This window comes from Primulina eburnea, chromosome 11 (genome assembly GCF_022965805.1).
Source record: "Primulina eburnea isolate SZY01 chromosome 11, ASM2296580v1, whole genome shotgun sequence".
Taxonomy (NCBI): Eukaryota; Viridiplantae; Streptophyta; class Magnoliopsida; order Lamiales; family Gesneriaceae; genus Primulina; species Primulina eburnea.
The window spans coordinates 5,913,277-5,985,159 of NC_133111.1; the positions used below are offsets into that span (position 1 = coordinate 5,913,277).

The window sequence follows — 71,883 nt, forward strand, 5'->3', positions numbered from 1 at the left end:
TTGTCTTTTAGTACCAATGAAAACATTTTCGCAACGGTTTTAACCGTTGTATTTCAGCGACGATTTTTCAAAAATGGTCGCTAAATTAAATTAACGAAGGTTTATGATATACCTTCACTAAAATTAGTGACGGATTTTGAATAAACCGTTTAAACCGTCGCTATTTAAAAAATTACGACGTTTTTAATAAAACCGCTACTAAATATAGCGACAGTTTAAGCAAAATCGTCATTAATTAGCGACAGTTCTCTACAACCATTATCGCTAATAGACAACGGTTCCTTGGTTAAAAAAAACGCTCAAAGACAACGGTTTTCACTAAAATCGTTATTAAAAAGTAAAAGAAAACGGTTTTTTTGTAAACCATTGTCTTTAAGGTGTTGTGTATTCTATATTTTCTTTTAGTGATATTTTGCTAATAAGCCCATGGATATTGAGGTTCCACGTACAAGCGGTACTTCTTTATACTGTATTTGAAGCAATTGTTCGAATTCCTTATGATAAGTAAGTGAAAAATTTTTTTGCTAATGGTAAGAAATTAAAGTGGGTTTGAATATACCGGCTGTTCTTATTAAAAATTATAATTTATGAAAAACAAAATATATGTATGCTTATAATTTCGAAAGAAAAAAAATTAATACAATGATCAAATCGTATCGTCTATTAATTACCGGTAGTGTCGATGCTACCTGTGGGGGCAGTTCCCCCACAGGATCTAGACCGTTGATTTTAAAGAATTTGATGGACTCCGCATATGAATTGGTGAACCCTGCATATGTGTGGTTAAAACTGGGCTTTTGATCTTTTCATGGGAACAGTGCCCCATGAATCATGATGTAGTGTGAAATATTCCTTAATTACCATTATATTTTATATTTTCTGGTGGAGTGAGAAGCTAGAATGAAATTCCCCATTATGATGGTAGATAAAAAAAAAAAAAAATCAAATTCTCGAAAGAAAAAAAATAAAAAATAAAACAGATAATAGTTTTGTTTTTTTTTTTAGAAAAAAGATGAAAAATAATAAAATCTATTTTTAAATTAAAAAATATACAAAGGAACAAGGCCTTTCTTTATACTTTGTATGTTGCAAAATATCAGGCCTTGGTTTATTTTAAGCCACAAACAAAAACACAAAAGTATAACCAAAGAAAAGAGGAGTGTCTTGATAGCATCCATGGAATCATCCTTCTTCCTTCCCCAAATCTCTCCGCACTCATTTTTCCCACAAAAACCCAGCAAATGGAGGAATACAACTTCACATTCCACACGTATCAAATGCCAAAAGATGTATGTTCCTGGTATGTTCCCGTTAATGCCCACTTAACAAATCTTCGTATGATGATTAAACCTATGTTTTTTACCTTTTTTTATTATTGTTTTTGTTAAGAATATATTAGATATTATGATGTAATGTAATATAATGTAGTATAGTATAGTATATATAGAGTGGGAGATTATGTGATTGCAGGGTTTGGGGAAGCTTCCCCGGAAGCCAAAGCAGCCAAACACCTCCATGACTTCTTCACGTATGTTGCTGTTAGAATTGTAGATGCACAAATTGAGGTGATCTCTTGTATTAATAAACTTTTTTCTATTACATAAGCTCATATTATAATATCACATTTTATGCTCCTAAAATATACAATAAGTTCATATTTGGAAAGTGCAACGTCATTTACTTCTTCTATCAGATTTGCTGAAGTAAAGTCATCAATTTATGTAATAAACGTGTATATATATTAAAGTGAGTTTTTGATCAATAGTTGGTTGACAGAGCAGAGCTACAACTTTGAGGCGCATGCAGAATTGCAAGAATTTCTTGAAAAACACCCCTTGAATGATGGGGATAAGTTCTGTGCTGATTTAATGAGGGAATCATCCAGGCACAAAGCCTTAGGTATGAATGAATCTTGATTTATATCCATCAATCCAGATGGTTTTCATTCTTATCCCAGTAACAAGTCCTTCTGATCACACATGCAACAGTAAATTATAATAAACTAAGTTACAAATTTTTATGCTAGACTAGAAAAGGCAAGACTACTCATTCACTTGTTTATTCATAAACCGACCCGAACACCGTCGATTCAGGTGGTCTTTTTCTGGGCGGGATGAAATTAATCGCCCGTCCCCCCCACTGTTTACACTCCTAAATATCTTTAAAACGCTCAAATGTTGAATGATGTCGAGTGTTGCTTATAATTAGATGTTAAATCTTTCTTTTCTTTTCTGGGACAAACCAAACTTGTGAAATGCACCAATGTGCTCCTACACATACTCTCTGCATGCAGCTCTCCGCATTTTAGAGGTCAGTTTTCTCCGGTGAATCATATAACATTTGACCATTTCACTCCTGAATTATGTAAACACCTATGTTCTACCTTAACAATGAAAGGTTCGATCCGCATATTGCAAGAACGATTTCGAATGGGACAACTTGAAGCGCTTGGCGTCTCAGGTTCACACATTTCTTTTTCCATATCAACTCTTTTGTTCATAGTTTTAACGGAATTGTACTAACAATTAGGTTAATGAAATGCTAGCGTTATGGTATTATCGTAAGATTACATCCAATAATCCTTATCTTTTTTTTTACATGTGAGATCCATGTAAAAAGTCATGGATATATGGATCGTTGGATGGATAATACTCTAATTAAGGATTGTGTGTCAAGAAACTTTTGTTCTTGTAGTTATACCAAGTGTTGATTAATCTTGAAAATGACAGATGGTGGAGGACCGCAATACTAGATTAATGAGGGACTATGTGTCCGAAACTATTCTTCCTACGGAGAACGAGAGCTAGCCACAAACTAGTATTGCGACACCTTCCTACCGTTTCAATGCAGCTTGCCGTTTCAATGCACTTCTGATGTCGTGTTCATCCTTTTGTGCTCAAATGATCTATTTGATTTTAGATTTTGATAGATTAGTGTTCGATTCGAACTCAAGGAGCAGAAAAGAAAGACCAAATAAAAATGCATGGATTTCACGATACCTTCATGCCCAATGCCTCTCTGCTTGTTGGCACGCATCCCTTATATCCCGGGCAGACATTCTGCATTTGTTAACGAGGATTAGTTAAATACTGCATCGTACATACAAAATATACAATGATAATGCATACAAATAATATATTTTGGATACATAAATGAGTTCAAAATTTGGAGGATTTCAAATCTGTGGTGCTGCTAATTGATATCCAAAGATTTTTCACAGTTTGAAATCAGTTAAACATATCAAAACCTTCCAAACAGGTTTGAGGAATTTGTTTTTATCGATCCAACACACTCCACTTCAAAGTTTTCAATCTGGACGCTCTGGAGTAAACATAACCAATTTGACTCACTCCGCTGTAGCTGAAGCAAGTTCAGCCAATGTTTTGCGTACTGAGCTGCTATTTCTTGACGAGTTTGGTGATCAGGTAAGCCGAAAGCAATCATTGAATCAAATCGACTCAGGACTTGAACAGCCAAGTAAAGATTAAAGTGTCTGATATCCAAAGACATAAGAACAGGAAATATCTCATCACCTCAACAAAGCAGGATCAAGGTCTTGCTTTCTATTAGTTGCAGCAGCAACAACAACAACAACAACATCCTTGTCCTGGTCAATCCATCAATCTGCAAAAATTGTGTAATTATGAGCAAAAGGGATAGTTTTGATTACATGAAAATGTATGAGAAATATATTGAGCATTTGTTCCATATTTCTTTTCCATTTCAATAAAACCAGAGAGACAGGAAGATAGTAGATAGTGCACAAGGAATCTAAGTTTCTGTATTACCATTTGTGCGTAGCTCTGCTACTTTGCAGTTTGGGAGCAAGCCTGGAAGTTCATGCCAATAGTTTTTTTATTGCAAATAGATTTTTAATTATCAATCTTGTACATGAGTGTAGATTAGAATCAAGTTTTGTAAATAAAATATTTTATTTAATAGGATATTCAAATCTTTTAAGTTTAGCAGAAGAATATCAGTAATTTTTTAGTCTTTAAGGATTCTGTATTCATTGTTTTGTAGATATAGGTGTACATTACTTCACAGAAGATTTACAAGAAATATATTTTTCTCAATTTCTACATGATATCAGAGCTAGCGGCTAATTAGGGTTTTTCTTAAAGTACACACGCCGCCCAACTTCCGTGTCTGTGCAAGTCAAAACCCAAGGTGGCTGCCGCCCGATTTTTCGCTGCGTCCCGATTCTCTCGCGCTGCTACTGCACAAATCCTATCACCTCCTTGTCGCGTGCTGTTCATGCGCGCTGCGCGAATCCTAGATCTTCCACGTTCGGACGTCTTTGTCCAAGCGCGAACTCTAGCCTCCGCGCTTCTCTGTCCAGCGCAAACCATTATCTCCGGGAGTTATTTTCATTGTGTTTTGCAATGATGATGCCCCGGAATGTCCCGGGTCAGGGATGGGCCCTGGGACTTCCCGGACCATGGAGCATATCCATGGTTAGTGCCCGGACCAGGATGGGATGCTCTCAGGCCAATAGCATGACAAAATGGATTAATGTCTTGAGCCATTGGACCACCCGGGACACGATTTCCCCGAAATGTGGAATACCCGAGTTCTTCTGTAATTAACCTGAGAGGCATTCTGCTCGGTCACCTCGATATGAGTGAAGTATTTAATGCCGCCGATAGATAGTGTGTATAGCCGAGCTATCTCTCACACTAATGCAAGTGGTCAATGAATCAAGTAGTCTGGATGTGACAAGTGTGCGATTTGACATGTCAGAACAATAGGGTATAATCAGCCACCCTATTATAATTAATGCTCACACACAAAAAACAAGATCATCATTGCATCCTCTACTATAAATATCAGGTTATTTACTTGCATTGATTCTCCATTCAGATATTAATTCACACATTTAATACTCTCATTTACTATACAGCAATCACACAGCCATCACTTGACTACATTGGATTTATTGCTTGAGTACACTGCTGACTTAAGCATCGGAGTGGTCACGCCGGACACCCCTCCGGCGTTCATTCACATGGTTGCTTTTTTGTTCGCAGATCTCATAAATCGGACCGAGAAGTTGCGAGATTCAAGCCAGGCGTCCAACTCATATTTCCTTCGATATTTTGATAGTTTACCCGGCAGAGTTCCCGACCCGACTCGTCCATTTCGCCCGGGTTGCATCATTAGCACCGTCTGTGGGAAATCTGAGTTTTAAGACGTTGATATGGCTTCTACTAGGAGAGCAAATCAAGACGCTTCCCGAGTCCAGGGAGAGAACAACACCCATGTTTCTGGTACAGATGGTCCGCCCCCAATGGACCCCCGCCTACTTTCAATCTGACAAGCGAAGAGTTGACCAGGATGATAACCAAGGCAGTAGAAGAAGCCTTGGTAAAAAAGAAAGATCATCCCCACCATTCTGCTCAACTAGAGGAGGAGCAAGAGCGAGGTCAAGGAAATCGAGAAGAAGAAAGAATCGAGGAGAGAAGGGAGGAAGAAAGGGAATCCAGTGCTGGTTCTAAATCCCCTACCGTAGCGGAGGAATTGGAAGAATTGAGAAAAAAAGTGAAGGTATTGGAGGGACAGGTCGGTTCCAAAAGCAGTTCTCGGATTGTTAAAGGCTTTCCTTTTGATGATGCGATCATCCGGGAACCACTTCCCGGGAATTTCAAATCGTCCAAAGTCAAGGAATATGATGGTAGCTCTGATCCTGAAGAACATCTTGCTAGGTTTGAAAGCATGGCTATGCTGCATTACTATGGAGACCTGATTAAATGCAAAGTGTTTTTAACCACCCTGGTCGACTCGGCTCAGAGATGGTTTGAGGGTTAGCTCCTCAGAGTATTCACTCTTTCGAAGATTTTCAGAAAGTATTCTTACATCAGTTTAGCAGTAGCAAGAAATATAAAAAGACTGCCTTCAGTTTATTCGAGGTGAAGCAGCGCTAGGACGAAACTCTCAGAGCTTATATCAAAAGATTCAACCGGATGGCCTTAGATGTGCCCGCTTGTGCGCCCGAGACAAAGACTACCGCTTTTACCCAAGGATTATTAGAAGGGGATTTCTTGCGCTCCCTCACCAAAAAATTTCCCGGGGATTTCGAGGATCTTTTTGTCCCGGGCAGAAAAATACATCAATATGGAGGAGGCCCAGCATCAGAAGAGAGAAGCTTTAAAGAGAGCAAGGAGAGACCGAGTTGTCAGACCTGATGAAAGAGGTAGTAAGAGGAATGGTTCCGGGCATTTTTCTCATGTTCCCTTGAGAAATGCCCATAATAGGGAGGTTCAAGAATGCAGAACGGACATGGACCCATCTCCTAATCTCATAACCCGGCCAATCCAACCAGAGAAGATAGGATATTGCACTCTCCATAAAGAATGCTCCCACAATACAAATGAATGCCGAACCCTGAAGAAAGGATTTAAAAAACATTCTGAGCCGGAATCCCGTCCTTCCCGATATGAGCACAGGTCACCACCCTGGATATCTCGGCGACCTGGACCAAACGTTCCCAGAAGATCTGTCGACACCCCGAGTGGAAGCAGGAGAGCAGAAGGGAGTTCTCGGGAAGAAAGGGGCAAACAAGTAGAAGGGAAGAACCCTCCCCCCAGCCGGGGATTAATCAAAATGATTTCGGGAGGATCTACTGATGGTGATTCTAACCAGGCCAGGAAAGCAAGGGGTAGAAGAGTGTGTTTAGAAGTTGATGGGGGGAGACGGAATGAGCCGATTATTAGTTTTGGCCCAGAAGACCTAAGAGGAGTTAGCCTACCTCACAATGATGCTCTGGTCATTCAGGCCCGGGTCTCTAATTATGATGTGTTGAGAGTTTTTGTGGATAACGGGAGCTCTGTTAATGTTCTTTTCAAAGAAGCCCTGGTTCAAATAGATTTACATGAATATCAGCTGGAAGCAGTTGAGACTGCTCTATTCGGCTTTGCAGGCCACGCTGTATACCCTGAAAGAGAAATCACTCTACCCCTAACGCTTGGAAGTGGAGACTTGAGGAAAACAGTTATGACGGTTTTCACCGTAGTAGATGCCTCATCTTCTAATAACATAATCCTTGGAAGGCCAGCCATGAACGAGATGAGAGCTGTAGCTTCTACTTATCACCAAAAGATCAAGTTCCCAATACGAGGACAAGTCGGAGAGGTTAGGGGAGATCAACCCTCCTCCCGGAAATGCTATGGTGAAACGGTCCGGGTAGACCAGAAGAGGGCGAGAAGGGAGGATAAGGGAAAGAAGATGGCTCAGAAAGCGAGAGAGGTAGAGGAGAAGGAAGTACATTTGGTTGCGGAAAATGAGCAGGAGGTGGTTGAAGTAGAACCAGGGAAAAGTATCCGGGTGTCCCGAGACCTCGAAGCTTCCACCGGAGTAAAACTCCTAACCTGTTTAAAAGCTAATATCTCTGTTTTTGCATGGTCTCAACAGGAACTTATGGGGATACCACCCAAAGTAGCTGAACACAAGTTAAACATCATCCCTGGATCCCGACCTGTGAACAGAAGAAAAGGCATTTTGGGCCTGAAAAGAACAAAGAACAGGTGAAGAAAATGCTGCAGGCCGGCCACATCAGGGAGGTCCAATTTCCTACGTGGCTCTCTAATGTGGTCCTTGTCCCCAAAGCTACAGGGAAGTGGAGGATGTGTGTGGACTTTCGGGATTTGAACAAAGCTTGCCCGAAAGATTGTTACCCACTTCCTCGGATTGATCAGTTGGTGGATTCCACTTCTGGCTTCGAATTGCTAAGCTTCATGGATGCGTATCAGGATATCACCAAATCCCTATGGCCCGAGAAGATCAAGATAAGGCCAGCTTCATCACTTCTGGAGGCACCTTTTGCTATGTGGTCATGCCGTTCGGATTGAAAAATGCTGGAGCCACATATCAACGCTTAATGAATCAAGTCTTCCAGAAGCAGATAGGCAGAAATATTGAGGTGTATGTAGATGATATCTTGATAAAAACTCGAGAAATGTTTTGTTTTTTTGATGACTTGGCAGAAACCTTTGCTACACTGAAGAAATATGAAATAAAGCTTAACTCGGCCAAGTGTGTGTTCGGGGTTAAAAGAGGAAAGTTCTTGGGATTTATGTTCACGGACTGAGGAATCGAGGTTAACCCAGAAAAAATAAAAGCTGTGATCGACATGCCCTCCCCTCAATCTGTCCGAGAGGTGCAGAAATTGACAGGGAGGATCGCCGCCTTATCTCGATTCATTTCCCGGTCGGCTCACAGAAGCTACCCATTCTTTCAAGTTCTTCGGAAGGCTCATAGATTCGGATGAGATGAAAAATGTGAACAAGCTTTCCAAGACTTGAAGAAGCACCTGGCCGAGTTGCCTTAGTCAAGCCCAAACCGGGAGAAAAGTTGAGGATTTATTTGTCTGCTACCGAACATGCCGTCAGCTCTATACTCATCCGGGAGGAAGGGACGGACCAGAAACCTGTGTATTACGTGAGTCATGCCCTTAGAGGAGCAGAATTAAAGTATAGTGAGTTGGAAAAAGTAGCATTGGCCTTGGTAATGACCACTCGGAAGCTGAGGCCTTATTTTCTTTCACATCCCATCGTGGTTCTCACCAACTCTCCACTTGGAAGGATCATGACTCACACCGAAATATCCGAAAGAATGATCAAATGGACTGTGGAGCTCGGGGAATATGACATTGAATACAAACCCCGAGCTGCTATAAAAACCCAAGCATTAACAGATTTCCTAACGGAAATGATCCAACCGGTCGAGGAAGAAGTATGGAGAGTGTTCGTTGATGGCGCGTCAAACTTATCAGGGTGCGGGGTGGGTGATGTGAATCTTTGTACGAATGAATAGCAAACACGATTAAAATCGAATCGCGCCCTCAATTCAATATCAAACAAAGAATCGTTGTTGTCCCGATCTTTTGAATCAAGTGTATGTGTTGTGATATTCACCTCTAAACTATGAAAAGTCTAGCAACAAATAATCACGAGATAAACAATCGAAATTATAACGAACCTTCGAAGAACTAGTCGACGACAATCCGCACAAGCACGATCGACAAACGCCACAAAGTTAAAAACTTTGATAAGTTTGATTTCCGAATAACAAAGCGAAGCTTTGAACGTTTGAGAATAAAACTCTAAACTTTGATAAAAATCAAAATAATGAAAAATCTGAATTGTGTGTAAAATTTCGTCCAATATGGTTTACATATCAAAAAGATTGCTAGAATCTAGTTACCTCACAAAATAAAACTCTAAAGTTGGAAATTAAAATATTCTCGAAAAAGACGCGCACTCGAGCGGTAGGAAATTACCGCTCGAGCGCCGAGGGCTCTGGACTATTCGCGCTCGGGCGGTAGATTATTACCGCTCGGGCGCAAGGCTTTCTGTAAGTTTTCTCCACGGGCAGTACATGTGGCGCTCGGACGGTAATCTTTGGCCGCTCGGGCGCCGATGCTTCTGGCCTCTTCTTCATTTATCACTTGAATAATGTTCTTGTGACTTCCAAACTCACTCCCATGCATTGAAAACCCTCCAGCACTTTGCACATCGCTTGTAAGTCCTTCCTCCTTGCTTATAAACCCCTGCAATGCTTCCTTGAATCTCTTCGATCGTCCCCTCGTGATTGGTCCCTCCGCAACTATAAAGGGTCCCATGCTCTCCTTGGAGCTTGACCATCCGTGTTTGCATCATCCTCCCCTTCTTGAAAAGGATTTGTCCTCAAATCCAGTTCGTCACCTACATCAAACAACGACAAGTCACTAACATTAAAAGTAGAACTCACGTTATACTCACCCGGTAGATCGAGTTTGTAGGCGTTGTCATTGATCCTTTCAAGGACTTGGAATGGTCCATCACCCCTAGGTAATAGCTTTGAACGTCTCTTCTCGGGGAACCTTTCCTTTCTCAAGTGTAGCCACACCCAATCCCCCTTCTCAAATATCACCTTCTTCTTCCCTTTGTTGGCTTGCTTAGCATATTGTTCATTCTTCTTCTCAATGTTGGCTTTGGCTTTTTCATGCAACCCCCTAACAAATTCAGCCTTCTTTTTGCCGTCCAAGTTTAACCTTTCACTCACAGGTAAAGACATTAAATCCAACGGAGTCAAAGGATTAAAACCGTATACAATTTCAAATGGCGAATAGCTAGTAGTAGAATGCACGCAACGATTATATGCAAACTCAACAAATGGCAAGCAATTTTCCCAATTCTTTAAGTTCATCTTAAGAATAGCACGTAATAAAGTTCCTAACGTCCTATTGACTACCTCAGTTTGACCATCCGTTTGAGGATGACAGGTCGTAGAAAATAGTAATTTAGTTCCAAGTTTAGCCCATAGTGTTTTCCAAAAGTAACTTAAGAACTTAACATCACGGTCAGACACAATAGTCCTAGGCATGCCATGCAACCTAACGACTTCTCTAAAGAACAAATCCGCAATGTTAGATGCATCATCAGTCTTGTGACAAGCAATAAAGTGTGCCATTTTAGAAAACCTATCCACAACAACAAATATAGAGTCCCTCCCCTTCTTTGTCCTAGGTAATCCCAAAACAAAGTCCATAGAGATATCAACCCAAGGTTCACTAGGGACGGGAAGTGGTGTATATAATCCATGTGGTAGTGTCCTAGACTTAGCTTGTCTACAAGTTATGCACTTCTCACAAACACGCTCAACATCACGATTCATGTGTGGCCAATAGAAATGTTCATGCAGTGCACTTAAAGTTTTAGCCACACCAAAGTGTCCCATCAAACCACCCCCATGTGCCTCCCTAACAAGTAGTTCACGAATGGATGATTTAGAAATGCACAACCTATCTTCTCTAAACAAAAAACCATGATGCAAATAAAATTTTTCATGTGAACCATGCATACAAGTTTCAAACAAGCTCTTAAAATCCTCATCTAGCACATACAATTCCTTCACATGCTCAAACCCCAAAATTTTTGACTCCAAGGTAGAGATTAGTACGTACCTCCGTGATAGTGCGTCGGCCACTACATTTTCCTTACCTTGTTTGTACTTTATGATGTAGGGGAATGTTTCAGTGAATGCTACCCACTTGGCATGCCGCTTGTTCAACTTCTGCTGCCCCTTAAGGTGCTTAAGAGACTCATGATTCGTGTGAATCACAAACTCCTTAGGCCTCAAGTAGTGCTGCCACGTCTCTAAGGTCCTCACAAGTGCGTAGAACTCCTTATCATACGTGGGATAATTCAGCGCTGCTCCATTGAGCTTCTCACTAAAGTATGCCACCGGCCGTCCGCCTTGCATCAAAACTCCACCGATACCTACCCATGAAGCATCACATTCAATTTCAAAAGTGTTAGAAAAGTCAGGTAAAACAAGGAAAGGAGCATTAATTAATTTTTGCTTAATAAGATTAAAAGACTTCTCTTGCTCCTCGCCCCAACAGAATGGAACGTTCTTCTTAATCACCGCTGTCATTGGTGCTGCCAATGTGCTAAAATCCTTTACAAACCTCCTATAGAAGCTTGCAAGGCCATGGAAGCTTCGAACTTGACCAACAGTAGTAGGCGTTGGCCAATCTCGAATAGCACTTACCTTATCTTCATCAACTTGTATCCCCTGTGAACTTACCACAAAACCAAGAAAGACAAGTTTGTTTGTACAAAAATCACATTTCTTTAAGTTAGCATATAGATTTTCAGCCCTTAGTGTGATTAGCACAAGTTTCAAATGACCAACATGCTCATCCAAGTCTTTGCTATATACTAGGATATCATCAAAATAAACAACAAATTTTCCTATGTACGCACGCAAAACATGGTTCATTAACCTCATAAAGGTGCTAGGAGCGTTAGTTAAGCCGAAAGGCATGACCATCCACTCATATAACCCGTATTTGGTTTTAAAAGCAGTTTTCCACTCATCACCTTCCCTCATCCTAATTTGGTGATAACCACTCTTCAAATCAATTTTGCTAAATATGCAAGCACCATGCAATTCATCTAACATATCATCTAGTCTAGGTATGGGATGCCTATACTTAATGGTAATGTTATTAATTGCCCTACAATCTACACACATACGCCATGAGCCATCTTTCTTAGGAACTAATAAAACAGGTACGGCACAAGGTGACATGGACTCACGCACAAAACCCCTATCTAACAACTCACTTACCTGCCGTTGAAGCTCCTTGGTCTCCTCCGGATTGCTCCTATAAGCCGGACGATTTGGCAATGCACTTCTGGGTACCAAATCAATTTGGTGCTCAATCCCCCTCAATGGTGGTAGTCCTTGAGGTAGCTCCTCCGGAAATATATCATCAAATTCCTGCAAGAGTGAAACAACAATGCTCGGAAGGGATCCGGCTATATCACTTGTGTTAAAGAGGACCTCTTTATAAAGAATCAACACAAGTGGTTCATGTGTGTGCATCAAGTGTTTCAACTCACCTTTTTGGGCCATATATGTTTTCTTTTTGGCCTCTTTCCTCTCATTTTCTTTCCTCTCATTCTTTTTTTGTATGGCTATCTCACTCTTTTGATCACTTTTTTTTCTGCCATTTCTTTTTTATTCTCCAAGGCCACCTCACTTTTTATTTCACTCTTTCTTTCGGCCTCATCTCTCTTCTTTTTTTTCAAATGGTCCTCCAACACTTGCTTTTGAGACAAAGGAAGTAATACAATGGTTTCCTTCTTCAAGACAAATAAGTACTTATTCTTAAACCCATCATGTGACACACGCCTATCATATTGCCAAGGTCTACCCAACAAAATATGACATGCATGCATGGGTACAACGTCACACAAGACCTCATCAACATACTTCCCAATAGAAAAGGACACCAAAACTTGTTTGTTCACCTTCACCTCCGCACAATCATTCAACCATTGAAGCCTATATGGTTGACTATGCTTTAATGTAGGTAAACCCAATTTTTCTACCATCTCACTACTAGCCACATTAGTACAACTTCCGCCATCTATGATAAGATTGCAAACCTTGCCATTCACAAAACACCTAGTATGGAACAAGTTTTCCCTTTGATTAGTCTCCTCCTCCTTGACTTGGGCACTCATGATACGCCTAGTCACTAATGCTTCACCTACAACCGCCTCATATTCCTCATCAGGATCCTCTAACGCAGGCATCTCATCATCATCATCACCCTCACTATGCGACTCATACTCACCATAGTCATTTAAAATCATCACCCTCTTATTAGGACACTCACTAGCAATATGACCCAACCCTTGACACCTAAAACATCTAGTATCTCTAGCTCGATTAAGAGGAGTTTCAGATTTACCTTGCACTCCTTGTTTAGGCACCTCTTGCTCAGTCTCAACCTTGGGCTTTGTCCACAACTTGCTTTCATCACGTTTTGCCACGTTTGGTCGCCAAGACGTTGACAAACTCCCACCTTGATTGGCGCGGCCAACTCCACGCCTTTTGAGTTGTTGTTCCACCTTTATGGCCATTTGCACCATCTCGTCTAGATCCAAGCAGTGCCTAAGCTCCACTTGATCTTGAATCTCCCTGTTCAAACCACAAAGAAAACGTGCCATGGTCGCCTCACTATCCTCCTCGGTATTTGCCCTAATCATGACTACCTTCATCTCCTTATAGTAGTCCTCCACACTCTTAGCTCCTTGCCTCAAAGTTTGTAACCTCTTAAACATCTCCCTATAGTAGTGGTTAGGCACAAACCTCTTCCTCATGACCCTCTTCATCTCATCCCAAGACTCAATGGGTCTCTCATTATACTTCCTTTTAGTGGTCACTAATTGATCCCACCAAATGAGAGCATAGTCTAAGAATTCAACCACCGCCAACCTCACCTTCTTTTGTTCGGAGTAGTGGTGACATTCAAATACGAACTCTACCCTCTTTTCCCACTCTAGGTATGCCTCCGGGTCAGACTTCCCATGGAACGATGGAATTTTCATCTTAATGCTACCCATGTGACCATCTTCCCTAGTCTCCTCATATCTACCCCGCATGGCTTCCCTTTTTCCTCTACCAAATCCTCTACCTCCTCCATTCCTACCCCAATTCTCATTTTGACTCTCATCGCCTCCTCCCAGATCATACTCCTCATCATCTCTACCCAAATCCCTAGGCTTAGGTTTACCCCCACTAACACTAACCTCAAGTTTATCCAACCTCTCATGCAATGACTCCATTTGGGTCGTCATCACCCTACTAAAATCCCCAAACAATGCATCTAGTTGGGCCTTAGACAACCCCGAATTCGAACTACCTCCTACCTCCCTCTCCATTTAATGTCAAATTTGTACCTGCAAGAAAAGGTTAGTAGAAATAAAATAATCCTCACCCAAATGCTCACGGTCACTCCAAAGAAATTCACTCGTCTTTTCTCACAATTTTGTTTGCTCACTACAAATACTCACCGTTCACTCCAAAGAAAAGTCACTCGCACTCAAGTGTATCACTCAAATTTTGAAAGCTCTCTTGGAAGTGCTCAAGCTTTGTATTCTGGGTATATCAAACAATCAAGGTTCAAACTTGTGAACAAATGCGACCGACTCACTTGGACTGTGTAGACAAGAAATTCGAATATAGGGAATATATTTTTTTTTTTGACTGTGAGAGACAATTGAATATGACTCTCTAAAGGGAATAGAACAATATACCAAAACAATTGCGTAGGCAAATTTTCGAAATTTTGTATTTTTTTTTTTAGGCCTGAGTACAACTCGAAAATCCCAAAAAAAAAATGAAGAAAATTGACCTAATTTTCGAGAAACACTGTTTCACGAAAATTGAATAACGATAGAACGAAACAGATCTGAAAACGATTGAAGAAATAACACAGATCTGAAATTTAACAAGATAACTTACTTGATCTCAATAAACCTATGCTCTGATACCAAATGATGTGAATCTTTGTACGAATGAATAGCAAACACGATTAAAATCGAATCGCGCCCTCAATTCAATATCAAACAAAGAATCGTTGTTGTCCCGATCTTTTGAATCAAGTGTATGTGTTGTGATATTCACCTCTAAACTATGAAAAGTCTAGCAACAAATAATCACGAGATAAACAATCGAAATTATAATGAACCTTCGAAGAACTAGTCGACGACAATCCGCACAAGCACGATCGACAAACGCCACAAAGTTAAAAACTTTGATAAGTTTGATTTCCGAATAACAAAGCGAAGCTTTGAACGTTTGAGAGTAAAACTCTAAACTTTGATAAAAATCAAAATAATGAAAAATCTGAATTGTGTGTAAAATTTCGTCCAATATGGTTTACATATCAAAAAGATTGCTAGAATCTAGTTACCTCACAAAATAAAACTCTAAAGTTGGAAATTAAAATATTCTCAAAAAAGACGCGCGCTCGGGCGGTAGGAAATTACCGCTCGAGCGCCGAGGGCTCTGGACTATTCGCGCTCGGGCGGTAGATTATTACCGCTCGGGCGCGAGGCTTTCTGTAAGTTTTCTCCACGGGCAGTACATGTGGCGCTCGGGCGGTAATCTTTGGCCGCTCGGGCGCCGATGCTTCTGGTCTCTTTTTCATTTATCACTTGAATAATGTTCTTGTGACTTCCAAACTCACTCCCATGCATCGAAAACCCTCCAGCACTTTGCACCTCGCTTGTAAGTCCTTCCTCCTTGCTCATAAGCCCCTGCAATGCTTCCTTGAATCTCTTCGATCGTCCCCTCGTGATTGGTCCCTCCGGCAACTCTAAAGGGTCCCATGCTTTCCTTGGAGCTTGACCATCCGTGTTTGCATCAGTGGGGGTGGTCCTAATCGCCCCATCAGAAGAGAAAATCAAGCTGGCTTTGAGGATAGATTCCAGGGTCACAAATAACGAGGCGGAGTATGAAGCTGTTCTGGCCGGGTTGCAGGCCGCCCGAGAAGTCGGTGCTTCTCGGGTCATTATTTATTCTGACTCCCAGTTGGTTGCACAACAGATCAAAGAGGTATACGAGGCCAAAGATGAAAGGATGCTCAAATATTTAAGGCTCATCACTGCCCTTGCATCATCTCTGAATGACTGGAGTATCGAACAAATTCCCCGGGAGGAAAATGCAGAGGCCGATACCTTAGCCAAACTGGCTGCTTCCTTTGCAGATATAAACACTCGGGAGATTCTCTGCTTTACCCGCTTGGTGCTCTCTATTGATGATGAAGTACCCCCGGTCCAGAAAAGCTCATGGATGACTCCTATCATTGAATACATAGTACAGGAAAAGCTCCCAAAAGATCGAGCCCAAGCTGCAAAAATCAAAAAGCAAGCGCCCAGGTTCGTCTTTTTGAATAATGTTTTGTATAGGCGATCCTATCAGGGCCCATTACTCAAATGCTTATCAGAAGACGAGATAGAGTACGTTCTCCGGAAAATACACGAGGGATGTTGTGGTGAACAGGGTGGAACAGATCTGTCTCGGAAAACTATATTGGCCGGGTTCTGGTGGCCTCGACCTGCCCGGTTTGTTCAAAAATGTCAGGGTTGTCAGCACAATTCTAATTTTCACCATCACCCAGCTGCAAGCATGCAACCAATCTCCGCATCATGCCCCTTTGACCAATGGGGTTCGGATATAGTGGGCCCCTTCCCCGTAGCCCGAGCACAGAAAAAATTCCTTCTTGTGGCTGTGGATTATTTCTCCAAGTGGGTAGAGGCCAAGCCATTAGCCAAGATTACCGAGGATGAAGTCATGAAGTTTCTTTGGAAAAATATTGTCTGCAGATATGGCATCCCAAGGAGATTAATTTCAGATAATGGAAGGCAATTCCAGGGAAAGAAGATCACCTCCTGGTGTCAAGAAATGAAGATTATTCAATCCTTCACTTCAGTAGCTTACCCTCAAGCTAATGGTCAGACTGAAGTGACTAACAGGATCATTGTGCAAGCATTGAAAGCCCGACTTCATGGGAAAGGTAAAGATTGGATAGAAGAATTACCGAGTGTCTTATGGGCGTATCGGACTACGCCTCGATCTTCTACTCAGGAAACACCCTACAGCCTTGTTTATGGTTCAGAAGCAGTCCTACCCGTGGAGATCGGGCAATTTTCTACTCGGATAGAATATTATCCGAGCAACAATTATCAGTCTCGGGCCCTCGAACTTGATTTAGTAGAAGAAAGAAGAGATCGAGCAGCCATTCGAATGGAAGCTTATCGCAGCATGTTCGATCACGAGATTTTCAGGTTGGGGAATTGGTTATGAAAAAGGTCAAGCCGGTAGATGATGTGGGAAAGTTAGAAGCAAGGTGGAAAGGACCCTTTAAAATAATTCGAAAAGTCAGTTCAGGCGCAGCTTACTATCTCGAAGATTCTCAGGGACACTCTCTCAAAAGGCCATGGAATGTTTTTCATTTAAAGAAATATTATGTTTAAAAGCACGTGTATCTATTGTTTCTTCATCAATTAAAGAAATTATTCAGGAAAATGCCTACAAAGTCCAGGGACCCGTACCCTGCCCGGGGACCCGTACCCCGGCTATCTGATAAGTCCAGGGACCCGTACCCTGGCTATCTGATAAGTCCAGGGACCCGTACCCTGGCCCGGGGACCCGTACCCCGATTATCTACAAGGCCCGGGGACCCGTACCCCGGTTATCTCCAAAGTCCAAAACCCGTACCCTGGTCATCTATCAGGCCCAAGGAACCAGTCCGGCGATTTATACCCTGATTGCTTATCAAGATTAATTTTGTATTGAACCCCAATGTTATGCTAAGTGTTGATTAAGTCTATATTAATCTATCTCAATTAATAGTTGATGGAAATCAATTATAGTTTAAGACAATTCCGGGGACATTTTGAAACAATCAAGGAGATATTTTAGTGAGAGAAAAATATTTACAGGGTGGAGGAAAAGAAAGAGAGACAACTGAACGGAGCTTAATCTACAGGGGGATCTTGCTTCTCTTCTTCTTCGTCTGGGAGAGAGGCCGCGGCTTTCATTAAGTCCGGAAAATCGTCCCGGTCAGCTGGAACCAAGCCTGCTTCTTCAAATTGCTCCAGGCACTTGTTGAAATCCTGTTCAAAGTATGGAAAGGCCTTCTCAGCCACCACCTCCTTGAACTCCGGGGACTTCAAATAATTTGTCATTTGTTCTGCCTGGGTATTCTTTACAAGAGTCACGGCGGCCTGAAAGTCATCAGCTCGAACCCGGGAGGATTCCGCTTCTGCCTTTGCCGCCTGGGTTTCTGACCGAGCCTCAGCAAGTTCTGACCGGACCAGATTCATCTGCTGCTCCCAGACAGCCCTCTCCCGGGCCAACACATGCTCATGAAGCTCCTTTAAACGATCCACCTCCTCTTGGAGCTTAGCATGCATCTCCCGGGCAGAAGTGGCTTGAGAAATGGCCCCCTTAGCTGCTTGAGCTACTCGCTCGTAGGAATGCATGAGCATTTGCAAGCCCTAAAAGCAAAGAAAGGGTCAGAAAAGTTTATACCAAAGCCAAAAGAAAAATAGATAAGCTTACAGAAAAGGTCCGAGATACTCTTCGCAAAGGAGCATATTGGGATGAACTCCCTGAAGGTGCGCCACCTCTTCAAGGCGCAGAAGGCTCCGAATCATCTTCACTAGGTCCGAACTGACGTCGTCCTCGAAGAAGTTGGGGAGAATCCAAAGCCTCCCCCCTGATGGGCCAACAGAAGAGCCGGTAAGAGGAGGAGATCAGACCGTCCCGCCTCATCCTCAATCACCACTGCCTCAACAACCGGCTCCGCAACAGCCTTCCTCTTGCGGTGATTCAAAGGAACAGGGTCCTCCTCGGCAGCCTAGGGAGGCTCCCTAGGAGAGGCAGTTTCCCCCCGAGCTTTATTTTCCTCTTCAACCCGGCGATCCTCGAGTTCTTGAGCCTTAGCCGCCACCCGAGCTAGGCGTTCCTCTTTCTCTTGAGCCTCCCAGGCCCTCTTTTCTGCCCGGGCCTTTTTCTGCTCGGCCTTTCTCTTGACAGCAGCATCGAGCAAACTCGTCTTTATCATTTCTTCTTCGGCTGCAACAAAGATCAGCAAGTCAGAGAGTTAATATATGGAAGATAAATGGACTAAAGGGAATCATTTACCAGCCTGCGACCCAGCTTGATCAAATTCATCTATGACCCGGTCCACTGGGTCTTCAGGCCGGGACCCGATCCCGTAGTAAACCAGATTGCCCCCCCCCCCAAATCAGCACTGAGACCACTTTTAAGTTGTTCCACAAAAAAGGTGTGAAAGCCGGGAGAAGGGGTATCCGGGTGGTCGTTTGGCCCAAGGATCTTAAGCTTGTAAGTAGATGGGATGGAACCTAAGGACCTAACTTCCTCTATACTACCCGGGCGAAGGGTAGACGTCACAGTAGAGAACCACAAGGACCCTGCTACTTGATCTTTCACCTTGCACTGGATGCCAGAAGGCCGGGAAGAAGAAGCCTTAGTAGGTTTTTTGGAAATAGGTCGAGAAAAGGCAATAGGAATGCCTATTGGGATGCGAAAGTAGTAACTGGTGGCTGGAAGGTTGCCGGAGTAAGATCTGCGCGACGGAAAAGCTCGAGAGAGGAATTTGGCAGAGCTTCGCTACAAGTTGAATTTGCAAATGATATTTGGGAAAACCGGTCATCTACTATATATAAAGGAAGAAGGTTATCTACACCGTTGATGTAAAGCAAATCGAACGGACCAAATCAGCCTCGGAAATTGAGCGGCATAATTAGGCGGGATATTTGAAAATATGTGTGCATAAATCGAGGAGTCGTAATCATTTATCTGCTCGGAATATGAACAGTTCCTGACAGCTTGTCAGAAGGGGACGCATCATTCTGACGTCGCATTAATTGCTCGGGGAAACCAAACGACAAAATACTATAAGCCCGGGAGACACGAGGCCCCGGCACTATCTATAAGCCCGAAAGATACGAGGCCCCGGCATATTCTTTTAAGCCCGGGTGGTACAAGGCCCCGGCATATTCTTTTAAGCCCGGGTGGTACGAGGCCCTGACATATTCTTTTAGACCCGAAACTTAATTTTAAGCCCGGGATATTATCGTTTATCGCTTGTCCGTTCTTAATTAATACCGATTTGTTTGCAGAAGATGTAAAGGAACGTAAGATACGATAATTAAAAAAAATTTATTAAGGAAATGGTCGGTGTCGTATTACATATATTCTAGAAGCTACATAATCTTGCCATTCAGTTATCCAATCAGTCAATTCCTGAAGTTGAAGATTGGTGAAGGACTCAGCGGTTGAGATCTTGTTAAGATGATGCTATTCTTTCCACAGCATTGCGTGCAACAGAGTTTGGTCGGTGGCTAGATCTGCAGTTCGAACTACCTCAAGCTCCCGCCTATATTACCTCGCCACTGCTCTCTGTGCACGAGTAAGAGCCAAGCCATTTTGGTGCGCGTTATTAATATCGTGGATCTTGTACCAAGCAGACATAACCTTTACCCCGATATACTCTTCGACAGTCCTTTTCAGATTTTCCACATAAGGACGTAGCTCCACTGGTATTTGACTGTGTGCACCAGTGGAAGAGACCGTGCTGCTGCAAGCACTGGAATCACTTGAGCTCGACATATTAAACTGATACTCACATTTCATCCACATCGTCTTATTTGTAGACAAGTGGCATTTAATATTGGAGAAGTTGGAGAGGCTCACGGCAGTCGAAACGCCTTCCCATTTATTCAGAAGTAGAGTTAATCACAACCGTTGAATGAATACATGAATGATCAGGATGAGTCTTGGAAATAGAGCTGAGTAGACGAAAAAATGTGCACGAATATCGATGTGTTGTAATTATCAGGTTCTCGGAATATGAAACGATTTCCGGCGATATAAATATTAAGAGCATGCATCGTAATGACCCCCGTGAACTGCCCGAGAACTCTAACCGACGAAAAATATTAGAACGGGAAAAATAAGTCCCCGGCACCATATTCTTATCCCGGGCGGTGAGAGAGCCCGACAATCTATTTTAGACCCGGGAATATGAGGTTCCGGTACCTTATTCTAAAACCGAGATATGTGAGGTCCCGACATTTCGGTTTGTCGATTATCCATTATTTATCTTCGACTAAGGTCGCTCAGTTTTGTCGGTTATTCTATACATGATATATATATCAACTGATGACAATCAAATATGCTAGGAATTAACAGAGATATAAAACAAAAATAGTTTTTATTTATCTGAAGAAATTCTTGCGGATTACATCATAATATTCCTCCTCTACAAAAGTCATCCACAGGGTCATCCAGCCCTTTATTTCTCCAGTGGACGTCTTGAGGAAGCTATCAGAGTTGGCGATGTCCGTCAGAATCTTCCTTTCTTTGTAGAGCATCAGCTCGTAGACATAATCATCCTCGAAGAGATCCGCTGTCTCGGAAACGTGCAGGCGTTCCCGGTACTTCTTCAGCTTTACCACCAGTTTCGAAGCATTAGCTTCCCCAGTCTCGTAAAGAAACTTCAATCTCTGAAGCTCTTCCCAGTAGTGGATAATTTTGTGGAAAACTTCATCTTCTATAGCAGCCTTTCGAGTTTCCAAGACAGACTTCTTGAAAGCCGCAGCCATATCCGGGGACTTTGAGCCGCTTGCACCTGCCATTGTATTCCTTGAGTAATAAGTTTGCTGATGTCGTTGAATAGAAGGTGGGTTACTATATATAGGAGAGGGAAGCCAATCCACACCATTGATCCATGATGAATCAAACGACTCATAATTACATAGGAAATTGCGCAAAGATATTTGAAAAGACAGGTCCAGGAATCAATGCGTCATATGATTTACTGGGAAACGAAGAGTATCTGACAAATCTTATGGCCTACGTCAGCAATACCCACGTGTCAACACGCTACAACTATCCCGAAAAAGACCAAGTGGCACACAAGACTAATCGGGACAACGAGTATGACTCTAGCTCGACTAATTAAGGAGGGAGTGATGATGCCCCGGAATGTCCCGGGTCATGGATGGGCCCTGGGACTTCCCGGACCATGGAGTATATCCATGGTTAGTGCCCGGGCCAGGATGGGATGCTCTCAGGCCAATATCATGACAAAATGGATTAATGTCTCGAGCCATTGGACCACCTAGGACACGATTTCCCCGAGATGTGGAATACCCGAGTTCTTCTGTAATTAACCTGAGAGGCATTCTGCTCGGTCACCTCAATATGAGTGAAGTATTTAATGCCGCCGATAGACACTGTGTATACTATCTCTGACACTAATGCAAGTGGTCAATGAATTAAGTAGTCTGGATGTGACAAGTGTGCGATTTGACATGTCAGAGCAATAGGGTATAATCAGCCACCCTATTATAATTAATGCTCACACACAAAAAACGAGGTCATCATTGCATCCTCTACTATAAATACCAGGTTCTTTACTTGCATTGATTCTCCATTCAGATATTAATTCACACATTTAATACTCTCATTTACTATACACCAATCACACAGCCATCACTTGGCTACATTGGTTTTATTGCTTGAGTACCCTGCTGACTTAAGCATCGGAGTGGTCACGCCGGACACCCCTCCGGCGCCCATTCACGTGGTTACTTTTTTGTTCGCAGATCTCATAAATCGGACCGAGAAGTTGCGAGATTCAAGCCAGGCGTCCAACTCATATTTCCTTCGATATTTTGATAGTTTACCCGGAAGAGTTCCCGACCCGACTCGTCCATTTTGCTCAGGTTGCATCATGCAATATAATTCAAGTTCTTGATTTGTGTTCCTAACAGTGATATTTTGTAGAAATAAATTAGCCTTTGGAGATAACTGTATCTTATATAGAATACAATGAGCTAATTTAATCCCACAAAATCAGAAGACTTAAATATTATCCTACCAAAATAGAAAATTATCATACTATGTTTACAATATTTGAAAATTCTATCTAATCACAGCTAATTGATAAAATATTTACACGATCTTTTCCATATTATTCTACACTCCCTTCAAGATTGACGACCGTAAATGTTGATGATGCCAAGCTTCCCAACAAGAAATTCATGTCTTGCTCAGACAATCCTTTTCAGAGTAGATCAGCATGTTGGTGAGTCGTGGGCACATATTCAATATGGATAATCCCTTCGTCTATATTTTCTTTAAAGAAGTGTCGATCTACTTCAATATGCTCAGTTCTATCACGATGAACTGGATTGTAGGCGATACTAATGGCTGATTTGTTGTCACGGTAGAGCTGCATAGATTCTGCGCACTCTTTGTTAATTTCCTTCAGCGCTCTTCGAATCCAGATGAGCTCACATACTCCAAGGGCCATTTACATGTACTCAGCTTATGTACTAGCCACAACGTACCGTTTCTTGTTTTGCCATCACTTTTTGCTGAGAATAGACCTCTTTCAGGAGTCTGCTTTAAATGCCTCAATATTTTGTAAGCCACATCAAGCTGACCTTGACTAGGTGAGTGCATGTATTGACTCCCGAGGCTAACTACAAATGTAATATCAGGACGTGTATGTGAAAGATACATGAGCTTCCCAACGAGTTGCTGATAAGATTCCTTTATCTACAGGTTTCCCCTCAAACATTTGTTTTTATTCCCCCAACTCAACTGGCGTTTGGCTCGGCCTGCACCCTAACATACCAGTTTCCTCCAATAGGTCCAATGTGTACTTTCTTTGAGCAATTTCCATTCCCGAGAAATACCTTGGTGTCCCAAGGTGTTTAACTTTGAACTCCTTAGCTACCATCAACTTAAAATTCTCCATTACTTGACCATCATCTCTTTGGTTGCAAAATGAAGTATTATTACGGTGTTAAGTTTTGCAACAGGTGCGAATATTTCGGTGTAATTTATACCTTAAGTTTGTGTGAATCCCTTGGCTATAGTGACACTAGATGATTTTGAAGTAAAGGCACGAAATGAAGAAGGAAGATTCGAGTAAAGTTGAGTGCAAGATCGTACACCTTTTTTAATTGCTATAGGTACATTAAGATCAGGAGTGGTACTTGACGAAGGAGGATCTACCACCAGTTCGTGCTCTTGATCGTGTCTAGGATTCATAACATCTTTAGTTACCCGAGTCTTGTACCGTCGTGAGTAGACATATAACATTTTTGGTGGTGCTAGTTATGTTCCCGATTCTGACACAAGAATGATGGTTTCATGCATGGAAGAGGTTGGTAAGGATAAGTCAAGACAAGAGGCCATTGTAGTGTCGAAGGGTATACCAAGGAGAGGAGGAGTGTCCAAACCAGCTTCATAAGATATATCCCTCTGAAGCGAAGATTGGGAGAAAAAAAGTATGTCCTTGAAGAAGGTGACATTAGACGAGATATACATCTTTTGAGTGCTGGGGTAACAACATCGTTAATCCTTTTCGGAAGGAGAATAACCCATAAATATATTTCTATGGCTCGAGAATCAAGTTTCCTGCGATTGTGATTATGGGCATGCGACAAATGCTTGACACCCAAATGTCTTAACAAGAACTCTAGTGGATAATACCGCGGGCTTCCAGGTAGTCACCGAGGATCATATTAAAGTATTTTGTATAAATTAGGTCAGAATCATTTAATGAAAGATTTTGAAGGTTGTGGAGGTGTCGAATTTGTTTTCGAGGTAAACCCATGTGGCCCGTGTGATCACCAACAAATGTCATAAACCAACGTTTCCATAGATGTGTAGTAACCGGTGAGGGTCCCCAGATGTCACTGTGAATTGAGGAGAATGGTGACAATGGTGTATAGGACTTGGGAGAGCAAGTAATGTGTGTATGCTTAGCAATTTGACAAATATCACATATAAGCAAATCGATATCTTTATTATTCTTGAACAATGAAGAGAACAAAGGTTGTAAATGTGAACTGGGAAAAAAGTGAACTATCTTATCATACAGTATAAAAAGTCCACTCGCAGAAAGACAAATAAAAATATCACAGAAAAGAAACTAAAAGAACTAGGAAAAGGATCACAATATCTGGTTAACAAAACCGAAAAGCAGCAGTAATTCAGTTAATGCTCCAAATATGTTTGTCTTCCAAAACGAATCGAGTAAAAGAAAACGAGTAGGTAGAAGGAGAATTCGTCAAAAATCGACTACACAAGAATTTCCAAAACCCGTGAAAATAAACAGTAAAAATTACTAAGACGTCAGGTTAGTATATAAATACAAGCGTAGAAATTCAATGATTTGAACAAAGAACCCTGGAAATAATAACGATAATCCACAATCCTCAGATAAGCCCCCAAAATTAAGTGTGTTCTCCGAAGGACTAACAAGAAACTAGCGTAGGTTAACATACATACCATTGTAGACATGGGGCAAAAATCGAGGGCAGTGGGAGAGGGAAGGCACATGGTTTAGGGTTTTCACGGAGGCGATCGTGCGCCAAGAACGGAGTGCTGGCCCCAGACGCTTCATCAACGCCATAGAGATGAAATGAAATCGACCCCTCCTCATAATCATAGTTAATAAATGTACAATTAGTTACCGTTGAAGTGAATGGTAGGACAACCATATGTATATATCTATATCTATATATTTATAAAAACAAAATAAATTGTCAAATATACAAATAGTGTATTTTTTGGTCAAAATAAAAGTAAAAAAGTTTGTCAAATATAAATATTATATTTTTAAGTTCAAAAATTTATTTTTCAAAATATATATAATAGATCTCTTATAAGACGATCCCATGATTCTTAATTTGTGAGACGGGTCAACCCTACTGATATTCACAATAAAAGATAATACTCTTAGCATAAAAAGTAATATTTTTTCATAGATGACACAAATAAAAGATCTGTCTCAAAAAATATTACTTGTGAGACCGTCTTTTTGTCATATATATATATATATATATATATATATATATATATATATATATAATACAATCAGTATTGATTGAATATTTTTAGACCATAAACCATATTTCCAAAATAAAATTTAATAATTCCAGTTAGATATGTGTATGACAAATATTTGGAGATAAAGTCTTGATTAAATGTCTCGATTTAAATTTGGTATTATCGACGCCCAAAATTAATATTATTAAGTACTGTTTGGTTCAGGTACTTGTAAGTACTAATATAAATAGTCTTATCATATCACTTGTTTTGTACAAGTATTATTTATTTCGATCAAGCAAATTATTAATTATTTATTTCACATCAATCAAATTCGTAATAATTTATCTCACATCAATCAAATCAATGATATAAAATTACGATATTACTCTTAATAAATAATATTATTAATATTTTCAACAATGACAAAATAATAATATCATATTATCTTAAATTTAATCAATCAAATCAATTAAATCAAACACTATATTAACTATCATTTTCTATTTATTTTATTATTACAAAATATTATTTATCTCCATACTATATATCACATACCATGAACCAAACGGTGCCTTAATGATGATAACTGAATGATAGTTTCACAAGATTATGTCATTAGTATTTAGAATAAATCTCGTATGAAACGATCTCACAAATTTTTATCTATACGATCCAAATAAGATATCCGTCTCACAAAATACGAACCGTGAGACCGTCTCACGTAAGTTTTTTTTTGCAAAACAATTATTCTAGCATGGTCAATTATTATAAAATAGCTATTATAATATAACAATATTAATATTAAATATATAAAATAGGTTATACTGGAAATGGAAAGGGTCAAATTATAGAACATTATTTATGTATTACATGCATCCGTACAAAGGTACATATAACAATACTTTGCAAAATCTGTAAAACGTTTCAAGTTAAGACAACAGGAGAGAGCCTTCCTTGATGAGCACAAATATACCGCCTCCATCTCCTCTTGAAATTCGAAGCTCGGAATCAAGATATGTCGTTAACAGCCATGACTCGGCAGTGCTACTTGGGATAGAAAACTTGAGCGGCGGTCGGCTAGAAATCGTCCTGGCAACAGAGGAAGCAGTGTCCTGCACAGAAGTAATCAATCCTCTGAAGGGTGTGAGATCGATTTTCTGTCCCAAAAATTCCACCTTTTCGGGCAATTCAATTGAATCTGTCAGCTGTGGCGTGCCAATAATGCCTTTTTCAAACTTAATCTGCAATATATCATATACAGAAAACTGATGCACACGAACAGAAATCTTTCATAAAGGGATTGATCAAATGGGTTAGGCTAAATCGTGTTCTTTTCCACCATGTAGCAATTTATAACATTTTCATAACAAGAAATCTCAATAAGCTTTGGAAAAATGAAATAAACCTGCACACGCTTAGGACTTCGAACTTCAAACTTGGCATTGGCACTGATCGAAGTGGTTGCCAATGGACCGGAAAAGAGAACGGAATTCTGGACCGTGAAATTCTCCGAGTCGATGGTTTGTGATATCTCTTCCACCTTCGCCAAGGGTAGCTGCCCACCCGTTGATAACAAAGGAAACAAGCCTGGGTATGAGGTGTACCTGCAGTCTCTCAGTTAGAGATTGGAGAATTATGCAATATTTGAACCCAAGAAAATAATTCTACCAAAATCTAAACTTGACAGGTAACTGGCAGTGTCAGACCACTCCTTCCACAAGTAGCACTGTTTGAATTTCTTGACAAATCAATACAATATTCATCGGCTAGAATAAGCCAAGAAACATAATCGTGGAGATGATTTTGTGCAAAGAACCAATAGGATGGAAATGGATCATCAACAAGCAAAATTCCAACCTCGAAAAGGCGAAAACATAATTAAAATCGGTGCCTATTTCATGTTAAAGGACACACAAGAACATACACTCGCTCTGTCTTACAAGTATACAGAGCCAAGAGGTAACTTTATAGGAAATTTTATTTCACAAACAAATTATTCCAAAAGAAAAGAAAGCTTACGCAAGGATCCATTTTCCGTTGAGCTTATTCAAGGCTTCGGTGGGTGCGGGGGTCGGGTTTTTGGCCTCGAGCTGCGTGATAAGCTCGACAATCTCAGCTCTTGTTTCACTACTCGCGCTCAGTCCCCTGTTAGTTCCGTAGAAAGAGTCCACCAATTGCTTCTTCAACACCTCGGTCTCGGCCGGTTCCTTGGAAGAAGCCTCCTCCAACACCGCCACTCCTGGAGCCAACGGCTCCCTTTCGGGGCCCCACTCGTCGTCGCTCACCACCGCCCGCACGCTGAAATCCTGCTTCACCCCGGTCGACTTATTCACGGAAACCGACGGCAAATTCAGGCGATTAGCAAGAAAGGCAGCGTTTATGGGTATAAATTGCGGGTTCTGGTGGGATTTTTGCAGGATTTTGTAGGGTAAATGGTTGGTCGAAGGAATCGACGACATATTTCTTGATGAGATCGAATAGGTGGAGACGAACCAGTGCGAAATCTAGAATGAAAGTCTCCGTTAACTACTTACTAACTATTTATACATTGTTAATTGGTGGACATGATTCGGTACATCCAAAAGACATATTTCTCCTTGTGCTCTTATTCGATATTTTCTTGGGCATGGGTATTTTGGGTTTATAGATTTATGTTAGGTGTCACACTGGTGCACGCGTACGTATCTATATTGCCCCCATTTTTTTATTTTCTTTGTCACTTTTCGTGGCTTGTACAACGGAAATTCACATAATATATTATATGCATATTCAAGAATTCTAGTATGTTCTCCATATTTATTAATTTATTATTCTTATTATTATAATTGTTGATTTTTGAAATATTTTAACTACTTTTTTTCGACAAGTCAACAAAGGTGGACAGCTGAATTTTAAATGTGGTGATTGACAATTGATTTGTCAAAGTTGGTGCAGTAAAAGAAGATTTCGCTGAAATAAACGCGTATTCACACGGACAAAAGGCTCTATAAATAGAGCTCCCATTTCCATTCTGAAATCATCTCTTCTTCGAGTTTTCTCTCATCTTATAAGCATTTGAGTGTTTAGTTCTATAATATTTGTGAGGCGTTTTGTTCTCCTGTATTAAGAGAGTGTGTGTTCTATTTGGAAACACAGTGAGTGAGTTGTACACCACAAAATATTATAGTAGAATTCTTTTCATCTTGTCCGTAGTTTTTACCTTAATAATGTTTAGGTGTTTTCCACGTAAATCTCAGTGTCCAGTTTATTCTTTATTTTCGGGTTTTATTATCTCAAAATTTCGCACGTGAGACCAACAAGTGGTATCCGAGCCTTGGTTTAAAATTTCTTAAAATTTTGAGTATGCTATGTAGTTGCAGCCTAGACTGATTTTTCACATGTGAAAAGATTTTTTTGAGATATTTTATTTAAGGCGGGATTATTTTGTCCAGTCTACCAAATCGTTGTAGACATAATGACGGGCAGGTACGAGATAGAAAAATTCAACAGAAGCAATTTTATGTTGTAGAAAATAAAGATACAAGCAGTTTTAAGAAAGGAGAATTGCTTGGCAGCTATTGGAGATAGATCGGCGGAGATTACAGATGATAGAAAGTGGAATGAGATGAATGATAATGTCGTTGCCAATTTACACTTGGCTATAGCGGACGAAGTATTGTCAAGTATCTCTGAGATAAAAACAGCCAAAGTTATCTAGGATACTCTGACAAAGATGTACGATGTCAAGTCGCTACACAACATTTTTTTCCTAAAGAGAAGGCTCCATACTCTTCGAATGGCGGAATCTTCATCGATGACCTACCATATCAATACACTAAATACTCTATTTGCCCAACTCACTTCCATGGGACATAAAATAGGGGAAAATGAACGTGCGAAGCTTCTACTTCAAAGTCTACCAGATTCATATGATCAACTTATCATCAACATAACCAACAATATTCTTATGGGCTTTCTAAGATTCGACGATGTCTTAACTGTGGTTCTCGGAGAAGAAAGTCGGCGCAAGAATAAGGAAGATATGTTGGTAACTTTCGAAGCATATAGAGGCTTTGACAATGATAAGAGGAAGATTTATGGACAGTGATTCCAATGGGAGTCAAAGACGAGGTAGATCAAATTCGAGAAGTAAGAAGAAAAATATTTACTGCTTTAAATGTGGCGGTAAAGGGCACTTCAAGAAAGAGTGTACGAGTATCGAGAAAATTTCTCAAGGAAATGTGGTCAGTACTTCAGGCGGAGGTGAAATATTATTCAGCGAAGCAGCAACTGTTGCAGAAGGCAGGCACAAATTTTGTGACACATAGATTATGGATTCAGGAGCGATATGTATCACGATGCCTAATTTGAGTTAATTATTGGATTAAATATTATTTCGGTGGGATCGGAAGGACCGATCAGGGTTCGGATCGTCCGAAGACAGGTGGCTGGACACGTGGAAGACATGCAAGGTTCGGATCGTCCGATCAGGGTTCGGATCGTCCGAAGACAGGTGGCTGGACACGTGGAAGACATGCAGGATTCGGATCGTCCGATCAGGGTTCGGATCGTCCGAAGTGTGCCGGATCGGATCGTCCGAAGTGGGTCGGATCTACCGATCGTTGTCTATAAATAGAGGCGCGAGGCTTCATTTGTTACTCGCCAATTCCGAGTGTTCCAGAGCGTTTTAGTCGTTTCTGATGGGTTTCTAGTCTTTTCCCGAGGTTTAGGCACTAGCGGGGAGCTACTGGTTTTGTAGCGGAGTTGTGCTCTAGTTGGGAGCTAGCGGCATCAGTGGGCTGACTACGGACGCAGGCTTGATTCTAGGGCTGATTGCTAGGATCTACTGGTTTGAGGTACGAAAGTACTATCCGAGATAGCAGGATTGAGTATACTTTGCTATGTGTTGCATGTTTATATGTTGCATTATTATCTGTCATATGATGCATGGTTTATTATGCGGCATTTGCATAATCATGTTGAGCCTGATTATCTTTGAGATAGCCTGTTGAGAGGGTGCTCAGCCCTCGTTTGTTGTGGATGGTTGGACCCCGTTGGCCGACGGTGGTCAGGTCACCGGTATATCCACAGGTTTATTTTGGTATGGGAGCCACCTCCTGGTGCGACGGCGCAGAGTGCTACATTCCTTGACGTCATTTACCTGAGCAGTATTTCGTTATACCCAGATCCTGGTATCCAGTACATTTTGCATACATGCATGTCATAGTCTTGTATACTCATGCTTTCGGTGCTGAGCGTTTTATGCTCACGTCCTTGGTTTATCTCTGTTTTGGACACCCTATTCGATGGGGCAGGTCTCAGGTTGGACGGTCCAGGAGGGAGTGGACAGGGAGCTGGCAGAGGTTGACTTGTAGTTATTGGTATTCGTTCTTGGTATTTAGTTCGATCTGGTTGTTTAAGTATTTTGTACTTACAGATTCGATTGGGTTGTATTACTGTTTTTCCGCTGTATTACCTGATTCAGTTTTAAATGTTAATTTTGCATGCTTAAGTTCTGATTAGTAGGTGATTCTGGAACGGGTCACTACATTTATGGTATCAGAGCATGCATTAAGATTTTGGGATTAGAACTGTTCTTTTGGGTTTAATCTCTGGTAACTTTTGTAGCTAAGAGATGTCTGGTTTTGACGACGATGCTAGTAGTCATGGCAGCATTGGACGCTGGGGAGACCGCGACGATCGGGAGCGTCGTCGAGAGCATCGAGAACGTCGTCAACACCGTCGTGATGAGCCTCGGAGTTTTAGTATGCATCGGTTCTTGCAGATGGGGCCAAAACCTCTTTCGGGCGGTGAGACTCCGGATGTTGCGGAGAACTGGCTTGAGAGGATGGAGAGCTGCTTCAAGACTTTTCAGTGCTCGGCGGAACAGCAGATTGATACCCTTGATTTCTTGCTGGAGGGTGGTGCGCGCAAGTGGTGGAGGTCTACCTCTGCACCGATAGTTCAGCGACAGGGTCGAGTTCTTTGGGCCGATTTTCGAGCCGCTTTCATGCTGCTTTACTTTCCGCCAGCCCTTCTGCAGACCAAGGCGATTGAGTTGATCAATCTGAAGCAGGGAAGTTTGTCTGTTGATGAGTATCAGCAGAAGTTCTTTGAGTTGCTTCCGTATGTTCCACATGTCAGTGACAATGCTAGGGCCAAGTATAACCATTTTCTCCAGGGCCTCAATCAGGAGATTTTTGATCGGGTTGTTGTCTGCGATGATCCGACATCGTATGAGGGCTTTGTGAACCGTTGTCGCCAGGCTGAGGGCAGTTTGCTGAGAGGTCGAGCCATGCAGTCTGCTCGTCCTACTAGTTCTTTGGGTCCCCGCGCCCAAGCATTCAAGAAGGCTGGATCTACTTCTTCTTCCTCTGGATCTGGAGGAGTTCACCATTTTGGGAAGAAGAAGGGCCCGTGTCAGCATTGCGGGAAGGATCATCCGACGGAGCGTTGTCGCAAAGTTGCTGGTGCTTGTTACAAATGCGGTGAGATGGGCCATATGAAGAGAGACTGTCCACAGACGGGCGGAGGATCAGGATCTGGTTCTCAGGCTTCAGTTCATCAGAGGCCACAGCAGGGACAGTCTACTCAGGGTTCTAACCTCCGACCGCGTACTCAAGGGCAGGTCTTTGCTCTTAACCAGGATCAGGCTGCTGAGGAGAACGACAGAGTTATCGCAGGTGTTTTTTTATTATGTGGATTACCTGCTTACGTTCTCATTGATACTGGTGCATCACATTCATTCATATCTGCGAGATTTGCTAAGCGTCATGCATTACCTTTCACTTCTTTGGACGTTGTGGTATCTGTTTCCACACCGATGGGTCGTTCGGTGCTAGCTAAACGTCTAGTTTTGGGTTGTCCTCTAGAGTTTGAGGGTAATGTTTTAACTGCTAATTTGATGATTCTTGCGATGGAGGATTTTGATTGCATTCTGGGAATAGATGTGCTGACTGTGTTAAGAGCTACTGTGGACTGTTATCAGAAGTTTGTGCATTTTCGTCCAGTTGAGGGCGACAGTTGGTTTTTCTATGGAGAGGGAGCGCGACCCTCGATGCCTGTGGTTTCTGCTCTGAAAGCCTGTCGTGCTTTAGAGTCGGGCAGGGAAGGCTACCTTATCTATGCTATTGATTCGTCCGCAGATAGTGTCGGTATCAGCGACATTCCAGTGGTTTGCGATTTTCCGGATGTTTTTCCCGAGGAGATTCCTGGTTTTCCTCCCGTTCGGGAAGTGGATTTCGGCATTGATTTAGTGCCAGGCACGACACCAATCTCTAAAGCTCCTTATCGTTTAGCTCCATCAGAGATGCAAGAATTGAAACAGCAGTTGCAGGATCTTCTTGACAAGGGGTATATTCGACCCAGTGTGTCCCCGTGGGGAGCACCAGTTCTTTTTGTCAAAAAGAAGGATGGTTCTATGCGGCTCTGCATAGATTATCGGCAGTTGAATCGTGCTACGATAAAGAATAAGTATCCGTTGCCATGGATTGATGATTTATTTGATCAACTGCAAGGTACCTCTGTGTATTCCAAGATTGATTTAAGGTCTGGTTATCATCAGCTTCGGGTTCATCAGGGAGATATATCGAAGACTGCATTCAGGACCCGGTATGGGCATTATGAGTTTCTGGTTATGCCTTTTGGGGTGACGAATGCACCAGCAGTTTTTATGGATCTGATGAATCGGGTTTTTCGGGAATTCTTGGATAAGTTTGTTGTGGTGTTTATAGATGATATCTTAATCTATTCGCATGATCAGCAAGAACACGTACAACACTTAAGGACTATTTTACAGACACTTCGCGAGAATCAGCTTTATGCGAAGTTGAGTAAATGTGAGTTTTGGATTGACAGGGTTGTATTCCTTGGTCATGTCATTTCTAGCAAGGGAGTTTCAGTTGACCCGAGCAAGGTGGAAGCGGTATTGAACTGGTCGCGTCCGACGACAGTAGCCGAGATCCGCAGTTTTCTGGGATTGGCTGGGTATTATCGCCGTTTCATTGTCAACTTCTCTCAGGTTGCTAAGCCACTCACTCAGCTCACTCGGAAAGATGTTTCATTTGAGTGGACATCAGAGTGCGAAGAGAGTTTCTTGGAACTTCGCAGACGTTTGACATCTGCGCCTATTTTGGCTTTACCGTCTGGATCTGGTGGTTTCAGTGTTTACACCGATGCCTCTATACAGGGACTAGGGTGTGTTCTGATGCAGAATGAGCATGTGATTGCTTATGCGTCGAGACAGTTGAAGCCTCATGAGGAAAACTATCCTGTTCATGATCTGGAATTAGCAGCGATCGTTTTTGCTTTGAAAATCTGGCGCCATTATCTGTATGGTGAGCGATTTGAGATTTTCACTGATCATAAGAGTTTGAAGTATCTGTTCACTCAGGCTGAGTTGAACATGCGTCAGCGTCGTTGGATGGATCTACTCAAGGATTATGATTGTGAGATCAAGTATCATCCAGGATCTGCGAATCTCACGGCCGATGCTCTTAGTCGCAAGGTGAGATTGTCTGCTCTTCAGACTTGTGGTGTATCTGAGATTATTCAGGATTTCTGTTCGATGGGATTCAATTGTAAACATCGGAAGGGAACGGAGAGTATCCGTGTAGCTACTATTTTGTCTGAGCCAGTTTTGTATTCTCGGATTAGAGATGCTCAGATGTCTGATTCTAAGATTCAGAGATTAGCTCGGTTGGCTGATGGAGATAATACTTCTGGATTCCACTATCAGTCCAAGGGTCTTTTGTGCTTATCTGGTCGTGTTGTTATACCGGAAGATGACACTTTGAGGGAGGAGATTTTATCCCAGGCTCATCGTAGCAAGTTGAGTGTTCATCCGGGGAGCAACAAGATGTATAAGGATTTGAGGACTCGATTTTGGTGGAAAGGTATGAAACGTAATGTTTATCAGTATGTCTCCAAGTGCCTAGTCTGTCAGCAGGTGAAGGCTGAGTATCGACGACCTGGAGGTTTGTTGCAGAATCTTCCTATTCCGGAGTGGAAGTGGGAGCATATCACGATGGACTTCGTGACTCACTTGCCTATGTCTGTGGGGAATAGAGATGCTATCTGGGTGGTAGTGGATCGGCTCACTAAGTCTGCCCATTTTCTTCCGTAACAGGGATTTCACTTTCGATCGGATGGCACGGTTGTACATTCAAGAGATTGTACGGTTTCATGGTGTGCCCGTGAGTATCGTTAGTGACAGAGATCCTCGATTTACATCTAGATTTTGGGGCAGCTTTCAGCAAGCCTTGGGCACTACCTTGAGTTTGAGTACTGCATATCACCCAGAGACTGACGGTCAGTCAGAGAGGACTATTCGTACTCTTGAGGATATGTTGAGATCTTGTGTGATGGATTTCGGGCAAGCTTGGCAGGATCATCTGCCACTGATAGAGTTTGCATACAACAACAGTTTTCATAGGAGTATTGGTATGTCTCCGTTTGAAGCATTGTATGGTCGACGTTGTCGTACTCCTCTGTTCTGGGAGGAAGTCGGAGAACGACAGGTCGAGGGTCCAGAATTGATTCAGCAGGCCATGGACAAAGTTCTTGTGATCAAACAGCGGATTAAGACTGCTCAGGATCGACAAGCGAGTTATGCAAACACCAAGCGCAGACCTCTTCATTTTGATGCAGGCGAGAAAGTGTTTCTCAAGGTATCACCTTTTCGGAGGATTCTGAGATTTGGACTCAAGGGTAAGCTATCTCCGAGATTCATTGGTCCTTTTGAGATCTTAGAATGTGTGGGAGATTTGGCCTACAGATTAGCTTTGCCACCGTATCTGTCTAGTGTTCACAATGTGTTTCATGTGTCTTTGTTGAGACGATACGTAGCGGATGAGTCTCATGTTTTGCATCCGACAGAAGTTCAGCTGAATCCGGATTTGTCTTTTGTGGAAAGACCGGTTTCGATCTTAGACCGGAAGGATAAGGTACTGCGGAATAAGACTATTCCTCTTGTCTTAGTGCAGTGGCAGCGCCGAGGTACTGAAGAAGCTACTTGGGAACTAGAGAGTCGCATGCGGTCAGAGCATCCAGAGTTGTTCTAGTTGTAGTATTTTCAGTTATGATTGTAATTTCAGTTGTACTTTCAGTTGTAATTCATTCTTAAGTTGAATGTATTGTTGTTTAAAAATTATCATTTTTCAGACTCGATTTCGCGGACGAAATCCTTTTTAGGGGGGGAGAATGTAGTATCCCGATGCCTAATTTGAGTTAATTATTGGATTAAATATTATTTCGGTGGGATCGGAAGGACCGATCAGGGTTCGGATCGTCCGAAGACAGGTGGCTGGACACGTGGAAGACATGCAAGGTTCGGATCGTCCGATCAGGGTTCGGATCGTCCGAAGACAGGTGGCTGGACACGTGGAAGACATGCAGGATTCGGATCGTCCGATCAGGGTTCGGATCGTCCGAAGTGTGCCGGATCGGATCGTCCGAAGTGGGTCGGATCTACCGATCGTTGTCTATAAATAGAGGCGCGAGGCTTCATTTGTTACTCGCCAATTCCGAGTGTTCCAGAGCGTTTTAGTCGTTTCTGATGGGTTTCTAGTCTTTTCCCGAGGTTTAGGCACTAGCGGGGAGCTACTGGTTTTGTAGCGGAGTTGTGCTCTAGTTGGGAGCTAGCGGCATCAGTAGGCTGACTACGGACGCAGGCTTGATTCTAGGGCTGATTGCTAGGATCTACTGGTTTGAGGTACGAAAGTACTATCCGAGATAGCAGGATTGAGTATACTTTGCTATGTGTTGCATGTTTATATGTTGCATTATTATCTGTCATATGATGCATGCTTTATTATGCGGCATTTGCATAATCATGTTGAGCCTGATTATCTTTGAGATAGCCTGTTGAGAGGGTGCTCAGCCCTCGTTTGTTGTGGATGGTTGGACCCCGTTGGCCGACGGTGGTCAGGTCACCGGTATATCCACAGGTTTATTTTGGTATGGGAGCCACCTCCTGGTGCGACGGCGCAGAGTGCTACATTCCTTGACGTCATTTACCTGAGCAGTATTTCGTTATACCCAGATCCTGGTATCCAGTACATTTTGCATACATGCATGTCATAGTCTTGTATACTCATGCTTTCGGTGCTGAGCGTTTTATGCTCACGTCCTCGGTTTATCTCTGTTTTGGACACCCTATTCGATGGGGCAGGTCTCAGGTTGGACGGTCCAGGAGGGAGTGGACAGGGAGCTGGCAGAGGTTGACTTGTAGTTATTGGTATTCGTTCTTGGTATTTAGTTCGATCTGGTTGTTTAAGTATTTTGTACTTACAGATTCGATTGGGTTGTATTACTGTTTTTCCGCTGTATTACCTGATTCAGTTTTAAATGTTAATTTTGCATGCTTAAGTTCTGATTAGTAGGTGATTCTGGAACGGGTCACTACAAGCGACGTGGCACATGACGTCTCGAAGAGAATTGTTTGATCACTGTGAACCATACTCAGGAGGATCTGTATTCATGGGAAACGATCATACCTTGGAAATCGTTGGGGTCGGTACTATCAAAATGAAAATGTTCGATGGCACCATTCGCACCATACATGAGGTACGACATGTGAAAGGACTGACGAAAAATCTTTTGTCCTTGGGACAATTGGATGACATCGGGTGCAAAACTCGTATCGAGAACGGGATCATGAAAATTGTGAAAGACGCGCTTGTTGTTATAAAGGCGGAAAAAGTTGCTGCAAATCTATATGTACTTTTGGGAGAAACACACAAAGAGGCAGAACTAGCTGTTGCATCAATTGGTTCAGGAGAAGAATTAACAGTGTTATGGCATAGAAAGCTCGGGCATATATCAGAACGAAAGTTGAAAATTCTCTCAGAACGGAAACTGCTGTCGGGACTGACAAAAGTGTCACTACCCTTTTGTGAGTATAGTGCTACCTTTTAACAACACAGATTAAAGTTTGGCACTTCTACTGCCAAAAGTAAAAACATATTGGAGCTGATTCATTCGGATATTTGGCAAGCACCGGTTGCATCCTTAGGAGGAGCGAGATATTTTGTCTCGTTCATTGATGATTTCTCTAGGAGATGTTGAGTGTATCCAATCAAGAAGAAATCAGATGTTTTCCAGATCTTCAAAGATTTCAAAGCGTGGGTTGAACTTGATTCTGAAAAGAAAATCAAGTGTCTGAGGACTGACGACGGAGGAGAATATACCAGTGATGAATTTGATGCATATTGTCAACATGGGGACATCAAAAGACAGTTTACGACGGCTTACACACCTCAACAGAATGGAGTGGCGGAGCGGATGAACAGAACCTTGTTGGATAGAACAAGAGCTATGTTGAGGACTGCGGGTCTAGACAAATCATTTTGTGCGGAGCAGTCAAAACCGCTTGTTATATTATCAATCGTTCTCCTTCAGTGGTGATTGATCTGAAGACTCCGATAGAGATGTGGACCGGGAAGCCGACAGATTATTCTCATTTGCATACATTTGGAAGTCCGTTATACGTTCTGTATAATGAGCAAGAAAGATCAAAGTTGTATTCGAAATCCAGAAAATGTATCTTCTTGGGTTATGCTGATGGAGTAAAGGGGTTTCGCTTGTGGGATCCTACTGTTCACAAGCTTGTCATCAACACGGATGTTATCTTCGAGGAAGATAAATTAAAGGGAAACAAAGGCACATCGGATTCAGAAACTACTATTTTTCAAGTTGAAAATAAGATGGACAAAGGTCAAGTTTCTTGTGAAGCAGTACCAGAGCACGAAGAACAAGAACATGTTGAGTCTGAGGTTTCCAATGTGAGGCAGTAAACTTGAGACAGAAGACCACCAGGTTGGCTTTCAGATTATGTCACTGAAAGCAACATTGCATATTGTCTATTATTATAGGATGGTGAGCCATCGAGTTTCCACGAGGCTACTCAAAGCTCGGATGTATCTTTGTGGATGATAGCAATGCATGAAGAATTGGAGGCATTGGATAAGAATAAAACTTGGGGATCTTGTTACACTACCACGAGGGAGGAAAACTATTGGAAACATATGGGTCTATAAGATCAAGCATGATGACAATAACCAAGTGGAGCGGTATCGTGCTAGGTTGGTGGTAAAAGGATATGCTCAGAAAGAAGGCATCGATTCCAATGAGATATTTTCTCCTGTGGTTCGACTTACAACAGTAAGAGTAGTGTTGGCATTGTGTGCGGTGTTTGACCTACATCTAGAACAACTAGATGTGAAAACGGCGTTTCTTCATGGAGATCTTGAAGAAGAAATCTATATGCTCCAGCCAGAAAGTTTTGCGGAAAAAGGCAAAGAGAACTTGGTTTTCAGGTTGAACAAATCTCTGTACGGTCTCAAACAGGCGCCTAGGTGTTGGTACAAGAGATTGGATTCCTTTATCATTAGCCTTGGATACAACAGATTGAGTGCAGACCCTTGTACGTATTTCAAGAGGCCTGGTGATGATTATATCATCTTGATGTTGTATGTGGACGACATGTTGATAGCAGGCCGCAACAAAGATCAGGTCCAAGGATTGAAGGCACAGTTGGCTATGGAATTTGATATGAAGGACTTGGGACCAGCAAACAAGATTCTAGGGATGCAAGTTCACCGAGATAGAAGTAACAGAAAGATTTGGCTTTCACAGAAAAATTATTTGAAGAAAGTCTTGCAGCACTTCAACATGCAAGATAGTAAGCCAATTTCGGCCCCTCTTCCTGTTAACTTCAAGTTATCCTCCGAGATGTGTCATAGCAGTGAAGCAGAGAGGATGGAGATGTCTCAAGTATCATATGCATCAGCAGTAGGAAGTTTGATGTTTACTATGATATGTACAAGACCGGACATTGCTCAAGTAGTGGGAGCAGTTAGTCGGTATATGGCGAATCCTTGAAGAGAGCATTGGAGCACTGTTAAGAGGATCCTTAGATACATTAAGGGTACCTCGAATGCTGCATTATGTTATGGAGGATCAGATTTTACACTAAGGGGCTATATCGATTCAGATTATGCAGGTGATCCTGATAAGAGGAAATCTACTACTGGTTATGTATTTACACTTGCAAGGGGAGCAATAAGCTGGGTTTCAAAACTGCAGACAGTTGTGAAGATATCTACAACGGAGGCAGAATATATGACAGCTACTCAAGCTTGCAAGGAGGCAATATGGATCAAAAGGTTATTGAAGGAGATCGGGTACAAACAAGAGAATGTTCCTTTGTTTTGTAACAGTCAGAGTAACTTGCACATCGCAAGGAATCCAGCCTTTCATTCCAGGACGAAACACATTGGAGTACAATTCCACTTTGTGCGGGAAGTAGTAGAAGAAGGAAGCGTGGATATGCAGAAGATCCATACAAAGGATAACAGAGCTGATTTTCTGACCAAGCCAGTGAACACTGATAAGTTTGAGTGGTGCAGATCCTTAAGTGGCCTAGCAGAAACGTGAGCAGCAGGGAATGGCAAGATTGAAAGGATGTGTGAAGATGTGCTTGATTCCCAATCAAATCTTCAAGTGGGAGAAATGTCGGCAAATCAACAAAGGTGGGCAGCTGAATTTTAAACGTGGTGATTGGCAATTGATTTGTCAAAGTTGGTGCAGCAAAAGGAAATTTTGCTGAAATATGAATACGCGTTTTTAACGTGTATTCACACGGACAAGGGGCTCTATAAATAGAGCTCCCCATTTCATTCTGAAATCATCTCTTCTTCGAGTTTTTTCTCATCTTATAAGCATTTGAGTGCTTAGTTCTATAATATTTGTGAGACGTTTTGTTCTCCTGTATTAAGAGAGTGTGTGTTCTCTTTGGAAACACAGTGAGTAAGTTGTACACCACAAAATATTATAGTGGAATTCTTTTCATCTTGTCCGTGGTTTTTACCCAAATAATTTTTAGGGGTTTTCCACGTAAATCTCGGTGTCTAATTTATTCTTTATTTTCGGGTTTTATTATCTCAAAATTCCGTACGTGAGACCAACATTTTTAAGGTAAGAAAGTAAAATAATTATTTTCTGATTTTTTTTACAAAAACTAATTAAATTAATTTATCAAAGAGTAGATTTATTAGTTATAGATTGCATCCGGCCGATATTTTATTTAGAAAGCATGCAAAATATACTTCTTAACTTGCTCCGCCGGTTATGCAAATCACGATATATGTAAGCCCTTAAGGGAGCTGCAATAATAAGATATGATAGACAACTATTAAGAGATTATGTGTTCAATTTTTTCGTGTCTATTATTTCTCAGTTTGAGTCTGTCAAATAAAACTTATTTGGTGTGATTTACTCGGTCAACATGATTTTCAATCTACATCGTTGGTCCTTTGGGTTTATACAAAATGTACAAAAGATAACAAGTGTGGATTCTCAAGACCAAAAAAACATGAGATATATATGTACCTTAGAGCTTAGAGTGACACTTTGGTTTTAAATTTTGAGGGCATCTCTTAACCCAAATCTTCATTTTTCATTATCTATTCACCAAAATATATATTTTTATTTCATATTACAAAAATCTCGTGCAACTCATATTCTATAAATATTATCAAATTCTCGATTTTTTATAAATTTTTTCATTCACAACCATTAAATATATGAAAAATTTAAAAATTTATGTAACATATTATTAAACCGAACTCAATTAAATATGTATTTGACTTAAAATTAATGCATTTTTTTTCATCAAATTGGAAGTCACACAACATTAAAGATATAGTTATAAAAAATAGATTGAGACAATCATAAACGACAAATATGGTTTAAGAACAACATACAAATTGACCACTAAAAGACTAATATTTCACATTAGTGTACTTCTCTCATAAATGATCAATAAGATCATCTTGAAATGCATAGTAAGCCGACCTATATTTGATTTGACGATGACGTGCAAGAAACTATGTTGGAACTTTTTCAAGTTCGCAATCTTGATTTTGATGTTAACAAAACTTGTTATTATGTTTCTAACATATTTACTCAAGTGTGAAGTTGCAAACACAAGAAGCAAGCTGAAACTGAATTTTGCACAAACTAAATTTCTGGCGAGCTTTGGTGTTTTGAAGATATCTCTCAACTGGATGATCCAAATGACAATCCGCGAATTGGAGTGATTAGAAAACTCAATTTGGAACAAATCATATTTCACGTCAGTTGAGCAAAATCGGATGTTATCAAGGGCTAACTAATCGCTGAAGTGACGAACTGATTGCACGAAAACAGCAATCAGTTGGCTTTGAGCAGCTGTGGTATTTTGGTCATATCTCTCAGCTCGGTTATCGAAACGAAGCGATTCAGTATGCGTTGGAAAGATAAGACAAAGATCTACAAATCATTCTATAAGTCAAAGTCTGAATCGAAGCTTACGATGCTGATAAATGACGATGAAGCTACTGGTTCTGCACCAACTGAAATCAGTTAGGCTGATTTCAGTAAACCAGTTGAAACTCAACTGAACCAGACCTGCTGAACTGAACCAGCTGCTGACCTGCTGAACTGAACCAGCTGCTGACCTGCTGACCAGTTGAACTGAACGATCAGTTGAGTTGACCAGAGTTGACCAGTTGACCAGTCGGGAAAATTACTGAATTTGACCGTTGCAATTCCCGAAACAGCACAGAAACTTTACAAACGGTCATATTCTTGTGTCTAACGTATATATCAATGTTGGGGATTATATGTAGTGACCCGTTCCAGAATCACCTACTAATCAAGAATTAAGCATGCAATTAACTTAATTAATAAAAATCAGAGATAATTGCAGAAAAGGCCAACAAACGATAGTTATACAACCCAATCGAAATCCAGAACAACTCGAACTCAAAAGAAAATATGCGGTACAACCATATCGAAACAAAACAGTACTGAAGAACTAACTCAATCGGCTACTCAACGTCCTCCTCATCCTCCTCCTGAGCCATCCAACCTGAGGCCTGTCCCGTGGGAATGGGGTGTCCAAGATAAACAAAACCGAGGACGTGAGCGATAAGAACGCCCAGTACAAAAGCATGAGTATACAAGCCTATATGAAATGCACATGCTATGATATGATACCAGGGTAGTCAAGAAACAGGAGTCACAAAAGATCTCAATATGCTCAGTCTAGAGGCGCCAAGTGGATAGTGCCGCGCGGTACTCCTCTGGGTCACTGCATCCACTACAAGATCAGACGTGGACCTAAAATGTCCCGGATCACCGAAGCCCTCCGGACCCGTCGGCCACTGTGTACTCTCGGTGTCCATGCGTCCACAAGACAGGGCTGAGCGGCCCCACAAGATATAGCTTATCTCGAAAGAGATACAGCTCAACAATAAAGGCTATCTCGAAAGAGATACGGCTCAACATGAAATGCAGCATGCAGCATAAAGCGTGACATAATAGCATGCATCATATGACATATATCAATACAGCAAATAATCATGCAACACATATAAGAATGTATACTCGACCAGGATATCTCGGATAGTACTTTCGTACCTCTAGTAAAGCAATCCTAGTCCACAGGAAATCCTATCAATCGGGTCTAGTCCGTCGTCTGCCCTGACGATACTGAGCTCCCTGACTGCCCTTCTCGGACCGTCGGCTATGCCCGGCTGCTCTGTCCGGGCTGCTCTGTCCTTCCCGGGTTGCTCTTCCCTTCCTAGGCTGATCTTCCCTTTCTGGCTGCTCTTCCCTTCCCGGGCTACTCTTCCCTTCCCGGGCTGATCTTCCCTTCCCGGGCTGCTCTTCCCTTCCCGGGCTGATCTTCCCTTCCCGGGCTGCTCTTCCCTTCCTGGCTGATCTTCCCTTCCTGGGCTGATCTTCCCTTCCTGGCTGCTCTTCCCTTCCTGGCTGATCTTCCCTTCCCGGGCTGCTCTTCCCTTCCTGTGCTGCTCTTCTCTTCCCGGGCTGATCTAGAGAGCTAAAACTTGCATTTAAAGACACAGTACCCTCTCCACAATGAGAAATCCCATGGCCTATTTATAGACCTCAGCCTGCATGAACGTGTCAACCAAATCCCATGCATCCGGGCATCTGTCGCTAGGCAGCATGCACAAAGACACCTCACCTTACATGCATGAACGTGTCAATCAAATCCCATGCATCCGGACACCTGTCGCTAGGCAACATGCACAAAGACACCTCACCTTACCTGCATGAACGTGTCCAACAGTTACCATGCACTTGACACCTGCCCGGCAGGCGTGTCAACCAAATACTATTCCCGGGCTGCTCTTCCCTTCCCGGGCTGCTCTTCCCTTCCCGGGCTGATCTTCCCTTCCCGGGCTGCTCTTCCCTTCCCTTCCTGGCTACACCTCGGCTTACTTACACGAACTCTAAAGCCAAAATACACATGATTTACTTAATTAAAGATACTTAATCATGTTTATTTAAATAAATAGGATTCGGGCTACTACATTCTCCCCCACTTAAAAAGATTTCGTCCTCGAAATCAGGCTAGAAGAAGAACGAAACGAAATCACAGCATCGATAAACAACTTAAATACTGTTGAATACAACCGAGGTTTGGTTTACAACGGAAAAACACACATACATCTATATTACAACTACAGTACAACTCAAAAGAGCTCTGGATGCTCTGAACGCATACGGCTCTCTAATTCCCAAGTGGCTTCTTCAGTGCCTCTATGCTGCCACTGAATTAAGACAAGAGGAATGATCTTATTCCGCAACACCTTGTCTTTGCGATCGAGAATCCGAACTGGTCGTTCCACGTAAGACAAATCCGAATCAAGTTGAACTTCAGAGGGATGTAAGATGTGAGACTCATCTGCTACATATCGTCTCAACAAAGATACGTGGAACACATCATGAATACTTGATAGGTACGGCGGCAATGCAAGTCTGTAAGCCAAATCTCCCACGCTCTCCAATATTTCAAATGGACCAATAAATCTCGGAGACAGCTTACCCTTGAGACCAAATCTCAAAATCCTGCGAAAAGGCGAAACTCGGAGAAACACTTTCTCACCTGGCTGAAAATGAAGAGGTCGACGCTTGGTGTTCGCATAACTAGCCTGTCGATCCTGAGCAGTCTTAATCCGCTTCTTGATTACTGCAACCTTATCAATAGTCTGCTGGACTAACTCTGGTCCCTCAACATGTCGTTCTCCAACTTCGTCCCAGAATAATGGAGTACGACAACGTCGCCCATACAACGCCTCAAATGGTGCCATACCAATACTACGATGATAGCTGTTGTTGTACGCGAACTCCATCAAAGGCAAATGATCCTGCCAAGCGGTTCCGAAATCCATAACACAAGCTCGCAACATATCCTCAAGTGTACGGATAGTCCTTTCTGTTTGACCGTCGGTCTCTGGATGATAAGCCGTACTCAAACTTAGTGAAGTACCCAATGCTGACTGGAAACTACCCCAAAATCGTGAGGTAAAACGAGGATCTCTGTCACTAACAATACTGACTGGCACTCCATGCAAACGTAAAATCTCTCGAATATACAATCGAGCCATACGATCGAAAGTGAAATCACGGTTATATGGCAGAAAATGAGCAGACTTGGTGAGTCGATCCACCACTACCCAAATAGCATCACTGTTCCTCGAAGACAATGGCAAGTGAGTAATGAAGTCCATCGCGATATGCTCCCACTTCCATTCAGGAATAGGTAAGTTCAACAATAATCCTCCCGGTCGACGGTGCTCTGCCTTAACCTGCTGCCAAACTAGACACTTGGAGACAAACTGATAAATGCTGCGCTTCATCCCTTTCCACCAAAATCGTGTCCTCAAATCTTTATACATCTTGTTGCTTCCCGGATGAACACTCAACTTGCTTCGATGAGCCTGAGACAAGATCTCTTCCCTCAAAGTATCATCCTCTGGTACTACAACCCGATTAGACAAACACAGAAGACCATTAGTCTGATAATGGAAATTGCTATCTCCACCAACCAACCGAGCTAATCTCTGAGTCTTGAGATCAGACATCTGAGCATCTCGAATCCGAGTGAACAAAGTTGGCTCAGATAAAATGGTAGCAACACGAATGCTCTCCATACCTTTCCGATGTTTGAACTTAAACCCCAACGAACAACAATCATGGACAGCACTAGACATAACATTGGTCTGAAGTGCAGAGGCTCTCATCTTGCGACTAAGAGCATCGGCTGTGAGATTCGCAGAACCTGGATGGTACTTGATCAAACAAGTCATCAATACGAGGTAATGGATACTTGTTTTTTATCGTCACACGATTCAGCTGGCGATAATCAATACACAATCGCATCGTTCCATCCTTTTTCTTGACAAACAAGACTGGAGCTCCCCAAGGTGAAACACTCGGACGAATATAACCTTTATCAAGAAGATCCTGCAATTGCTGCTTCAATCCCCTCATCTCTGACGGAGCAAGACGATAGAGGGCACGATAAATCGGTGTAGTCCCTGGTATTAACTCGATGCCAAATTCCACCTCTCTAATCGGAGGAAAACCAGGAATCTCATCTGGGAAAACATCAGGAAACTCACAAACCACTGGAATATCATCTATACCAACACTACCTGTGGACGAATCAATCGCATAGATGAGGTAGCCTTCCCCGCCCGACTCTAAAGCACGACAGGCTTTCAGAGCAGATACCACTGGCATCGGAGGTCGCGCTCCCTCACCATAGAAAAACCAACTAGAGCTCTCAGTCGTACGAAACTGAACAAGCTTCTGGTAACAATCCACAGTAGCTCGGTAGGTAGTCAATAGATCTATACCCAAAATACAATCAAAATTTTCCATCTCTAGGATCATAAGATTTGCAGTCAACTCGTTACCCTCAAAATCTAAAGGACAACCCATCACTAGACGCTTTGCTAACACCGAATGACCCATCGGAGTAGAAACGGAAAGAATGACGTCTAGAGAAACATACGGTAACTTATGACGCTTAACAAATCGTGCAGAAATGAATGAATGTGATGCTCCGGTATCAATAAGAACAAAAGCAGGAATACCGCATAAACAAAAAGTACCTGCTATAACTCTCCCTGCCTCATCTGCAGCCTGATCCTGGTTCAGCGCAAATACCTGACCTTGGGCACGAGGTCGAAGATTTGAACTACCCATTGCCTGACCCTGCATCCTCTGCTGAACAGTCGTCTGAGATCCGGAACCAGATCCTGCTCCACCTCGCAACTGAGGACAATTCTTCTTAAGATGACCCATCTCTCCGCACTGAAAACAAGCTCCCGCAGCTGATCGGCACTGCTCCGATGGATGGTTCTTCCCACAATGCACACAAGAAACCTTCTTCTTACCAAAGCGAAAAACACCGCTAGACCGTGATCCAGATCCAGAAGAAGAAGAACCTGACTTCTTGAAAGACTGAGATCGAGGGCTCAAAGTACTCGGAGGTATAGAAGAAAGAATAGACCTACCACGCTGGAGACTGATCTCTGCCTGGCGACACCGGTTCACTAACCCATCATAAGAAGTAGGATTATCGCAGACAGTGACTCGATCAAAGATCTCCTGGTTAAGACCCTGAAGGAAATGGTCATACTTGGCCTCAGAACTGCCACTAATATGAGGAGCAAAGGGTAACAACTCGAAGAACTTCTGCTGATATTCATCAACAGACATACTACCCTGCTTAAGATTCAGAAGTTCAATCGTCTTTGCCTGACGAAGGGCTGGAGGAAAGTATAGCTGCATGAAAGCTGCACGGAAATCGGCCCAAGTCACCCTACCCTGAGACTGGACTATCGGCGCAGAAGTCGATCGCCACCACTTACGCGCACGGCCCTCGAGAAGAAAACCAAGGGTCTCCATCTGCTGCTCTTCGGTGCATTGGAATGCACGGAAACAACTCTCCATGCGCTCTAACCAATCCTCAGCAACATCGGGAGTCTCGCCACCGACTAAAAGCTTAGGCCCCATCTGAATGAAACGGTGCATCTCAAAACGCCTAGGGCCATCCCGACGATGACGATGTTCACGATGACGCCTACGATCGCCCTGGTCACCCCAACGACCTACACTCCCCTGACTACTCTCATCACCAAGGTGGTCAGCCATCGCTACAAGATAGAATGGAGAAAAATGGTAAAATGGTCAACGAAAATCCCAAAACAGAATCTATATCCCAAAATCATATGCATGCTCTGATACCATAAATGTAGTGACCCGTTCCAGAATCACCTACTAATCAAGAATTAAGCATGCAATTAACTTAATTAATAACAATCAGAGATAATTGCAGAAAAGGCCAACAAACGATAGTTATACAACCCAATCGAAATCCAGAACAACTCGAACTAAAATGAAAATATGCGGTACAACCATATCGAAACAAAACAGTACTGAAGAACTAACTCAATCGGCTACTCAACGTCCTCCTCATCCTCCTCCTGAGCCATCCAACCTGAGGCCTGTCCCGTGGGAATGGGGTGTCCAAGATAAACAAAACCGAGGACGTGAGCGATAAGAACGCCCAGTACAAAAGCATGAGTATACAAGCCTATATGAAATGCACATGCTATGATATGATACCAGGGTAGTCAAGAAACAGGAGTCACAAAAGATCTCAATATGCTCAGTCTAGAGGCGCCAAGTGGATAGTGCCGCGCGGTACTCCTCTGGGTCACTGCATCCACTACAAGATCAGACGTGGACCTAAAATGTCCCGGATCACCGAAGCCCTCCGGACCCGTCGGCCACTGTGTACTCTCGGTGTCCATGCGTCCACAAGACAGGGCTGAGCGGCCCCACAAGATATAGCTTATCTCGAAAGAGATACAGCTCAACAATAAAGGCTATCTCGAAAGAGATACGGCTCAACATGAAATGCAGCATGCAGCATAAAGCGTGACATAATAGCATGCATCATATGACATATATCAATACAACAAATAATCATGCAACACATATAAGAATGTATACTCGACCAGGATATCTCGGATAGTACTTTCGTACCTCTAGTAAAGCAATCCTAGTCCACAGGAAATCCTATCAATCGGGTCTAGTCCGTCGTCTGCCCTGACGATACTGAGCTCCCTGACTGCCCTTCTCGGACCGTCGGCTATGCCCGGCTGCTCTGTCCGGGCTGCTCTGTCCTTCCCGGGTTGCTCTTCCCTTCCTGGGCTGATCTTCCCTTTCTGGCTGCTCTTCCCTTCCCGGGCTGCTCTTCCCTTCCCGGGCTGATCTTCCCTTCCCGGGCTGCTCTTCCCTTCCTGGGCTGATCTTCCCTTCCTGGCTGCTCTTCCCTTCCTGGCTGATCTTCCCTTCCCGGGCTGCTCTTCCCTTCCTGGGCTGCTCTTCTCTTCCCGGGCTGATCTAGAGAGCTAAAACTTGCATTTAAAGACACAGTACCCTCTCCACAATGAGAAATCCCATGGCCTATTTATAGACCTCAGCCTGCATGAACGTGTCAACCAAATCCCATGCATCCGGGCATCTGTCGCTAGGCAGCATGCACAAAGACACCTCACCTTACATGCATGAACGTGTCAATCAAATCCCATGCATCCGGACACCTGTCGCTAGGCAACATGCACAAAGACACCTCACCTTACCTGCATGAACGTGTCCAACAGTTACCATGCACTTGACACCTGCCCGGCAGGCGTGTCAACCAAATACTATTCCCGGGCTGCTCTTCCCTTCCTGGGCTGCTCTTCCCTTCCTGGGCTGCTCTTCCCCGGGGCTGCTCTTCCCTTCCCGGGCTGATCTTCCCTTCCCGGGCTGCTCTTCCCTTCCCTTCCTGGCTACACCTCGGCTTACTCACACGAACTCTAAAGCCAAAATACACATGATTTACTTAATTAAAGATACTTAATCATGTTTATTTAAATAAATAGGATTCGGGCTACTACATTATAAGTACAACATATTGAAGATCAAACAATAGCTTTGGAAGGGGATTCAAAGCATGGGCAGTTAGCATGAAGAAATCAGCTAGTTGAGAGCACAAGCCCTTGTGTGAGGATACATTTGAGATGTGCACTGTAAAAGATAAATTCCTCACACACACACAATCACTCACACATATATGAGAGAGTTGAGTTTACAAGTTTAGTTGAGTGAGTCTTGCACAAAGACGTAAAACTTGTGTATATAGTCTTTGCATATGAGACATTAAACAATATGCTGATTGTGAGGTGCTGCCTACAATCTTGAGTGCTAGGAGTTCTAGTTGGGTGCTGCCCTTCCGGATCGGGTTTGTACAAAGAGTTGTATGAATCAAAGTCTTCTAGTGAATCCTTCCCAAGGGGAAGAAGGGGTGACGTAGGAGTGTTTGAAATCTCCGAACATCCATAAACAAATTCGTGTCTATTTGTTTATTGCATTTACTTATCATTTCCATTAGTTTTAAAGATGCATTGTTGAAGCATTTTATGTGTTCTTCAAATACCAAAATATTGCATACCAAGTGTTTGATAAAATGCTTCAACCGAAAATCTTTTTACTCATTCAACTTTCATATATCTTAAATGGTTTATAAAATATTTATTCGGTTTCTACGAAGGATTATTTCGAGTTTTTTCCGCTTGATTTCATATCAAACTCGATTTAATTCATCGGTGTTCAATATTTCAAGAACCGAGCTATTATAGCTCAACGATGTTACCCCAATAACCGATCCCAACAAACTCTTGAAATCGAATATGTTTACCAAGTATCATTCAACCTTTGGGTGGGTGCTTTGCGATAATCTGTGACTGGAATCTCCTAATCTCAGATTTAATTACATGTTATTTGGCGATAATTAAGATTAATTATTTTAAATTGAGGAATTTAAAATAATTAAGCCAAATAATTAAATTGTGTGTTTATGCATATTTAAATTTTTTAGCACACAAGAGTTGAAATAAAATAGACCGGATCAAATTTCGAGGTTCGAACTTCGAAATGATAAAAGATAAACATTGCATAATATATATATATATAGGCAAAAACTTGTGTGAGACGGTCTCACGGGTCATATTTGTGAGACGGATCACTTATTTGGATCATCCATGAATAAGTATTACTTTTTATGCTAAGAGTATTACTTTTTATTGTGAATATGGGTAGGGTTGATCCGTCTCACGGATTAAGATCCGTGAGACGGTCTCACATGAGACCTACTCATATATATATATTATAATACACTCTCTCTCACACACTGCACCATAAACACACACGGATCCTCATCTCTTTCTTTCCCGTAACATCCTGTAAAAATCTTCAAACCCATTTTCGCCACTTTGACTGTCGATTGTGGCGGAACCAGTTGCCGAAAAATTCAAATAAATATACGGTTGGAAAGCTCTCGACGTAAGCTTTCCGTTGATACCACTTTCGATAGGAAAAATCGAGATTTTCATAAACCCGCCGTCGGCTTCTCGCTTGAACCGCCGTGTTCCGCCGCTCAAAAGTAAAAATTGATTGAGGGGTTTTGTTCCTTGGGTCATAAGCTTCGTTTTGGTATATATATTGAGGTATAAATTATGATTCCAGAAATTGTTTAAGGATTTCTCTATTTTTTGGTTAAATTTGATATCAATATTGATATTGGTTATATTTTTGGATATAGGTACAAACTTTGAGTTGATTCGAGGTATTGAACAAATTTCAGAATATTTTAGAAGAGATTTTTGAATTAGTGAGATGAATAAATCGAGTATCAGCTAGTTCGATGTTTTGCGACGAATTAAAATAGAAATGATTGATTTTAGGCATTTTAGTCGAATATTGGAATTTTAGGAATTTAAAATGCCTAAATGGTTGAAATTGGATTTTTTAGTAAATTTAAATGGTTCTGGAATTTTTATATGATAATAAGACCATTTAAATTAATATTCAGGTGATTTGTCTGAGTTGGCAATTCCAAGACTTTCTTGAGGATTTAAGTTACTGGTAAATTAGTTGAGGTACGTAGAGATCAGTTATTTTCACGATGTCTGACAGAGGCATCTGATGATCTTGTGTATGATTTATTTGATATTTGCTGATTTATGTGATATTATATGCTGACTCGCATATTATCAGTTGGTAATTGATGTGCAAAATAAAATAAAATATTTCTTGTGTTCACACACATTTTATTTTGGTTAGACACATCAATACCACTGAACATATCATATTGAGCCTATCTATTATTGAGATCCAGTTATATTTCGGTTGATATCCGTTATATATATGATATGATATGGTGTTCTGGAGATGTTTGGCTACCTTGATTCGGTCCGGCTTAGGTAGTTGCTGGCTTCGAGGCTGGGCCATATCCCAGGCACGGTCCGCTGAGTCGTGGACCAGCTCGAGCATATATGTATGATTGTTGATATCGATAATTTGACTCCTGATATCCTGATATCTTGCACCTATTCATGCATTGCATTCATGCATGGCATCATTGCATTTCTATGTCATATATCGTGGTTTCTTGATGTCTCGTACTGGGGTTACTGACCCCGAGAGGGGGCTGTCGTGTCTTTTGTGTGTGGACATGACAGGTGGTACAGGTGGTTCGACCTCAGGCGCTCGAGAGGAAGCCTCAGGAAGTACCAGAGCTCCTTGAGAGTGGGCTCAGTGGTATTTAGGTACTGCGTGGCGTTGCTGTCTCCCAGATACTATATGTATATATTTGGAGGATTGTATTATGGTATTATCGAGCCTTGTCGGCTCTATGATATTTTGATTTGCATATGTCATGATCGTGTCTGGCTGGCACGTGTGTATGCTGTTGTGTTTATTGAGGGCACATGCTGTTTATTTTGAGTATTTGATTTTCTGGTATGTCCTATTTACAGGAAGGTAATGCCGAAATTTTTATAGGCCCAAACGCAAATTTTTAACTCACTTTTTCGCTGTTTACTTATTAATCAAGATTGCATGTTAATAAATCGTGATTAGGATAACGGGCCCTCACAAAACGTTTGCTCCAGACTCATGCAGGGCCAGTGATTATCGCACACTTTGATTGCAGTAGACCAAATACCCGCTCAACATCATTTCTACAACTTTCTTGTTGTGATGCAAAATATTTTTCTTTGGACCTAGTTTGTTGTAAATTGTTTGAACTAAGTGACCCACTTTTGTTATAATATATCATTGGCTAGATAATATCTCATAGTGTATTCTTTTCTTTGTATGAAATAGTTAGCATGGGGAGCTACCTTTTTTGTCACTTTAGCAAAGACATGTGATTTTGACAACACATTAATGTTATATATATATATATATATATATATATATATATATATATATATATATCGAGGCTTCCCGATGCTACCACACCATATTTAGGATTTGCATTGCAACATTTACCTTCAAGTATGGGGACAACTCCAGGTCGGCCTAACACATCCACTTTTTGCACTAAGTAACTGTGATGTTCTTGAACACATTCCATAATTCACAAGAATAGGCAACATGACATTAAAAATTTCTCTTGAACATTGAATCAATGTACATTGGATAATCTGAAAAATAGCCGTTGTGTAAGTGTTGTTTAACATCTGATCTATCTCGATTGATCATAGCATGCCCATGAATCGAGCCTTCATGGTGCATGTTATCATGTTGTTGAAAGCAATTGGAGACGACAGTAACATTACTTATGAGTTGTCAAAAAAACCATAGGTTGTTGGTCAGTGAGGTGAAAGCTCATTTCTTATCATGACACCAGACTTCTGATCGCCATCAGATGAGGACGAAGATGCATAGAAAAATTATCTTCATGAAGGACTTCCCTCGGAAAAATTCATATTGAATTGGATGACTAATTAATGATTATAGAACTTATGTAGAGTAACTAGTCTTAAATAAAGTAACGGGGTTGTCCTATCCACAATTCACCAAATATAAGCTTTATCTTTATATTCTCGAATCAGATAATAATCTAGAGTGTCAGATCAGATATCTTATCGAATCCAACAGATAAGATATGTCAAATATGTCACACACTCATTTAAATGTAAACCTTTAGATCAAGTTCTGTATCCCTAGATAAACCAATCCAACTAATATGAATTCTTGATGTCTAATCATATATCTTTTCGAATACAATAGATAATATATGTCAAATGTTGAAAAAATACAATTATTTAAATATAAACCTTTAGATCAAGTTTCGTATCCCTATTGGAGCAAATCCAACTGATCTGGATTCCTACTATCTAATCATATATCTTATAGAATCCAGTAGATAAGATATGTGAAATATGTCATGCCTTTAAATCAAGTTTCATGTCCCAAAAGGCAACAATTCAATGTTGGGGATCGCATTTCTTGCATTCAATGTGAGTAAATTTAAAAATTTTGTATTTATCACACAAAATATTTGGATTCTTGTATGGATCATCCAATGCATATAAATAAACATCCATAGGCTGTTTAAGAATTCATACCTCTAACAATTCATGTTTGGGAATGGCTTCAATTATTCAGGATTTAAGCTATATAACTTTTCTTTTAAATCTCTACGAACAAACTAACCCTATGAACAAATCTCCTTTCTTGACTTCCTTGTGAACTCCTAAATCAGGTCCATGACCATGATTGGATTCAAATTTCCTCACTAGATTGATTGCAATAGAAAAATTGGATTTCAAATTTCCTCACTAGATTGCAATAGAAAACAAGTGAGATTTTACGTTGAGACAAAAAACAAGAGGCACTCGAAATCCCTAAAATTTACAAATAAAATCGGCCAACATTAGGGTTTGAGAGGAAAGAAAATTTTAAAAATAAAATTCTAAATGTTATGTCCAATAATAGACTCACATAACTTATTTATAATTAGTCACCAACCTCATGTTGATCTCCTATTAATTAAGTTGGACTAGGACTTTACACTCCAAGTCCATCCAAAATCTTCACATATTTTATAACAAACATTCGATTCATTTTATACTCTAATAGACGATCCAATATCACTGATGCGAAGATTATTATTAGTTTGTTATTTTGATATGTGGTTTGATTTTTGACTCACTGAACTCAGGCCAATTCTATCCTACTCCGGGAGATTTACTCCCCTTTCCTTTTTTTCTTACACATGTTTTTTTTTATTATTATTATATTTCACACTACTTTAACCAAAAATCAACCAAACTAATTTCGTTTCATGTATATAACATGTGTTATATTATTATTATTATTATTATTATTATGATTATTATTAAATTTTAAAACTTAATATTTTATATTTAAAAATTACGTGAAATTTTTATTTGATTGTAAAATTTTTACGTTTGAGGTTTGAGATTTTTATTTTTATTATTTTTATTTTTGTGCTAGAACCATATAAATTGTAAAAAATCAATATTTTAAAATTTAATTATTATAAGAAATTCTATGTTATACCCATTTATAAACGCTAATAAAATTATTGTAGCTATTTTTAAATGCTAGACATATATATATTATTTAGTGACAGGAAGTAAATCTCCCGGAGTAGGATAGAATTGGCCCTGAACTCATTCAAGGCGATTGTCAATTTTGGAACATTTTCATACAAATTTCGCAACTGTAGGTCTTAGCAATATCTCTCTCAAACTTCCAAAAATAGAATATTCTTATGGACTCTTTTTTTTAAGTTGAACGATTGATCATATTAAAATCCTATCACTATATTCAAATTCTTTACTTTGATTATGAAAATGGTAATAAGGAAACCAATACTCGTGTGATCATCAATAATTTAGGGATACAACTAGATCTGGGTTCACAATTTTTTGTGATTTAGGACAATATTTGTCTCTTGTTCGGGCTCATTATAATTAGTCGCATTCTATGCATCAATTCCTTGATTATAAGAATGTCAGAACTCCTTTCTAATTAGACCCATCGAATCTTGGTAAGAGAGTCTAGTATTACCGCCGTAGGATTTCCTATATATGATTGATATAGACTTTAAGAACCAATCAATTATGGTTAGCGTACATTAAAGTCCCTTCATTACTATCTCGATCGAATCTACAACTACTTGTATATCAAGGGTTGATCGAGATTAGATAGCCATGTGAAGCGTCAAGGAAAATACATGGTGGCATTGCATGTGCAACTATAGAACCTCTTCTCTCTGAAGAACACATCTTACTCTAGCTAGAGACTCAATGCATTATTATATTTTTATATCACATAAGATATGCATGCCTATAGGCGAGCGGTGAATCATCGACTACAATACACTGGCTCCTATATGTTTCATAAGTATACACAATCTCGTCATTTGATGACTATCACAGAGTCATTAAATGAGTCAAAGCATAGCCCTAGAATATAAATACTTAATGTTGTCTCGGGTCGTAAGGACAAATATATACATGATAGGCTCGTAATAGTTAGTATTTTTATTTTCATATTTCTCATTATTCCAATCTCCGATATGTTTCATTGATACATTTTTGTGTAATTTTATTGAAGGAGGAACTTTTACGATCTTGGAGCAAATTTGAGTTAAAAATGTGATGTTTATCACATTTGAAGTTTCCAAGATAGAGTTTTGAAAGAGAATGGCCAAACCAGAAGAGGTCCTGGAACAAGACGTGGCCACGCCTTGTGATTATGTTTCAGCTGCCTAAATGGCAAGAGAAGATTTTGTGTAACAAACAAAATCTTCAAAAAATGAAAAAAAGGCCACAAAATCTCACATTAACAAGAAGAGAAGGAGAGAAGATTTTTTGTCCAATTAGAACAAATCTCATTCACGTACAGAATCAACAAGAGGTGACAAGAAGGAATTTTTTTCTCCAATCACTATTCACGAGAGAAGAAGAAGAATAAAAGGGGTGCAGACTTCCAGAATTTCCTCCCAACAAACTAGTTTGCAATTCTCTATGTTTTCTTATTTATTTTTTTTATGGATATTGTAGATCAAACTATGCTAGGCTAATTTTCTTAGTCTGATTCAAGGGATAGTCTACTATTTTAATTTTATCATTGTGAGGTTTCTGTACTATAATTTATTATTCTTGTTTGCCCAAGTATTCGTTGATTTATGATTTAATTATATGAATGTTATACTTCAATTAATCTGACAATTTAATTTGATGTATGTTCTTCTACTGCTAACCATGAATTCAGTGATCCTTAATTGTCATGAACGATTGGTACATGAGTAGCAATAGGTTAGATGTGTTGTGCTATCATAATATGTGTAATCTAAATAAATCAACGGAACTAGATCTTCCAATTGCAGCTATCTCGGTTGTTAGATTTTAGGATTAACTGTTTTCACGAAACTAAAATACTATCTTTAATTAATATGGAATGCTATCGTGTCCAATTGATTATTGGTAAGTTTTGACCGGATGCTGGGTTTGGTTAATTAATTTAGGAAAACACAAGAATTTTAACGGCTATCTCTATTATTCTAAGGTTAATTGCTTGGAATAACATGAACAAACGACTGGTTAACCGATGAACTGTGAGATAATTAAATAGTAGAATTCCATTGAATCAATATTTTTCTCGTATTAAATTCTTCAATTTATTCTCGTCGATAAATTTTCAATTCTAGATTCAGTATTCTTTCTTGCTTGGTAATTTTAGTTTAGATTATTTTATTTAGTAATTATCAAAAAAAATCTCCCCTTTTTATTTTTAGTATCAATAGAAATAAATCAATCGTTCTCTGTGGATTCGACCTTACTCACCATTACACTCGTTTTTATTTAAAAGAGTAGGAATTAATTTGGTGGTCAACGACAGCACACCAATACAACCATAACCACATACTTGTTCACTCTATAAATGGTAACCACTCGAAAAGTCCGAGTAAGAGTAGTTTTATGAACTCATCCTACGATCATTCATCTGTATGTTTGAATCTCGCTATGTTTGTACCAATGAAATACGACAAACAACTATATAGATGCTAGTTTCAAGTTAAATAGGCATTTATCGTAAGTGAGTGAATCAACTAAAAACTAGTAATTAAATGTGTGTTTCATGACAACCATTAAATGTATGGTATCATATTTTATATACTATAGCATATTCAAAATATTTATTTATGCAACTTTCATGAGTTAATGATTAAATGTTTTGCCAAAAAACGTAAATTATATTAAAATAAAGATCATTTGTACATAGAGATAATAAAATCTATAGCCAACAGTTGATTTACTGGGCATCTACTCTAAAATTCAATTGATCTGAATTCATGTCGTCTAATCATATATCATCTAATCTAAACCGTTGGGCCATATTTCTTATCCAAAATGTTTTGTATATGAATTGATAAATCATTTAGGATCATTGATACTATCCCACAACCATTCCTACTATAGTTTATTCTCACTGCGTACTATTCATACTATTCTCAATATCCCACCACCTTTCCCATTATAGTATATTTAAAAGAAAAAACCCCTATTTTTCCTCTTTTATTCATTGTCCAACTAACAAAAAAATTCAGATATGGTTATAGTTGGATCAAGAGAAATACTTATTTGAGAATTTGGTTCAACTTGGAGGTTGGACCATATTTGTTTGTTGTTAAAGACCAAGAGAAGTTTAGACCATCCAATGCTGCCTTACGTATTTTTTTACCAAACCGCAAAATATTGACTCTTCTTCGTGTGACTATTTCCCCACCACTGCATTCTCGTCGCTCGAATATCTAGAACTATCTGTCTTTGCTTTAAACTTGGATGAAGACAGTCTATCATGGAGTTCTCAGCTTCCAATCGGCATCAAAAAGGTGAAAGTCAAAAGAAAATATAATGAAGAACACTCTAAAGACCTTTCTACCATGGCTAAATATAGTGAGAACACGATGGTTGTGATGAAGAATGTCGAGATCCATCGAAAATAGCTGATTGATGTAGAGAAAGAAATGAATGTTCTTTTGGCTCTTAAGAAAAAAATAAAATTGAAACATCCACTACTTTTAAATTTTAAAATCCTACTAATTTTTCTTTTAAACATAAAATTCGAAATTATTATTTAAAATCACTTAATATTTCCGTCATCCAAAATAATTTAACATTTGAAATCTCAAGTGCATAAGAATCTCTAACTCGTTAATTAACCAAAAACCCTACATCGATCTTTAACAAGATCAAACTAACTTTAGAATAAAGTAGGAAAATCGCTATTTAAATCATTAACAAAATCTTTAAAACTTTGACTATCAAGCTAATGCATATAATAATGTCCCTCAGGAATGTATTGCTGAACTCGATCCACTCAAGCGTCAGGACCTCTTTCAATTTCATCATCACCTGCAACATTCAAACCTGGTGAGTCTAATGACTCAGAACGTTCTAAACATGAGTAGCAAATAATACATATACAAGCACATACATTAAAAATCATACTTTAATTCAAAATAAGCTAACATAAATTTGTAAGCATCATAAATCGTCAAATCATAAAACTTTCCATCATTTATTATTTTGGGTGAAGTTTGATCCTTGAAAGTGACTAGTTGTATCCTTTGGTCTACTGATCATCCTTAGCTCACCATTGCGCATGGATACGCGCACTAGGCACTCACGTAAAATGGAAAACGATCTTTGGGCTCCTTTTGAGGTCTTCTCCCGTAAACGGGCTCCCTCTGGAGTCTTCTCCCTCACGATGTTCTCAATAATCATATATCATATCATTTTTGTCACTGTCAATTCACATCTTTCGAAATAATTTTCTTTTTCTTATTAATCATAAAATATCACGTCCTTTCCACATTCGAAAAATAACATTTTAACAGTAAAAATTGCACATGTTTATCATAAATCATAAAATCTCATATTTTCATCATAAAAATTTTAAAATATCATTTATCATGCATTATGATTTTTCGGGACACTGCCAATCTTTTTTGTACTACCCAGGTGTAAAATGATTGTTTTGTCATTGGACTCGAAAAATTCCCGATTTTGACTTTTCTCACTTTTGATTACTAAATCTTAAAGCTTTTTAATCCCGAATAAATTCCAACTTAAATATTTTAATCCTAACCTTTAACCATGATCTTTTCATAACTAAATTACCCTCGTGAACTATGAACCGACCCCTGTGGACCATGGTTCGAGCCCCTACATTCTCCCTAGCCATGTTCGAGCCCTAAAGCTTAAACCAAGCAACGGCTCCCCCTAAACCCGAGCCACCCTCGAGCCAGCCTTGAACCAGACCTAACCTTGCCCCTCCTGGACTCTATCTGAACCCTTCTAGACCAGTGCACAAGCCCCAGCCACGCGAACCACCCATGTGCATACAACTTCTAAGTCGTGGCCCTACCTTTCGCAACTAAGATTCCAGCCATGCTAGGACTACTCCAAGCATCTAGACGCAACCTTCCAACGACTAGCCATCCCTGAACCACCCTCTTGGACCCTTCCTACCCGCGCTTAGACCCCCACATCCAGCCAGCCCAAGCCGCGCACACCCAAGCGAGGATAACCCCTCCATCGCGCCTCCTCCCTTGTGAAACAAGAGTCCAGCCATGCTAGGACTCCTTCTACCCCTCACACGCAGCCAATACATGACCGTGACCAAGCCTGGTCAAGCCCTTGTTCACTACCCCTCATAGCCGAACCCTTATGTCCCAAGGAAACCCATGAAGCCCTAGCCTCAAGCCCTAACCATGCACCGCCCCTCTAGCTCTTGTCCAGCACTCGTCTCGTGCCTAAACGATACTTGTTACATCTCTTAAACATCCTATGTTAGCAGCGTACCCGTTGGAAATTATAACATGTTCATATATGCATAAGAATCTTCAAAACTTTGAAAATAACCATAAAAAAGTGAAACGATTTGTACTCAATTATTTTTCATGCTAAAATACATACAACATGCATATTATGATTTTAATTGTGCATCAAAAGAGTTTAGAAGCATGTCTTTGCGTTTAAAACGCTCGAATATATGATCATTGGCGTAGGTTGCGAAGGGAGACGAACGGGCGATAAAAACTCATTGCTTTTTGCTCTTGAAATTTCGAATTTTTGTGTGTGTGTGTGTGTAGTGTATGAGGTGTGGCTGCTATGAGGTGTGTAAAACCTTAGCTTTGTTATTTATAAATTTCGAAATTCAAGTGTTTAATGATGGTTTTGGGTTTTATGTTTAGGGATAATTGGGCCCTTTGATAATAGGTAAATTAGGCTCATTAATACCCATTTATTTGTAAAATAAAATTTTACAATTTTTTTAAAAATAATAATTTTTGAGCTTTTAAAAGTTTCTCGTTTGACAAAAACCGGCTTCTCGAATAAAATCGAGTTCGTCTCGTAAAATAATTTGGGCTCCAGCATTTTTAGAAAATTTTAATTATATTTAATCATATTAATAAGCCTTAAAAATATTTATTGAAAATATTTTATCTTGATCGTCACCAATCTCTTTTCCTCGTCCTATTATCGAATATTTGGATAAAATGATCAGTTTTCATGAAATCTTGCAATTAGAACTTCCATCATATACTATGCATCATTTAAGCATTTAAAATCAATTAAATGAAAACTAAGCAATTTAAATCATTTGCATGCATGTGGTTTACGTAGATTTACTTTTGTACCCTCAACGAAGACTGAAATAAATTGAAATAAATCACAAATAGTTCGAGGTTAAGCCCATAAAATTTGGGCCTATTAACCAATAAAATTTGGGCCCAAATATGCCCACATCAAGAGAGAATATTCGCCTCCGTCCACCGTCGGACCGGTTGGTCTATAGAAGACAATTCAGCTGCCCAGTTGAAGACAAAACTCTAGAAAAATCCGAAAATGACCCTAAATTAGCAGAATTGTATGTAATCGAAGTACCAGTTGTGTATGATTCCTTGCTGAAGAAAGAGGCCCCACCGTGAAACTCAATTCCAATTCTGGTTTTCCTTCTGTTCGCCGGCTTAAATTGGCAAGGGCTAGGCGAAGGCATAAGCGGAGGTGGGAAAATGTCTTTACATCTCTCTTCCTCAATGGTGTCTGGGATGATTTCTGTTCCATCGCCATCTTTTTTGAATGTCAGGGAGTCTGGTTTTTCATCGCCTTTGTTCAAATCTGTTAATTTTCTTCGTTTGAGTGATTCTGCTGCGATTCACAGCTCTCGTACAGCTTCGTGGCCGCGGGTCTCTAGGTACAATTATTTGCTTCCAGAGCGTGTGTGTGTACTTTGTTCATGCACTGGGTAATTTATTTCATCCGGGTTTGGATCTTGAGATTACTTATTAGAGTTGTGATTTTTTCCACCGGGAAACTACTGCTGTTATGAAAGTTTTGAACTTCAAGATCAAGATTTTTGAGCTTATGGCTGTCTTAATGTTACTGTTCCGTCTATTAGTTCCCTCTAAATTTCAACCTATGAACATTATTGCAACTAGTGTGTCAATTTACTTTATTTAGCTGATCAAGACTTTTCTCTGTTATGGCTGTTGTTCTTATGATTGCATTCCCAGATCATGCGTATGCGAAGTACTTAAGTTTGGAAAAATGACTTGCTGTTGTTATATTTTGGTCGATCTGCTCCAATGTTGATTTTTAGTTTCTGATTCAATGAACTCAGTCCTTCGGAAAAGTTCATTTTTCCATTTCCCAGTTTCATCTCCCGTCCCATGCTTACTCTTTGCTCTTTTCTCTGTGATGTGGAAGTAGAAAGTTGTTTAAAGTTCGAGCTACATTATTACAAGAGAATGAAGAGAAAGTGGTGGTGGAGGAATCTTTCAATCCGAAGAGTTTCCCTGCGAAAGAAGGAAATGCAAGCTCTGGTGAGCCACCTGATGGTTTACCACATAATGGTTTGGAAAAGTGGATTATAAAAATCGAGCAGTCGATAAATATCTTTTTAACGGTACGGATGGCACTTTTTTGATTGATTTTACTTCAGACATCCACTTATAGTTAAACATACTTCCCATTGAATTTTCTTTGTCAAACAATTAATGATTGTGCCTGTACATGTGAACTGGTGTTGTTTCGAGGGTCGAAGAAACTAGATTTTTTTTATTTTCTTTAACAGGACTATCAGAGATTGTAAAGTTCTATTACCAAAATGAAGGTTGTGTTTTGTGATCACTGATCAGAAGAAACTAATTACTTTACTGATACAAAGTAGGTTAATTCATTTGGTGGGTTTTATGTTTTGTTTCATTTTTCTGATACAGCTATGAAAACTTGTATGCTGACTTTGGTTTATTTTAAAAAAATGTATTCAATTTGAAATCTCTAACTGTTTTTGTCAAACAAATAGATAACCAGTTCTAGGTTTCAAATTTTTCTTTGACGAGCTGTTTTTTTCACTCTTTCTTTGACGCACTGTTTTTTCACTCGATGAATTTGTATATTGTAGTTGTATTAGTTTGCCAATTTGGGCCTTTTTTCATAGCTTCATATTGGTAATATTATCATGATATTGGTACTATGCATTATTGAATTTGTAAGTGAAAGCATCATTTCATATTGCGATAATGCTAGTCAAATGTATGTCTGATATTAGTCCATCATGATTCCATTATGGCCTCAGATACTGCTTTGCTGACTTCAATTGCTTCTCATTCACCTTTGCAGGATACAGTGATAAAGATTCTCGACACTTTGTACCATGACCGGAACTATGCAAGATTTTATGTTTTGGAAACAATTGCTAGAGTGCCTTATTTTGGTAAATACTCAAGTTTTATGTTTCTTACAATTATTTTCACGCTAAATGGGTGCATTTCTTTTGGGCGGAATAATTTATTTTACTATGTTAATGAATAACATTTCTTATGGAAAAATAAAATGTATCTTCTAGATACATACAATCCTGCATACGTTCTTCTCAAAAAAAAAAAATACAATCCTGCATACGTCGAAGTACTTCAAAACCCCAAAATATTTTTGAGTTAAGTACAGTTGTGTGTGTACCATATCATAGATAGCAAGGCACATAAAACTTTAGGTTTTCTTGCCCTCGTGTTCAGGCCTCAGGGGGCAGGGGCATTCACAGCTTTCTTATGTATAAAATTATTGACTGCTTTGCTTGGATCAACACTTATTTTTGATGATAAACTGAATGTCATGTCCAGCTTTCATATCCGTATTGCACTTGTATGAGAGTTTTGGATGGTGGCGAAAGGCAGACTATCTGAAAGTTCACTTTGCAGAGAGCTGGAACGAGATGCATCATTTGCTTATTATGGAAGTAATGCTCAATTTCTGAGCTTCTATTGGCTTGATCTCTGTTCTATTTTATTCTAATGTTTTGCGTTAATTTCTATTTTGTTTCTGCTGCAGGAACTAGGTGGAAATGCTTGGTGGTTTGATCGGTTTCTTGCTCAACATATTGCAGTGTTTTACTATTTTATGACTGTCTTTATGTATGCTTTGAGTCCAAGAATGGCATGTAAGTATTATTATATTTGACGTTAGAAATTGTCAGTTGATTTGCATGAAACTCCATGTTGTATTTCCGCAGATCACTTCTCTGAATGTGTGGAGAATCATGCATATGAAACTTATGACAAGTTTATCAAGACTCAAGGAGGTATTATGTATAAAATTCGTACATTCTCATAGCTGAGAATTTATATTTTCTTGCTTGTCTAAGATATGCCATATTACTAAACTACTATCGATCAAACGATTATTAGTGCCACTAATGGTGAAAATGGAAAGACTCAACATTATTTTCTCACAATGAACCTTCTTCCCTTTGATGCTGCTAATAATAGTCATCTTTTTCTATCCGACCTGTAGAGGAGTTGAAGAAATTACCTGCACCTGCTGTGGCAGTAAGATATTACACTGAAGGAGACTTGTATTTGTTTGGTAAGACGAGTTTCATGAATAACTTTTACACCACAGCTGCTAGTTACGGACGGTTCAACAAATTATAAATTTTTCTGCTACTTGTCAGATGAATTTCAAACAGCTAGGCCACCCTATTCCAGACGGCCTAAAATAGGTCAGCATCAAAGCACTTGTACATTTCATGCTTTTAGTTTCAATTTTGTTTCCGTCAACATAGTTATCTAACTGGCCACTTCATGATATATATAATATGAATCCATTATTGTGGTTTGAAAGAACATATGCTAACAGTACTTTTATTTCACTTTGGATCGGATTCAGACAATTTGTACGATGTTTTTCTGAACATTAGAGACGATGAGGCGGAGCATTGTAAGACGATGAAGGCCTGTCAAACTCATGGTAGCCTCCGCTCGCCTCACTCTATTGGAGATGATGAATGCGGCGACGTTACAGGCTGTCTAGCACCTCCGGTTGATTGCGCAGGCATTGTAGATTGTGTAAAGAAGTCGATGAGCGATTCTTCCCCAACTAACATGTGATATAATCATACATATAGGAAGGAAAAAATATATGGGAATAACTTTCTAGTTGAAATGATAGTTTTATATACAAAGGAAGGAATAAACTCTCTAGTTGAAAATTGAAATACTAGTGTTCATATAAAAAGACTCAACACGTAGTCATTCACAAATGTTATTATTTAGTTGATTTAATGTATCTCTAAAATAATTTGACTCGAATTGAAAATGACATGAAAAAAAGAAACATTTTTTCCACAATCGTTATGGAAGATATATGTATGATAATCAAAGATGGTTGGATGTAAGTGATATTTCTTTACGCTAATAATTAACTAATTGATTTTATAATGTCTTAGAAATAATAATATCAACATTTTTCATGTTTTGATAGAAATATTTATATATTTATTTTTTAAAAAAAGATTGAGATAGATATTTTTGGAGGAATTGTGAGTGATATAAACACACACAAAATAGCGGTAAAAGAATTTGAAAGTCTCTTGTTAGACAGTGTCGTATTTTGTGAGACATATATTTTATTTGGAGTGAGTCTCATGTGAGACCGTCTCACGGATCTTAATATGTGAGACGGGTCAACCCTACCCATATTCACAATAAAAAATAATACTCTTAGCATAAAAAGTAATACTTTTTCATGGATGACCCAAATAAGATACCCGTCTCACAAATACGACTCGTGAGACCGTCTCACACAAGTTTTTGCCTTTTATTTGAGTCATCCATAAAAAATATTAATTTTTATGATAAGAGTATTACTTTTTATTGTGAATATCGGTAAGGTTGACCCATATCACAGATAAAAATTCGTGAGATCGTCTCACAAGAGAGCTACTCATTTAAAAATATCCCAATAAGTAGAATAGATTTAGGACGCTGAAATTGAAACAATTCGATATAAAATGACTCAATTTAAATACATCTTAAAAAGTTTTATACCATGAGATCCCCAATATCAATTTTTTATAATTAAGACAAAAACTTATGAGATACGGTCTCACGATTCGTATTTTGTGAGACAGATCTCTTATTTGGGTCATTCATAAAAAAATATTATTTTTTATGCTAAGAGTATTAATTTTTATTGTTATCAGTATGGTTGACTCGTCTCAGAGATAAAGATTCGTGATACCATCTCATAAGAGACCTACTCTTATATTAATAACCGAGCTAATTTTTTTATTTATTAAATAATGATAATCATAAAACATATTTCAATAATTTGTAATACATGTATAACTATTAATATATCATCTTTTTTTCAAAAAAAATTATATATTTTTTCCTTTTATCTCAACTTCTTAATTGATATAACAGTAAGTTTTAATCAATAGTTCTAATAATAATAATAACATAATAAAAAATGTAATAAAACGAATGTCTCAGACCATTTATCACAAAAACTCCCGCTTGACGATCTTATAATTATTTGTCAATTTAGTGAAAAAAATATTTTATTTAGATCACTCATGAAAAATATTATTTTTTATGCCAAAAGTATCATTTTTTATTGTAAATATGGATATGGTGTAGTAGCCCGAATGCCGAATTGGGTAATTAACGGATTAATGGTGATTAATCATGATCGGAAGGTCTGAAGATGGTTCGGAAGCACCGAAGAGTTCGGACGATCCGAAGTAGGTTCGGTGGATCCGAACATGAGGTGTCAAGAGTGGATCGACACGTCAGTTTTCATGCACGTTCGGACGGTCCGAAGTGTATGATCGGAGGATCCGAACATGAGCTGTCAAGAGCCAATGGACACGTAGCGTTCGGACGTTCCGAAGTGATGTTCGGAGGATCCGAACATGGCCTATAAATAGTGCTCGGATTTCTCATTTGTGACTTGCCATTCCTTGAGTTAAGTCTCCTCTTTGAGAGTTTTGGAAGGATTCTAGGGCTAGTTGTTGTTCGAGCGATAGCCAAGAGCTGCCGGGATTGGTAGCATAGCAGCGCCGGAGTTTCGAGGCAATCGACATCAAAGGGCTGTCGACGGACGAAGGTAAACCCTAAACCTTTGGTAGTACTAGGGAGTACTGGTTTTGCTAGCCGAGCATGGTAGTATTGTTCATTGGGTATGCTTTTGATGAATAGGCTTGGATTAGACCTGTTGTCTGGTTGTTCCAGTGGATTAGGATTGCAGTGATAGAGGTACGAAAGTACTATCCGAGATATCCTGGTTGAGTATACATTCATATATGTGTTGCATGATTATCTGTTGCATTGTTATATGTCATATGATGCATGCTATTATGTCACGAGTTATGATGCATATTGCATTTCATGTTGAGCCGTATCTCCTTCGAGATAGCCTTTGCTGTTGAGCTGTATCTCTTTCGAGATAAGCTATATCTTGGGGCCGCTCAGCCCTGTCTTGTGGACGCATGGACACCGAGAGTACACAGTGGCCGACGGGTCGGGAGGGCTTCGGTGGTCCGGGACATTTTAGGTCCACGTCTGTCTTGTAGTGGATGCAGTGACCCAGAGGTTGGACCGCGCGGCACTATCCACTTGGCGCCTCTAGACTGAGCATTGTTGAGATCCTTTTGTGACTCCTGTTTCTTGACTACCCTGGTATCATATCATAGCATGTGCATTTCATATAGGTTTGTATACTCATACTTTTGTACTGGGCGTTCTTATCGCTCACGTCCTCGATTTTGTTTATCTTGGACACCCCATTCCCACGGGGCAGGTCTCAGGTTGGATGGTTCCGGAGGAGCAGGAGGAGGACGTTGAGTAGCCGGTCGGTTTAGTTTCGGTATCATTTGATTCGATATGGTTGTACCAGATATTCTTTACCTTATTTTGAGTTGTTCTAGAGTTCGTTTGGGTTGTATAACTATCATTTGTTAGTTGTTTCCGCTATTATCTCTAATTAGTAATTATTAAGTTAATTGCATGCTTAGTTTTCAATTAGTAGGTGATTCTGGAACGGGTCACTACATTTATGGTATCAGAGCATGCGTATGATTTTGGGATATAGATTCTGTTTTGGGATTTCCGTTGACCATTTTCCCTATTCTATCTTGTAGCGATGGCTGACCATTTTGATGACGGGAGTAGTCAGGGGAGTGTAGGTCGATGGGGTGACCAGGATGATCATAGGCGTCACCATGAGCATCGTCATCGTCGGGATGGTCCTAGGCGTTTTGATATGCATCGTTTCATGCAGATGGGGCCTAAGCCTTTAGTTGGCGGTGAGACTCCCGATGATGCGGAGGATTGGTTAGAGCGCATGGAGAGTTGTTTCCGCGCATTCCAGTGCACCGATGAGCAGAAGATGGAGACCCTTAGTTTTCTTCTTGAGGGCCGTGCTCGCAGGTGGTGGCGATCGACTTCTGCGCCGATAGTTCAGTCTCAGGGTAGAGCGACTTGGGCCGATTTCCGTGCAGCGTTCATGCAGCTGTACTTTCCTCCAGCCCTTCGCCAGGCCAAGACGATTGAGCTCTTGAACCTGAAGCAGGGGAGTATGTCTGTTGATGAGTATCAGCAGAAATTCTTTGAGTTATTACCCTTCGCTCCTCATATCAGTGGCAGTTCTGAGGCCAAGTATGATCATTTCCTCCAGGGCCTTAATCAGGAGATCTTTGATCGAGTCACTGTCTGTGATAATCCTACTTCTTATGATGGGTTAGTGAACCGGTGTCGCCAGGCAGAGATCAGTCTCCAGCGTGGTAGGGCTATTCTTTCTTCTAGACCTCCGAGTACTTTGAGGCCTCGATCTCAGTCGTTCAAGAAATCTGGTTCGTCTTCTTCTGGATCTGGATCTCGATCTAGCGGTGTTTTCCGTTTTGGTAAGAAGAAGGAGTCTTGTGCGCATTGTGGGAAGAACCATCCATCGGAGCAATGCCGAGTAGCCGCAGGAGCTTGTTATCAGTGCGGAGAGATGGGGCATATTAAGAAGAATTGTCCTCAGTTGCGAGGTGGAGCAGGATCTGGTTCTGGATCTCAGACGACTGTTCAGCAGAGGAGGCAGGGTCAGGCAGTGGGTAGTTCGAATCTTCGACCTCGTGCCCAAGGTCAAGTTTTTGCGTTGAACCAGGATCAGGCTGCAGATGAGACCGAGAGAGTCATAGCAGGTACTTTTTGTTTATGCGGTATTCCTGCTTTTGTTCTTATAGATACCGGAGCATCTCATTCATTCATTTCTGCACGATTCGTTAAACGTCATAAGTTACCGTATGTTTCTCTAGACGTCATTCTTTCTGTTTCTACCCCGATGGGTCATTCGGTTTTAGCCAAGCGTCTAGTGATGGGTTGTCCTTTAGATTTTGAGGGTAACGAGTTGACTGCGAATCTTATGATTCTGGAGATGGAAGATTTTGATTGTATTTTGGGTATAGACATTTTGACTACCTACCGAGCTACTGTGGATTGTTACCAGAAGCTTGTTCAGTTTCGTACGACTGAGAGCTCTAGTTGGTTTTTCTATGGTGAGGGAGCGCGACCTCCGATGCCAGTAGTATCTGCTCTGAAAGCCTGTCGTGCTTTAGAGGCGGGTGGGGAAGGCTACCTCATCTATGCAATTGATACGTCCACAGGTAGTGTTGGTATAGAGGATATTCCAGTGGTTTGTGAATTTCCTGATGTATTTCCAGAAGAGATTCCTGGTTTTCCTCCGGTTAGAGAGGTGGAGTTTGGCATTGAGTTAATGCCAGGGACTGCACCGATTTCTCGTGCCCCCTATCGTCTGGCTCCGTCAGAGATGAGAGAGCTGAAGCAGCAATTGCAGGATCTTCTTGATAAGGGTTATATTCGCCCGAGTGTTTCGCCTTGGGGAGCTCCAGTCTTGTTTGTCAAGAAGAAGGATGGATCGATGCGGTTGTGCATTGATTATCGCCAGCTGAATCGGGTGACGATCAAAAACAAGTACCCATTACCCCGTATTGATGACTTGTTCGATCAGCTTCAGGGTACTTCTGTTTACTCCAAGATCGACTTGCGATCAGGTTATCATCAGATGAGAGTCAGAGATGATGATATTTCCAAGACTGCATTTCGTACTCGTTATGGGCATTACGAGTTTCTAGTTATGCCATTCGGATTGACGAATGCGCCAGCGGTGTTCATGAATCTGATGAACCAAGTCTTCCGAGATTTTCTGGATCAGTTTGTGGTGGTTTTCATTGACGATATCTTGATCTATTCTCATAGTGTGGAAGAGCATGTCCAGCACTTGAGGATTGTGTTGCAGATTCTTCGCGAGAAGCAATTGTATGCTAAGCTGAGTAAGTGCGAGTTCTGGATTGATCGGGTAGTATTCCTTGGTCATGTGATTTCCAAGGAAGGAATTTCTGTGGATCCCAGCAAGATTGAGGCAGTGCTAAATTGGTCACGTCCTACGACGGTGGCTGAGATCCGTAGTTTTCTAGGTCTAGCAGGGTATTATCGTCGCTTCATCGTGAATTTCTCCCAGGTAGCTAGACCTTTGACGCAACTTACTCGGAAGGATGTTCCATTTGAGTGGTCATCTGAGTGCGAAGATAGTTTCAGAGAGCTTCGTCGACTTCTGACTTCTGCACCTGTTTTGGCGTTACCGTCAGGATCTGATGGTTTCAGTGTTTACACCGATGCCTCTTCTCAAGGCTTAGGGTGTGTGTTGACGCAAAACGGTCATGTGATTGCTTATGCTTCCAGACAGCTGAAATCTCACGAGGAGAAGTATCCTACTCATGATCTAGAGTTGGCAGCTATTGTGTTCGCGCTGAAGATTTGGCGTCATTACTTGTACGGGGTTAAGTTTGAAATCTTTACTGATCATAAGAGTCTGAAATATCTGTTCACTCAGGCTGAGTTGAACATGAGGCAACGTCGTTGGATGGATTTGCTGAAAGATTATGACTGCGAGATCAAGTACCATCCAGGATCTGCAAATCTCACAGCTGATGCTCTTAGTCGCAAAGTGAGAGTTTCTGCACTTCAGACCAGTGCTATGATTAGTACTATTCAGGATTGTTGTTCGTTGGGATTTAATTTCAAACATCGGAAAGGTATGGAGAGCATTCGTGTTGCTACCATTTTATCTGAGCCAGCCTTGTTCGCTCGGATTCGAGATGCTCAGATGTCTGATCTCAAGACTCAGAGATTAGCTCGGTTAGCGGGTGGAGATAGCGGTTTCCATTATCAGTCTAATGGTCTTCTGTGTTTGTCTAATCGAGTTGTAGTACCAGAAGATGATACTTTGAGGGAGGAGATCTTATCTCATGCTCATCGAAGTAAGTTGAGTATTCATCCAGGAAGTAATAAGATGTATAAAGACTTGAGGACACGATTTTGGTGGAAAGGGATGAAGCGCAGTGTTTATCAGTTTGTTTCCAAGTGTCTTGTTTGTCAACAGGTTAAGGCAGAGCACCGTCGACCTGGAGGATTATTGTTGAATCTACCTATTCCTGAATGGAAGTGGGAGCATATCGCGATGGATTTCATTACTCACTTGCCATTATCGTCGAGAAATAGTGACGCTATTTGGGTAGTGGTGGATCGACTCACCAAGTCTGCTCATTTTCTGCCTTATAACCGGGATTTCACTTTCGATCGTATGGCTCGATTGTACATTCAGGAGATTGTACGTTTGCATGGAGTGCCTGTCAGTATTGTCAGTGACAGAGATCCTCGTTTTACCTCACGGTTTTGGGGTAGTTTCCAGTCAGTTTTGGGTACTACACTGAGTCTGAGTACTGCTTATCATCCGGAGACTGACGGTCAGTCAGAGAGGACTATCCGTACGCTTGAGGATATGTTGCGAGCCTGTGTTATGGATTTCGGACCCGCTTGGCAGGATCATTTGCCTTTGATTGAGTTCGCGTACAACAACAGCTACCATCGTAGTATTGGTATGGCACCATTTGAGGCGTTGTATGGGCGACGTTGTCGTACTCCTTTATTCTGGGACGAAGTTGGTGAACGACATGTTGAGGGACCGGAGTTAGTCCAGCAGGCTATTGATAAAGTTGCAGTAATCAAGAAGCGGATTAAGA

General features: G+C 40.6%; 4 protein-coding genes and 1 long non-coding RNA gene across 6 annotated transcripts; 3 read left to right on the plus strand and 2 right to left on the minus strand.

The window, feature by feature from the left end:
• Nucleotides 1-1,106: 1,106 nt before the first annotated feature.
• On the plus strand, nucleotides 1,107-2,998 carry LOC140804277 (chaperonin-like RBCX protein 1, chloroplastic). The gene is made up of 6 exons (XM_073160169.1): nucleotides 1,107-1,300; nucleotides 1,471-1,565; nucleotides 1,782-1,899; nucleotides 2,294-2,310; nucleotides 2,398-2,460; nucleotides 2,730-2,998. The coding sequence occupies exons 1-6, from the start codon at nucleotides 1,177-1,179 to the stop codon at nucleotides 2,805-2,807; spliced, it is 495 nt and encodes a 164-aa protein (XP_073016270.1). The 5' UTR covers nucleotides 1,107-1,176; the 3' UTR covers nucleotides 2,808-2,998.
• Nucleotides 2,999-3,533: 535 nt separating this feature from the next.
• Nucleotides 3,534-25,359, minus strand: LOC140804275 (uncharacterized). Of its 2 annotated transcripts, none has more exons than XR_012112153.1 (2): nucleotides 25,186-25,359; nucleotides 3,534-3,624 (listed from the first exon to the last, which is right to left on the minus strand). XR_012112153.1 is itself a non-coding variant. In XM_073160168.1 (2 exons), exon 1 carries the CDS (start codon nucleotides 14,217-14,219, stop codon nucleotides 12,465-12,467), a length of 1,755 nt encoding a protein of 584 aa, XP_073016269.1. In that variant the 5' UTR covers nucleotides 14,220-14,222; the 3' UTR covers nucleotides 3,534-3,624; nucleotides 12,115-12,464. The 2 variants fall into 2 exon arrangements, 1 of the variants encoding a protein (XP_073016269.1); XM_073160168.1 differs by lacking the exon at nucleotides 25,186-25,359 and adding an exon at nucleotides 12,115-14,222.
• A 1,177-nt stretch (nucleotides 25,360-26,536) lies between these two features.
• LOC140805150 (light-induced protein, chloroplastic-like) lies at nucleotides 26,537-28,245 on the minus strand. The gene is made up of 3 exons (XM_073161356.1): nucleotides 27,748-28,245; nucleotides 27,134-27,332; nucleotides 26,537-26,969 (listed from the first exon to the last, which is right to left on the minus strand). Exons 1-3 carry the CDS (start codon nucleotides 28,185-28,187, stop codon nucleotides 26,658-26,660), a joined length of 951 nt encoding a protein of 316 aa, XP_073017457.1. The 5' UTR covers nucleotides 28,188-28,245; the 3' UTR covers nucleotides 26,537-26,657.
• A 22,580-nt stretch (nucleotides 28,246-50,825) lies between these two features.
• On the plus strand, nucleotides 50,826-52,230 carry LOC140804877 (uncharacterized). Its single transcript, XR_012112224.1, has 3 exons — nucleotides 50,826-51,128; nucleotides 51,224-51,247; nucleotides 51,494-52,230. It is a non-coding gene; the product is annotated as an uncharacterized lncRNA (long non-coding RNA).
• A 9,039-nt stretch (nucleotides 52,231-61,269) lies between these two features.
• On the plus strand, nucleotides 61,270-65,042 carry LOC140805043 (ubiquinol oxidase 4, chloroplastic/chromoplastic). Its single transcript, XM_073161227.1, has 9 exons — nucleotides 61,270-61,710; nucleotides 62,226-62,421; nucleotides 63,138-63,231; nucleotides 63,638-63,753; nucleotides 63,846-63,954; nucleotides 64,027-64,095; nucleotides 64,308-64,379; nucleotides 64,468-64,515; nucleotides 64,683-65,042. Exons 1-9 carry the CDS (start codon nucleotides 61,529-61,531, stop codon nucleotides 64,901-64,903), a joined length of 1,107 nt encoding a protein of 368 aa, XP_073017328.1. The 5' UTR covers nucleotides 61,270-61,528; the 3' UTR covers nucleotides 64,904-65,042.
• Nucleotides 65,043-71,883: the final 6,841 nt, after the last annotated feature.

What these genes read in the sequence shown, in the direction of transcription:
- LOC140804277 (XM_073160169.1), top strand. Translation starts at nt 1,177, where the DNA reads ATGGAATCATCCTTCTTCCTTCCCCAAATCTCTCCGCACTCATTTTTC. An exon ending in TTGTAGATGCACAAATTGAG is followed by an intron (nt 1,566 to 1,781) that starts GTGATCTCTTGT and finishes TTGACAGAGCAG; the next exon opens with AGCTACAACTTTGAGGCGCA. An exon ending in TGAAGCGCTTGGCGTCTCAG is followed by an intron (nt 2,461 to 2,729) that starts GTTCACACATTT and finishes TGAAAATGACAG; the next exon opens with ATGGTGGAGGACCGCAATAC.
- LOC140804275 (XM_073160168.1), bottom strand. Translation starts at nt 14,219, where the DNA reads ATGGAGAGGGAGGTAGGAGGTAGTTCGAATTCGGGGTTGTCTAAGGCC.
- LOC140805150 (XM_073161356.1), bottom strand. Translation starts at nt 28,187, where the DNA reads ATGTCGTCGATTCCTTCGACCAACCATTTACCCTACAAAATCCTGCAA. An exon ending in AACGGAAAATGGATCCTTGC is followed by an intron (nt 27,333 to 27,747) that starts GTAAGCTTTCTT and finishes GAGAGACTGCAG; the next exon opens with GTACACCTCATACCCAGGCT. An exon ending in GAAGTCCTAAGCGTGTGCAG is followed by an intron (nt 26,970 to 27,133) that starts GTTTATTTCATT and finishes GATATATTGCAG; the next exon opens with ATTAAGTTTGAAAAAGGCAT.
- LOC140805043 (XM_073161227.1), top strand. Translation starts at nt 61,529, where the DNA reads ATGTCTTTACATCTCTCTTCCTCAATGGTGTCTGGGATGATTTCTGTT. An exon ending in ATCATTTGCTTATTATGGAA is followed by an intron (nt 63,754 to 63,845) that starts GTAATGCTCAAT and finishes TTTCTGCTGCAG; the next exon opens with GAACTAGGTGGAAATGCTTG. An exon ending in TTCCAGACGGCCTAAAATAG is followed by an intron (nt 64,516 to 64,682) that starts GTCAGCATCAAA and finishes GATCGGATTCAG; the next exon opens with ACAATTTGTACGATGTTTTT.